This window comes from Apus apus, chromosome 5 (assembly GCF_020740795.1).
Source record: "Apus apus isolate bApuApu2 chromosome 5, bApuApu2.pri.cur, whole genome shotgun sequence".
NCBI lineage: Eukaryota > Metazoa > Chordata > Aves > Apodiformes > Apodidae > Apus > Apus apus.
Window position 1 is genome coordinate 3,375,929 of NC_067286.1, and position 72,089 is coordinate 3,448,017.

Below are 72,089 nucleotides of genomic sequence, written 5' to 3' on the forward strand. Positions count from 1 at the left end.
ATTTGCTTTGCTCAATATTCATTCATAAATCTGGATGATAAGATATCACCAAGTATCTCGAGTCCTCCCTGCAAACGGAGATTACTTAGGAAAAACTGGTAGGTGTTGCTTTTTCACTGACATACAGAAACTGATTTAAAAAAAAATAATAATAATATGAAAAGTATGTTATCAAACTACATGAACTTCCCTCTCAAGTCCTCACACATGCACAAAAAAAAAGAGAAAAGCACAATAGGGTAATTTCTAAACAAAGGCTTGTGCGTTTTCCCATTTTAAACTGTTTATAAAAACTAAAACCCAGTCAAACCATACTGAGAGTGAGAAACAAGGGCTTTCAATTCATCTGTGCTTCTTCCTTCAAACGGGCCTTTCACCATCTAAGAAAATCCCAAACAATAACAAGAAACTAAAAAGCTTAAACTTTTGGTTAAGTTTCCAGCTGCTAATTTTGTCTGTCATGAGCTGCTATTGTCAGTCTGAGGGAGGGATTGTTCCCAACTTCAAAAAAAAAGAAAGAAAGAAAGAAAAAAGTAGAAGATGCAAAATATACTTAAAGTAACATCTGTGTTTTCTGATTTTATTAAAGCATTTTGTCTTTGTTATACAGAAATAACAAAACACAGAGCCCTTCCCATCAGTATTCATGACGTCTGCCTTTTTCATACAAAACCCTCTGAAAGAAAATTCCCCCTGGAAAAAAAAAAAATACTTTCCTTATAAAAAAACAGATTGTGAGACAGATGATTGCATTGTTTCATCAAATTTCCATCTGAAAACTCTTTTCCTAGTTTTAGATTTAGCTCACCCAGTAAGGCACTGGCACTAGGAAGCACGTGGAAGTATAAAGTAGCAGCTCCTCCATTTTATTATCTCCCTTGAGCTTTGCAATTGGCAAATGAAAAAGAAAGTGGGGAACAAAAGTAGTGGACATAAATTAAGCTCTGCTTTTTAAAGTTCAAACTGAATTTTCTTTATTTTTCTACAGCTGTCAGATAAGCAGGGGAAAACCACTAATGCATGTTTAATATATAAAAACTCATAATGTTCAGTAGTACGACCTCCATTGGAGACATTAGTTCAGGCCAATGAACTTGGAGCAAGCCAAGTGTGGAAATGTGGAACTGGGCCAGTGACCCCCACCAGTGCCTGTCATATCTGCTGAAAGCAAACTTGTCAAATATAGAAGGGGCAGAAGGAGGACAAGAGTATCCTTAAACCAGGGAGCAGCAACAAAGCAAAGATGCCCATCATCTATTCACAGTTGTCTGTTGTTCAGTAATGGTTCTGGCTGTCTCAGGAACAAAAAGTCTGGTTAGAGCCTCAACCTTTCAACCTTGGCCAGTCTGGGGGCCTTTCATTTACAGGCTCCCCAAAGCTGATGACTGACCATAAAGCTATGATATGCTCCTTGCTGTTATCATCCCCTCAAATGTGCTCAATGCCAAGCAGAAGAGGAACAGAGTATTCCCAGGACTGCTAGCCTGACCTCATAAAAGAGCCACTGTTCTTCCCCTTCAGCTACAAAAGCAATCTTTAAAAATAGTTATTGGTTGTATGAATAGTATTTCCTTAGCAGTTATATATATATATATATATAACTATTTTAAATATCTGCCTTACACCCCAACACTGGTTTTATTTACTCAGTATACTTCTCCTTCAGCTTTGGCTCTGGCCTGCTTTCTTTCTGTTCTCCCAGTTTCATTTACTCACTTTTATTCCTCACCCAAGCAAGATGCAACTGCAGGGGAAAATCCCCCTTGAGCATGTGATTTCACAGACAGGGAACCAGTTAAACCTCCATCACGGCCAACAGAAGACGGAGAACCTACACTGACATTGTAAAAAGACCAAGGAATTTGTAGGACACATCGAGCTCTCGAACCAGCAAGTCTTGATGACATCATTAACGATTTACGTTGCTGTTATGGAGAAGAAAAAGTGACACTCCACAGTGCCTGAAGGTGTTTGGTGTGTAGTGGTGAGGCTACATTTTAATGCCACAGAGGTGACACCATCCTCTGGGTGCTCGAAGTTCCCATGGCAAATCCTGAACCACCAAGCCTTGGACTCCACTGGATGGATGCCCTGCATCTCCCAGAGATTCCTACCCCTGCAGACAGCAGCAGCTTCTGCCTGCTTGTCACTACCCAGCTGCTAGGTATAAAGAACTCCAGCTTGCAAAGCCCAAAGCTCCTGCACTTTTTCCTGGGATCAGGTGCTGCTATCCTTAAAGGACACCACACTGTAGCTCATCTCTTCATTAAAAAAGCCTTGGAAAGCACAATAAATATGACTCTAGCTCATCCACATCCACATCTTCAAGGATATTAAAACATATCTACAGTATTTGCAAACAAACTTGAATGAAATACACACTAGCATGTGTATGACTTCTGGCTTCAGTTCCAGAGGGGTATGTGAGGCAAAAAATTTCAGGCTAATATACCTAAGAATAGATGATCAATGCAGGCTTTTAAGTGAACTATTTGCATGTGATTTCCTTCTCTGGAGTTACTTTTGCAGACCTGAGAGCAGCCACAGCTCTGTATCCATGCTGAGCTCTCCTGATGGGGCACCTGAGGGCAGGGGCTCAGTTCTGCAGTGAGCTGAGCTACTCGACACACGGACATTGGGAGGAAGTGTTTGGTTCTTGCAAACACCTACGAGCAACTCCAGAAAGATACTAAAGAATAAAGAATGAACACTATTTATATGACAACCAGAATGTGAAGGTAGTACTTACTGTTAACTCTTACTGAGATGTGTTAACTGTAGCTTTGCTGTGTCAGACACAACAGTTAAAATCTCTCATCACACCAGAGTATCCCACCAAGCAGGTGTCATTCAAATGGTGTTACCTTTTCAATAAATTCTACAGCCAAACAAAAACCAAACCAAAACAAACCTATGACTACGAACCAATCATTACCACAGCAAGATTATATACTTCAAAAATGGAAAGAAGAAATTTCATGGTGCAAAAGGGGTATATTCCTTATATACTATGTTATTTCCCCACAGTAAGCAAGTCTACTGAAGAACAAAGAGGAAATCACAGGTGAGTTTATCTACTGAATAGGATCTGTATTTTAAAGGAAAGATCTGGGAATGCAATTAAGAAAAAAAAAATATAAAATTAATCTTTTAAGAAGAATTTCTTAAAGTAAAACTATGGACATGTTCAACTTTCTGCCTCGTTATTGCTTCCTGCTTTAAAATAAGAAGGGGTAATTACTGAGTACTGTTAAAATACTCACAGCTTCACAAGCCCTTGATTTCAGTGCCTTCAGACTGATAAGGACCTTCATCTGCCAGCATTCTCTCTCAGATTCATGACCCTGTTGCAGACTCTGAAAAAAAACCCCACCAGACAACTAGCTTTCAGACATGGGATTTCAGGCAGGTCTGGTAACATCATTATGAAGCTTAGTTTCTCATTTCCCGTTGTTATTATTATGTATATTATTTATTATGCTTATTCGGAAGCTCACAGGTAGTACTGAGAACACTTAGAGAATCCTGAGACAAAAGACAGCTGGTTGGAGAAGGGAACTATGGCAGCTGGAGCTGGAGAACAGGCTCAGCCAGATTTGGCCCTCAGGTCAAACAACTTACTGTGCACATGGATTTTTGGGTGCCAACATGCCAGACGTACCAACCGAGGGTACAAGCAGACATGCTGAGACTGAGCTATCATATGGGCACAGGACTCAGGCTAAGGAGACTCTACCAAAACATATATATAGGGTGATGAGCAGGAGCTGAGAACGGACAGAACTGGAATGGTTTAGAGAAAATGGCCCAAAAGAAGAGTTGCAAGATGGACAACTGAAAAATTGGCCCACAATGACTGTAACACAGCTCCCACCAGAGCCAAACTTGGATGTTCCCTGCAGCTGCTAAATGCTTGCATCCTGTTCTGTGTGTGTCTATGTGTGCACACACATGAGCTACAAGAATCTCTGCAGCTGGACTAATCTATGCATTGCATTCAAACCTTCAAGCCATGCTGATGAACCTGTCGTTCCTTCAGAGTACACTAGGTGGGAGTTCTAATTACATACATAGTTTGTTTGTTAGATGTAGGAAGCTGCAAACTAACTTATGGAAAGCTCTAAATACAGAGGCATTTGAAGGATGGCTAGACCAAGCTCTCAGAATTCAGAAAGCCTGAAATATCAGAACTAAGTTTGGCCACACAACCTTAATTGAACTCTATCCCATTGGCATGCCTTCAGCACTCTCATTTACTGTTAACCTCCTGGCGGATCAGGCTGCAATCCCAAGTCTTCAGTGCTCAGTTCAAGCTCATTCCTGAGCAGGTCTGTCTTGTCAATGCATGAAAGCAGAGGTCCTGAAGAAAAACAGTGCATGATGATGCCACTGAAGACTGCATCCTGTTACAGCTACACGAGAGGAGCCAATTCATGGTCAACAGACAAGCAAGCTCAAGCCTGGCATTTCTTACAGCCTGAGAGCTCAGGTTTGGCATCTTGTTTTGTGTGTGTAGTTGCATAAATGCAAGTTCCACGGCTCTGTCAAGCTGCAAGAGGCATCCCTTTGGAGGGAGAGGATCCTTTGACCACACAAGCTCCTGTCACACAGCCAGGGCAGTGTGGAGTACTTGGCTCCATTTCACAAACCGTATGTGCGTGTGCCCTCGTTTTGCTTTGTGATTTTGGCTCTGCCATCCCAAGGGTCAGAGTGCAGCACTGAACCTAATGAAAACCTCCCCACATCTGGGTAGTAATCTCTTCCCTTTTACTGCTTGTAATACAGATAAGAACATAGGAGTTTACTCCATTTAAAGGTCAAAATGTGAGTCCCCAGAGATGGGACTCCTTTTTCCTGGGAGAGTCACAGAAAGTGTCATTTTGGAAGGTTTTGTGATATTCTTTCAGCAAACCACATTCCCCCACACTATTCTTTACTCCTCCTTAGATTTGTTTTCAGTTTTCTTTTCTGCTAGTTATTTCTGGGGAACAAGGTGGGAAGCACTTGTTTGTTTGTGGAGTGTTTGTCTAGGTTGGCTGCATACTTGGGTCGTTTCCCATTACACTGACATTAAACCTTCCTATGAACCCTGATGCCTTTTCCTATTACATTCCTACAGCTCCTTGACTGCAAATTTTAATCTAGAAACTACTTCCCTCCTGTGCTGTTTATCCTAACCGAAGACCTCACCAGCTTTCAAGAAGGCCCAGTAGACAAGCATTTAAAATAAAGGACAAAATGTGGTCAATTTTCAGGGTTTCAACAAAACAGATTAAACTTGATTCTCACAGTGGGGTTTTATGAGGGTCCATGTCTCACAAAGGCTGAAATCCTTGTTTAACTTGGTCTCTACTAAGAATTCCATCATTCTTGTTTCCCTGCAAGATTATCTTTCTTGATTATTTTAAAAGTTTCATTCTGTATCCAAGGCAATGTATTTTTTTAATAAGACTTATTTATAGATCTGTTTCAGTGTCAAGTTTTCATGGCTTGTAAACTGGTTTGTCTTTAATTTTATGTTATATATCGGCAATCAAAAGGTAGCCAGACTTGTCTAATAAGAACAATAATACTTTTACCTGCAGTGCAAATGGATTTATATGGTCAGAGTTCCTTCACATATTACGACCAAGTCTGTGTCCTTTCTCAACATATCAGCACCACTCTGTGCTGTCTGGAAAGAAAAAAACATACCCCTTACATGGAATTTTCTGAATTGTCTGCCAGTTTTGGGTATACAACACCCACTCCCTTCTGGATGAAACCTGCCTACCCCACGCCTGTTAAGTGGCTCTGAAAACACTTCAGATCTCTTGTCTGTCAGCAATTCAAATCCTAAAGCTGCAATTTTTCTTTCTGAGCACCATTTCCTCATTTTGCATCTCTGCTTCTCCCCTGTACCACAAACATGTATCTCATTAGACTACATAACATCCACATTTAATTATCCTTAGCAGACTAAAATTTGCCAGTTTCCATATGGCTGATCTGTTCAATCTGCCAGGTTTTTCATTATTTATTCAGAAAAAAAAATGGCAATTTACAAAAACAAATTCTTTGTTTCCCCACAGAAAGACCAGTTTCTATTCTCTGAGCCAAAAAATCTCGAACTAAACAATATGTACAACAGAAGCAGATGTAGCTATTATAGTGTGGCCTGGTGCTTTGAGAAAAGGGACAGCGTGAGTAAAATTAATGCATTAATACATTCCCTTCAATGGTTTTAACCTTTTCTACTTAACATCATTCATGTGATTCTTCTGAGTGCAAAAAAATTTAAACTTCTTCACCCTGGTTTACGGGTCTGTGATCCCACCACCAGAACCTGCATGTTAGGAGTATGAGAATGAAAACACTGAGGGCACATTTCTAAAGATAGTCAGTGGGAACTTTCAGCTTGCAAGCACCAACCTCTGTTGTTGTCAAATTCAGCATTAAACCAATGGATCTATTTTGTATCAATACACTTTAATTGGTTTTCTGGATGACATCTCCACAGAATAATGCCAGGATCAGTAGTGGGTACAGGGCTGTATTAGCAGAGTAAACATTAAGTTATTATGTCCCTTTCAGAGAGCACAAAAGTTACTCTAGCTCGAAGCCATATGGCCTAGAAGCATGTTGACATATCTCGGCAATAGAGGGTTATGTTACAGAAGGGACCAGGTCGAGGAGATCAGAAAAGCTGGATCAGCTACTTGACCAGTGTCACATCACTGAACCCGACGTAAAGAGCTGGAACAAAGTGACATGAACTCATCTGTGACCACTGTCTAGGAGCAGGGACCTTTAACAATGGCAGCACCTGCCAGATCGCCGCTCTCCTCCCCAATAAAGTCACCAACAGCCCCCTCACTGTTCTGTCATGTGCCTGGCACAAGGCCCCTATTGTTACCAGCCACTCTCACTCCAATAATTTCTCCTCTAAATGACACTGCACCACCACAGGTCATTTCAAGGGGACTGAAAAGAAAGATTTTGCATCTGTTTTGAGTTGTAGGCACCGAGGGGGAGGGGGCTCGAAACCCCTTGATAGCTGGCAAATGGTAATAGCAAAATGTCTCTATTGTTTGTGTCTGAACAAACAACCATACTACATGAGAGTTTTTATTGTCCTCAAGGCAATCTGCCACGAATGCTCCCCTTTGCCCATACTCTACAAAGAGGGGAGGGGGGGGGAGGAAAGAAATCACCACAATAGTCACAGTTAGGAAACCTTAGTGAGAGTTTAATGACCAGCTACCAACTAATGGATGGTAAGTAACATATGGCAGAGCTTGGCCTCTTCACATATTGATTAAAAATAATTTAAAATTTAAAGCCAAGTTTATTTGACAAGGTTCCAGCTTCTCAGCAGCCACTTAACAATCTGAATAAATCTGAAGGGGAAAAGCTTAAATTCTAGCCCCAGGCAAGGCAGAACAAATTCATTGTCACATTACATAATTGAATCGATTACATTCACCCAAGATTAACAGCCAACACTTAACGATCTTCTCCCTCTACCTAAAATATTTGCTGATGTAAACAGCAAAGCAACTCTTTGTAATACTTGGTAGCTTTTTAAGAGTGCCTTTATTACCCCCTCTGTATTAAACACAAACACTAACGGCTGTGATCTAGACCTGTTAGTCACGTTTTAACCACCTAATATTATTTAAAGCAACAGAATGACTCTGTTCTTATGTCCTTGAAGCACCACTCGAGGTAAATGGTCATATTTTTATACACATCTTTGTGTCCTTTTCCAGAGTGATGAATATCAGAAGCTGGAGCACTTGAGATAATTGCTCCTACTGAATGGATTTAAATACAGTCTAACTGGATTACTTTTTATTTGCTTTCTAAAGCAGCTACACACACTATAACAGATCAGATAACAGCGTAGAAATTACAGTATCTGTCTCCAACAAGAATCAGATATGCAGCCAAGAAGATTCCAAGCAAATGAAAGCAACAAAAGAAACAGTGGCACTGATCTTTAGATGATGGTTATTTGGAAAAGGAAAAGGGAAATGTCCCATAGAGCCCAGCTATACACACAGTAAGGATCTGGAGAAGGATTTTGGATGTTTGGCAACTGACATAATTGGGTGGCTAAAGCACTAAGTTGGCATCAGGAGATCTGTAACCTGCTCCTGATTCAGGTGCTGAACTGCTCAGTAACTTCAGCCTTGTCACTTCACCCTTGCCTTCTCTCTTACTCTTTTTCCTGCTGCAAATGGTTGTTATCTCTGTCAAGGCTCTGCCTGTTAATTCAACACAAAAAACTGCCAGAAAGAGGGTTGAGAGCTGAGAGTTTCCCTGGTCTTCAGCCCTGCTCTGAACATGTCCCTTCCATGGCAAAGGCACGTGGCAAGTTTTTAAAAGTTAAAAAAGTCACCATTTGAAGAATCTTACACCTCCAGGGCTCCAGGGAATCCCACGGCCAACCTAAAGCAGAGGTGAGCCAAAGTTTCTGCAGGATTTCCACAGGTGACCAGCTGAAGTGGCATAAACAGTAGTATGTAGGGAGCCCAAATACTGACAGCAGCACAGATCACCTGGCTCTGCGGAGCCATGGTCAGAAGAAAGCAACACCCAGCAGCCCTGAGGCTGTATTTTGGGTGCAAAGAAATGGTAGCTGATGGAGGGGAGGTGCTGGAAAGCACAGCACTGAGGAAAGGGTGGCATCTATAAAAGGATAAAGGCAGAAATTAAGGAGAAATAACCCAATTGTCCTTTTCTGAGTAGCAAGAGTAGTAGGAGCAGTGTGGAAGAAGGCAGTACAAGGCTGGAGGTGCAGTCTGGCTCTTAACCAAGTGGTCAGTTGATTACACATTTTAGAAAAGTCACTTTAAAGCATCTTAACATGTTTCATTTTATTACGTCTGCCTATTTCTCTTAATAGGATGTCTAAAATACTCATTAAGAACTTCATTTCTAGAGCTTCTCTATTATGCCAGCACATTAGGACATGATGGAGCTTTTACAGGGATTAAGGTACCTAGTGATGGAGGCAGAACTAGAGCTCCTAAACTGCCACAGGTGTTAAGATATAACATGTTTAAACACTTTTGAAAGAACAACATAAAAGCACTGGACACCAAAACACCATCTTCAAGCACCTAAGCACGTGTCAAAATCTGTCTAGCACCCATGCATTATTAACTGGAGAGTGCTCCCTGGAGATAACAAAGAGTGATTGTTGCATTTTACTGCTTGGAAACTGGAATGCAGCAAGAGATTTTTTTCTGAGGTCACACAGGAAAATCTATGTCAACACCAGGATTAGAAGTGAGATCATCTGGCTTCCAGCTCCATAAAATCATCCCTCCTCTCCAAAAAAATCTCCAAAACTTTTCTTTTCTAATAATAAAAGCCACTACAGGAAGGGGTGCTCTTCTCTTTTTTGTCTTTTAACTTCAGAAATATAAGGAACGATCAGCCCTGGTCCTCACTGCATTTGGACTTCCTAGACACTTCCTGAACTCAGGAAAGAAGTGAACAGCTTCACTCTCATCTCATTCCTTCCCCTTCATGCTCACAAACAGCAAGCAACATAATTTAGGATTTGAATCAAACTCATCCTTGGCCCACCTGGGTCTCTGTTAGGTACCTCTGTGGAATCTGAGCACATCCCAGTCTTCAGTGTATTTTTCAAATCTACAAGGCAGGAAGTACTGCTCTCCATCAAGAAATGGGGAACAAAGGTGTAGACCAGTAACTTGCTAAAAATCAGACACAAAGGTAGGTTTTTGAAAGCAGTTTCCTAATTCCAAGCTATGTTTGCCTTTTGGGCCCACCATCATCCCAAAAGGCTGAAGGAGGTAGCTGAGACTCAATGTGGACACCAGGATCAACTTGTGTTACCTCATATCAGCCAAGCAAAATACGTTGAACATACACAAATTTGGATCATTATCAATAATGTTGGCATTTATTGTATATTAAATATAGGGTATGCTGTATTTGCTTGGCTGATTTTCATTCTTCTGACAGCCTGAGTGTGCCAGACTGGCATGAACACTCTAACACCTTCTCTAGGACTGCAGCTGCTGGGTGAGCTTTCAAGCAGACTGTGGGTGTTGTCTAAATGTCTGCTGAAATTCTTCTTCGACACGGTCACAGAAAACATTTTATAAATCAGAATAAAACTGAAGAGCTCGTGGAATGTACAAAAATGCCTTCCACAGAAATATGCTCAGAACATCAAGTGCACCATCATGTCTTCCCACGGAACTGTAAAGCATAAACATCACTGGAGTTCACGTGCACGCAACTGATCTCGGAACTATTTGTCATTAAAGTTAATTAAAATCTCCTGTCTGAAGAGAAAAATAATACAACTTGGGAGTGCATTTGGAAGCCATTACGGATGGTTCTTGTGCTCTGTGGTGGGGCACGTTGCAGCTGAACTAGCCACGTGTTAGTGCAAATGAGGAGGAGCCGAGAAACACGGGACCCTGAAGGAGAGCAAGGGAAGGCAGAGGAGAAGGGCTGCAGCCCCCAAACTTCTCAAGGACCTTGGGTCTTCCTGCCCAGCATCAGGATGCTAGAATGGCAGATACACCTCAAGAGGACCAAAAGATGGATTAAGAAATCCTGAGACACCCCATCCAGTCCTGCAGCCTGCTGAGCACTGTGAAGACCTTCTCCCCAGAAAGGCAAGGAGAGCGTTCAACACTTCCCAGGGAAAGTCAGGGAAGCACAGGAATTTGCATAACATTTGTAAACAAAACAGATCTGCTGCAGATATTTGAGGGCCACGAGGCCTTCCTCCTCCCTTTCTTGCCCCCCTTCTCCCAGCAGGTCAAGCAAAAGTCTGCCCTGAGCCATCTTTCTTAGCAATCTGATTAACATATGGACACACTCTGGCTTACTAAAAACAGGAAATCAATTTGAAAGGCAAGACAAATATTATTTGCTTTCTCCCCATCTGCTGTGATATGTGAACACGCCTGCTTTCAGCAGTGATACAGGATTATTGATTTAGGGTATTCATCACATATATATGCTGTTATCAGAGCAGCTATCAAAAGGCTGTAGGAAAGGCTGTGTGACCCTACAGGCTATTTAAATATGCAGTCACTTTTAAAAAGTCAGGCTTTCTTATTCAAGTTGACAGCAACACTATTTCATGTCATGCCTAACGATACCATTTCCTGCTTTGCCATCTACTTCTGTTTGATTGCAAGTCAAATTAAATGTAATTGTTCAAGGTCTCTCCTGTCTGCACGGTGACCTCGGTGCATTTCCAGGCTACTGCTTTGACCCTCTGGGTCTGCAAAAGCTGCTTTTCACGTTGCCTTTTTATCCATAATCAGGCTGAGTCACTTTGCTAGAGGGAGCACAGAAAGCCAGAGGACCCTTTCCCATAAGCACAGGCTGTCTTTTAAACAGACGAGTTTTAAGAAGTCTATATATCAATAATCAAACCCAATAATTCTGAAATGGCCACAGATAACTATCTAAAGAGAGAGAGCATGGTGGGCTCCCAGAGGCAGCCTGGGCTGAAATGTGAAATACTGGTTTGGATCACTGCTGTGTATAGAAACAGTATCTTTCATACAAGGGCTTTTATATCTTTTTTTACAAGAGCTTGTAGCGAGAGGACAAGAGGTAATGGATCAAAACTGGAAGAGGGGACATTTAGGTCAGACAATAGAAGGAAATTCTTCACCATGAGGGTGGTGAGACCCTGGCACAGGTTGCCCAGAGCAGCTGTGGCTGCCCCATCCCTGGAAGTGTTGAAGGGCAGGTTGGATGGGGCTTGGAGCAGCCTGGGCTGGTGGAAGGTGTCCCTGCCCATGCAGGAGGGTTGGAACTAGATGATTTTTAAGGTCTAGACTCGTGCTCTGCAAAATGAGAGAGTGTGAAGCAAACAAAAAAGGAACAAAGTTAGAGAAACTACCCTGTGAAAACTAGGCTAGCAGCTCTCCCCAAAGGTGAAAAAGGCTGTGGGACAAATACACAAACCTCTAGCTGATCTGCAAGAAGACACTGTATTTGTCCACTGATGGTTGAAATACAGGCAACTTTTAGGTCTTAGACCTGGAGGTGCTTGCTGTGTGCTGTCATTGGGTCCCAGGTAACAGGGCTAGCACTGGAACAATGATTGAACTCAGCCTGATGGAAGCCTGCATCCTTCAAAGGATCCAGGAAGGTCAAAGTAAGACAAAGGCCCTCTAGGAAATCTCCAAATATGGAACAGGGCCTGTCAGACTTTCCCTGCCATGAAGGATTTGTGGACCTGAGGCCTTCACATGAGAAAAAGAGAAGGATGCCTCCAGGGATTCAGAAGGGACCCAGGTCAAGGAGAAAGGGGCAAGGCTGAGCAATGGTAACTATTAGCAGCAGTGCAGAGAAGCACTGATTTTCAAACCTACATGGCTTGAAGTAACTTCAACAGAAACCAAAGGTGATGACAAAGACTTGGTTCAGTTTCAGCTGATGTGTGACACCATTGAGCTCCCTGCTGCAGCAAGTGGTGCCTGGCAAGCTGCAGTTGCTTGGGCTGCAGCTTTAGGGAAGTCCAGGAAGAAGGAATGGAACTAGCAGCAGGGTATGGAACCAGCTGGGGTGGTACCATGTTATAAGGTTCCTTAAATGCAACAGGGACTGTTGCAAGTTACTGACTGGGCAGCACCATGGCAGGACAGTTACAGCTGCCTGCACAGTGTGTCTCTAAACATCCAAGGGCTGGGCTGGGAGTTTACCATGCACAGACACTGCATTTCCCTTTCATTCCCTACCAGGAAATGGTTCTGACTTCTTCCAGTTTCCACTGTCAGTTTCTTCCATTTAACACCTATCAAGACATCTCATGACCCCCTCACACACAAGAGAGGAGGAAGGACTGCTAGTCTGTTTTAATGGTAGGCAAAATTTGCAACAAATGTCACAGAATTAATTTTCAGGACCAGGTAACCCTCATGTCTCCGAGGGTCTTTCACATCATCACAGGAACAGCTTCACCTGAGTGGAATAAGCAAATAATAGGAAATCCTGACATCTGGAAGAGCACATCTGGCAACCATAATGTTTCCAAACTTGCTAAGGGTCCTTGTCAGCCTTTTACACCAAATTATTACCAACTTCCTTGTGTCATGTTCTTTCTTTACAAGGTGTGCTCGTATCCCTTACATTTCTCCTGTTGAGCAGCATCAATTCCACAGTGATCACCTGCTTATCTGTGGCACAGTGAGACTTCTGACTTGTTCCTGGTGCTGATGAAAAGTCAAGAAGTTTACAGTGAGCTGCTTCTCAGTCGTTCAGAAGTATATGGCTGTTGAAAATATCCAGTCCAAGCTAATAAAAAGAGCATGGGAAAGAATATGAAGTCTTCTGATTCAGGCCTTAAGCAAATCAGAACTACTTGACATGAGGTTTCTCACATGTTTCTCTGGAGCATTCTGGGGTTGCTGCTGTCAAGCATAACACAGCATGCCCATAAAGGAATCCCTATGATACTTTTAAGCACAACAAGACCTTGTCTTTCACACATGGTAGAATAAATCCACAGGAAAAAAGGATGTCTCTAACCAGTTACGGAGTCTATCAAAACAATGTGGCATTCAAAAACAAAGCTTCTTGCAGCCCTTTTAGCAAGGTAAATTGCTTTGGTCTTCAAAGGCACCTCATTTGCTAAGTTGATGTGACTTTTTCTCTGTTTAAGTCTTTTCTTGTGACCTTTTCCACACTTATCAAACCAAGCTTCTCCCCTCCTGGCCCCCAACATAACTCAGAGAGTACCATCACATCAGGGCTTGGATCCCTCACTCAGCCTGCTCTTCTCTGCCTTCCAAGCCTGTCTTTTCATCCATTACTGCTCTGTCTTGCCAGCACTTTGCAACTGGAACTGTATCCCTGGACTTGCTGATAGAAACTTAGTACCCTATTTGTTGGCAAATAGCTGATACATAGAATAGAAATTAGGTCCCCAATGTCTTGGCCACAGCAACAAAACCAATGCTTTTTGCCAGATTTTTTTTTTTTTTTTTTTTTTACTCCTATTTAATCAAGCTTCTTGTCAAGCCAGGAACAAAGTACAACCTGAGATGGGATGCCCCCATGCCTGGTCCAACAGAAATCATTTTTTCTAGGAGGACTTAGTTGAGAGGAAAGGAGTCATATTTACAATATTCTGTGCATCTGTGGAAAGCTCAACAAAAATTACAATAACTGTGTGGTGCTGACTGTTGATTCACAGGGCCCTGAACTGACTAAACTTTTGGTGTTCACTCTGCAACTCCAGGTCATTCTCCTCACACGTTACTTTCAAGTATCCATGCCCCGACATTTGAAGTAATACCAAGGATACTTTCCCCACCTCAATGTGTGTTCCCTGAACAGACAGAGGGCATTTCACAGGAGTCAGTGGAACAGAAACATAAACAAACCCCTGTGCCCTGGTTAGGCCTCTGGACAGGAATGCCAAACACCTCCCCCTGCTCTCTGTCACTGATACCTCCATCCCCATGGGTCACTGCTGGTGGCCACAGCTTTTAATCACATGCTGGGCCTCCAATGATTTATCACCCCTTCATAGTTTTTGTGCTGAGGATTCCCAGTTGGCAGCTCAGCTCCCCTTCCCCCCACCATGTAGCATTACCCAAGAGCATCAAAACCAAGCAGGAAAACATATTGTCCCTGTGGAAGCAGATTCATGTTGTTCAAGAAAGCTATCTGTTACTGACAGCAGTTTTTAGCAAATAATTAGTGACACCATAAAAGAGTTTAGGAATTATGCAAAGGTTATAAAGTTAAAGACTTGCAATCTAGTGTAGAGTTTCCAACAGAGTGGATGGCTATCTGGTGTTCTCTGCAGAGTGCATTTCAAAACACACTCAGCCCTGATTTTGATAAATTCTTGCTATGAGATCCAGCTTCATTTTCAGTCCCAAGCTGTTTCAGTGGAACTTCCTCCCAATTTATAGTGAACAGGAACACTGTCCTCGGGAAAACCTCCAGCACTTACAGTGTGCCAGCATATGATGTGACACTTCTGACCTTAGGACATAACAGAGGTTTGTCTCACTGGGAAACACTGATGCAGCATTTTTCATTCAGAGGTCTCACAACTTCCCTGCACTCACCTCCATTTCAAAGCTGAGCTGGGTTTCCAGTTCAGAGTGGGGTGCTGCCCAAACTGGGGCTAAAGGCAAACTTCCTGAGTCCCCAGGAAAAAGGCTCTGTGACAGACTCTGGTATCTCTCAGGAACAGAAACTTCTTCCACTTGATCAGGCTCATTAAGAAGCAATGGTTATGATTCCACTTTGAACAAAGAATAAGCTACTTCGGTCCATACCAGTTCCTTGTATCTATGTCTCAGATCCCAGCAGGAAGGGATTCTTCCCACTCAGGTGTCAATAATCTCCACAGGAGGTGGTACTGCCAGTGATGAGGATGATGTTGGTCCATCTCCTTCTCTGTTGGAGCTTGTCTGATGGATCCAAACAATCCATCTAGCTAATTTTTCTCTGAAACAAAGTAGACACACTTAAGTTGTGGGTTCTGAACACAGTTAACCTGCACATTGTGCACAGGAGCAGCCAGTGAACAGAGGAGTTTGAGCATTTCTTAGGATTTGTTTCAGTGAAAAAAAGATAGGTCTTATATAAAATGAGTCATATTCCCCTCCTGACTTCTCTCTCACACATCTTTAATGCCATAAAGTGGTCTAATCAAAGATACATAATGCTAGCAACAGAAGAATCAGATTGAAAAAAATAAAGTAATAAATTTCAATGATAAGCTTACACTCAGAAAACCCACAAATAAAGTCCAAAAGGCAAAGAAATGCAACCCATCCAGTTGGATTGTCAAGTATTTTGGGGGATGATAACGACCTGGCATGCACAGGAGGTCTCCTGTTGCCTAGCTTGGGGCTGCAGCTTCAGCTGCACTCCTGCCTTCCCAACCAGCTCTGCCATCGTGGAATGCAGGGTGATGGCAGGGAAAACAGGGATAGAAATGTGACCAGGTCTCATCCTGGCATGGAGCTGTGATGCAGCCAGGGAGCACACACTGGCATAAGAGCTGAGATATACGTGCAGATGCCAGATGTAACTTATAGCTTTAGCAGCTGCCAACATCTTGGAGGTTCTTTACTTGTACAACATGCAAGCAGCAATTGTTATGCAGATAAGGTGTATTCTTGACACATTTGAACATAATCTCCATGGGCTTAATTTCAAGGATCCTGAGCACTCATAGTCATAACCCAAACCATGCCATTCTTTGTGATTATCTGCTCTAAACATAAAACTCTTTATGTTATATGTGAAGCTACTGCCTGTGAAACAACAACTCAGCCTGCATCTGAAGCCATCTACATACAAACGTGATTGAATCCATAAATCACAACTTGCAACACCACCTCTCCAAGTAGGATGCCCCCACACAAGATATAACTTACCCAGGAGAAAAGGATGACAGTGCAGGCTGCCTTCTCACACCCAGGAGTGCAGAGCACAGCACTTCTCATCTCTGGTGGATCAATTCACGAAGGCAGAGAAGGATAACAACCAAATATGATTGTTCAACTTAATTGCTAGCACACAGTGTATAAATAGCATTTTTGCATTATGTCATACAAGTCCCACTGCCCTACATGGTGACAGGCCCTTAACAAATAGGTGTAGGAAAGAATGAGGGCAGGCCAGAACCCTTATAAAGCAAACTGCTGCTTTCTTGTATATTTTACCCCTTGCCATAGGCTAAAATCTAGTGCTAAAGTGCTCAAATCTAAAGCTAACACCCAGGAGCTTTGTTTATGGCATTGTATGGACCAAGGCAGAATTTCCTGCACGTGACACTGAAGGCAAAGTGCACAAAACTTCCTCTGGAATCTGCAGAGGGTGGACCAGACCCTCCCCTCTATTCGCCTTTTTCTTGCGTTTCTGTGTTTCGAATTGTAACACAGCTGGGAAAGAAGGGGGAAAAAAATAAAAATGCAAGAGCAATAACCTTGCCAATTGGGCATTCAAATGTCAGCGACAAAGGAAAGTTTGGTAAGGAGATGAGTTTGCAATGACTGTGTCAGACAGCCAATGACATCACTCCCTGTGCTGTCTCCATCACGATTTTCCAGACCAGGATTAGAGCGATGACAGATTCCATTCCAAAACTCCCAGGCAGCTCTTTACATAGATGTTAGCAGAACAAAAGCATTACATGAGATTTCCTCTCTCCATCAAGCGGCATTTGATGTTCTCTAATCCTCACCTTGGGAAAAGCATTCAAAAACCATATGGACTTGCTGGAATCACACAGGATGTCCTGTCTTGTAGCTAAAACTCACCAGTTAAGGAACTTCTGTGTCTTTTATTCCCAAGAAGAGGGCAGGGAAAGGCCCCAGAGCTATGTACAGCACTGTCAGGTGCAACTGCTACATCTTCCTTAGAAGACTATTCTGGTGACTTCATGGGGCAAAATGAGGGTAGAAAAACAGAAAAAGCATCAACACCATCTACTGTGTTAGAGAATTCTTCAGTAGCCTGAAATAAGTGACTAAAATTTAAAAAAAAAAATATTTAAAAATCTATTCTTTCATCTTTAAAAATTCAGTCCTTCACTTGTACAGAATTTTGACCTTAGCTGGTGGACTTCAGAAGTGTAGGAAGTCACAGCACTGGACATTTGGATGGAAGCTTTCACTTACAATTAATAACCAGCATTTCAATGCATTTTAACCAAAACTGATCCAGTAGTTAAGAATTAGTGTGTTCAATTAAACCAGTTCCCTTCTCTAATTCAAAGTATCTATTGACTTTTAGCATTGGCAGGAAGCTATTCAATTAATATTTGGTTTTGGAAACAATATTTTTTGTATCTACTGCCAATTGTATCATCTTAAATAATTTCATCAGCATCAATTGTCTGCAGTCTGCTGTGTAACCCTGGGCCCAAGTAGAATCTTTTTCTCCTCCTTCTCAAAATGACACTCAATGAGATGAGGAGCAGTTTCAGTCACATTTTCAAATTTTGATGCATGTACATTTTTCACATACCATTTATCCCATTGTCATGCTCTTTTAGAGAAATGATCAAAAGCAAAAAAGCAAATAAAAATAACAGCACACTTTCTTTTAGAGTTACCATTTTTTAAACTGCCCTTAAAATGTTACAGCTCTATCTTTTTCTCAGCCTTCCATACTCACCCACCTCTCCACTGGTCTTTAGTTAATGGAAAAATCAAAGGAAGTTTAACAGGTGCTACTGTAAAGAACCTTTCACACTTGAGACAACTGCTTCACCCTCATTATCTAAGTATGTCTTGTGGTTTGGAGCCACACTTGAAAGCTTTGATTTCTTACATTACCCAGAGCTCCATTCCCTGCCCCAGCCTCTGGTGTTTTAACACCAGTGAGGACAAGGTGTAGGTTCAGACATGAGCTCCCATGAAAGCTCCTCCTAATTCAGGGCTGACGACTGATTCAGGCCCATCTCTGCTTGATGTAGAATTCTTTTGTCTCCTCTTGTATTCTGGGTGTATTCTGGTGTTTTCTGCAGGGTGATGAAATGGATTTAGAGTGACAGCACAGCTACTGGCATGCTGGCCACCCCAAGTGACTGGGGCACCTTCTGCTTTGTTACACAGACCTCCCAAATCCCCCAGACTTATCTGTGCAGACAACACGACCATCATCCATCAGCAAGGAATGAGGGGTGCATCAGGGAAGTTTTTCACTTTTAACTGCAAGCAAAGGGTTGTAATGAGAAAGTATTACATTGCCTGGTATTAACAGGCATGTCACTGCCAGCAAAAACAGTTTCACATCTTGGGTAGTTTGAGAAGCAGATAAATACCATGACTATCTTTTTCTTCTTGATGTCCCTGTATAATTGATCTTGAGCTAGGAACTTTGCATTCCTGCAGAAGCCTGGATTAAAAACCTAGACCAACAACAGTCAGCCATCAATCTTGAGGCCATCTATCCTATCTGCAACCATTTGTATCAGCCATTAGCTATTTAGTAACTCTAAATCTCAGGGAGAGAGATCATCTTTCAAAGAGAGTAAATGCCCAGTGTATATCCCCATTCATTCCTCCTATTTTTCTGCTAATTCCCATCTATTACTCCCTCAGCACTTGCCTTGAAATCTCATGCTTATTGCTTCAGTCATATTTATCCCCCACATTATCATGCATCAGAAGAAGAGAACTAATTGCTTTCTTTTTCCAGCTACACTTTCCTTCAAAAATTTAACACCTTCAGCATACATCCATAACCAGTTTCTTCTCAGTTATACTGATTTCTCCATGCACCATTCCTGAAGTGCAAGGTGGCACCAGGGGCAGCAGCATTAAATATACCCTCACTAGAAGGGCTCTTTCTCTCTGCCAAAGCAGTGTAAAATGAGAGGTTCTTTAATATAAAGGAGACAAAGGCCTTGTATTCAAAAACGTGCCCCTGCATGAGATCCTCTTTGTATTTGCAGACATAGAAAAAACAATCTTTTCCAATACGTAGGTTTTACTAAGAAAACATTTCAAATTGCCTTCGAAATCCTCTTGCTGCAATGCTCTAGTTCTCTAAATATTCCACCCTGTGACCCCTTTAGCATCACTGACTCCCTTGCCCAACAGGACACTGTGTCTCCACACACACAACCCAGGAAATACAAAATGGCAAAGTGCTCTTGGCTGTGATTGAGGTAAGAATGCAAAACTCAGCCTGGATTCCTGTTCCTCTGTTTCCTCTGATAAAACACAGATATTATTTATACTTCCCTGTCATGGGACAGGCTCCTTCAAGGCAACTGGTCATGAGCCCAGCATCCAATGCATATATTTAGAACGGCGATGTACAGCGTACATGGCCTGCTGAACCTCCTAAATAATTATATTAATCAAGCTAACCTTCTTAATTGTTTAGGTAAAATTTTCCAATTGTTATTACTCCTCTGGGGATTTCCCAGCAGAATTCTTGTTCCTAAAGAGCAACAATAGACAAAAGGAACTTTTATTACTTTGGGACTGGTCACCAACATAGTCAGATTCCTTTTTCCTTCTTTCCAGATAACAAGTCCAAGCTCTAAAATGTCATTTATTTTTTCAAATATATTAAACTGGAGATTCTTCATGACCGCAATTTCCAGGGAATATGCAACATTTATTTTAATTAGCTTGTGCTAATTAGCTTAGTGCCCCTTGTTGAACAACTCCTCTAAATGCACCACCGAAGGCAGCAGCAGTACAGGGACCAGCACCCAGCTCTTCTACACCCTCCCCACTCCTTCTGAATGCATCTTCTCAGCTCACAAGAGCAGAGATACCCAGGTGCACACACCTCCTGGCAGGCACAGCACCCCGAGCTTCATCCTGCAATGCAGTGACCTGAGGCATGGAGCAATAACAAACCAAAACATCTGAAGTTACTCACATCCCATTCAGACCTCTGACTACATTTCTAAGGCACCAGGTTCACAACACATTCTCTTAAAGCTGACAAATTCAAGAGATGCTTTTTAACCTGTTATCAATTGAAATCAGTCAGATCAAGCCCTGATAGATCCAGTTGTCAAAGTCAAGGTAGATAAGCTGGTGTCTAATCCTGTCAAAGGAGTGAAACCTCACAGACCCCTCTTTAAATTCCTGGTTTACACAGTCATATTCTTAGCCAGAAACATCAGAAGTGGAGTAAAAAGGTACATATTCTTTCAAGTTTTTTTTCTAATATAGTAAAGTGAATTATTTTGTTTCATTTGGGAGGCACAGATTTTCTGGCTAGCTTTAATATAAAAGCATTTCATATGCACAAGTAAGATATTAAGCCTGGGCTCAACTATCTTGCTAGGCATTAAGTGTGCCAGTGCTGCCAAATCATTGGTGCTCAACAGTTCTGCCTTTAAAATCTTCATAATTTGACTTCAGAGCACTAAGAAAAGCTAAAAAGGGTTTTTCAAGAGCTGGAAAATTACTTCTCTTTCCAGATTGCTTAAAATACTGTACAGTCATTGTACTTTTGAAAGTACAATGTGACTTGTGAAACTGGCAACTTTCCCATCCATAGTGTCCTGGAGATGTTTATAGCACATGATATTTTAATTGTCTGATGACAAACTTATTTGGAAATGTATCAGTTTCAAAATGCATTTGCTTCATATTTTGAGCAGAAAGTATGAGGTTTGAAGAACATTAAGGTCTGTATATAAGCCTAATGTAACAACACAAACATTAGGGAAAGGTGTCTATTATCCATTACCTTTCATGTGTCCATGAACCTATATGGATAAAGTCGGGTGTTGCTTGGGATTCCAAGTGGCCCATAACTAACCAGGTGCTGTAGAAAGGCACCATGGGTGAGATCCATGGTCCATCACGAGGGCCTGAAGTTTATTCTAGGCCATGTCCTCTTAGAGGAGCAGTGGCTGCCAGGGGCCAGCATTTGAACAAAACCCCAGTAACTTTGGAACAGCCACTGTTTAAATTATGAAGGTACTGAACCAAGAAGAGAGAGTTACTCAAGAAATGCATTGAGTCATTTCACAGTCAAATTACAATAATATGGTCTGATTTGCATAAACCAGGCCACAGAATTTCATCCAACAAGCTGATTTTTTTACACATAGACAGAGAAAAGCTTATGAAGCAGAGTCTCTCCCCCTAAACCCACAGGCCATTTATTGTATCTGAATGGGGTGTCTACTGCCCTCTGAGCAAAGCTGCCAGCTTTGCTTTGATGGATAAAATCCCAAAATGTGGGATTTGGATGTGCCTAATTGTAGGACTGACTTTGTTGCATTGATAAATCTGGAGTCTTCTGCCTCATAGAAACAACATTGGATATGACCATGTGGCCAAATTTCTGGAGTTTGGAATTTATACCCCACTTTTTATAAGCACATACAGATAATCCCATCTGTTAACCCTCCATCAAAAGATTTGCTGCTAATATCCCACTTTTTAACAGGTGGTCAGGAAAGGTGACTGGCTTGGTGAGGGGAAAAAGAGGAAACCATTTCAATGATTACATTTTGGGGCAGCTTTGTAGTGGGGAAGCTCCTTCCATTTCCTAAGTTTTGGTTTGCTTTGTGTTTTCATTACCTTAAAGGGCACATAGGGAACCTTACAAGACAAAATAAAGTGAAAAATAAAGGAAAAAGGTCCCTTCAATAGAGTCCACAGCTTTAGACTCTTGAAACTCTTTATACAGTATCTCATATGAACAAGGGCTAATTTCATGAGTTACTGGATTTTCTTGTTTACAAAGCACACAGACACTGTAGTTAACAGATGCACAACTCAAGACATCTGATCGAAGTCCTATTAACTGCACTTGGCAAATTTAGGTCCTGCTGAAATATCTGAAAGTGAATTCCCTCACAAATATTAACTTGATTGAGAGCACCTGAAGATCTAAACTGTAGGTGAGTCTTTCGTCAGTATTTGTACGTAGGAACGTGTGTCCCACTCCTAAACTAGGGCTTTACTGGAGTGCTGTTGAGGAAGAGGAGCAGCACCAGTGCTCCTCACCACATCAGAGATCATGTTTTGTAAATGGTGATTGACCCCTAACTGTAACAACACTGGGAGGTGTCACGATAATTTATCCCCTAATGGGATTTCCTCTCCCTGTGACTTCCCTGCCCTGTGGCCTTGTTTATCAGTTCAGCAGTGTTTGCAACAAAACATGCAGGTATGTTCCACATCCCTACAAGGAGCAAGGGCAGCCAGACACCCTGAAATATGGAATGTGCATTAGCAAGCGTGGTCCATAAAAATTTCAAAGCCTGAGATCTTTTCACAGCCTGACAGATTTTCCTATATAGCTTTCCACATTCCTAGTGTAACCCAATACAGGCACTGCAGGCTGAATGATAAACAGAGACTCCTTCAGGAAGGCTTGGGAAAGTGGAGCCTCAGAATATTACACTTTGCTCTAACTGTTCCACCCGTGATTGTTGAGGCTGGATAGCCCACTTCTTGAATTCAGAAAAAGACAGGCAGAAAAAGTGAGAATGGGACAACACAAGTAACTAAAAATGTCTATTAATGAACTACCATTAACCTTGAACACTGCCTTTTATGGAAAATAAAAATATTTCAGTATTTTCCAATCCTGGAAAAAAACAGAAGCAGAGTTTAAGCAGGTACACAAATCGATACTGGTTTTGCATTAGGTGCACTGGAAAATTTTATTGTAAAATGGGGTTAGCAATACCTGCACGCCATGAAAGCACATTTCTACTACTTGACTCACTTCTGTTTCTCCTACTTAGCAGCTGTGTGCTGGCCAGCTATAGCTTGTGCATAAATTCATTGCAGCCCCAGCCACAAGCAGTGTGTGTGCAACACACACAAGCACTGGGAAGAGAGAGTTTCCCCGTAGCCAGCACACACTCACTGTGCCAGGCTCTCAGCAGCATTCAAACTGCACAGAAAGAGCCCAGAACAGAGCCAAGACAGGTACAGGCTCCCAGGGCTCCCCAGCCCCTGAGACTGGCTACCCTCCAGGTCAGACCCTAGTGTAAAGAGCAGCATCTTTGGAGCTGCTCTGCTTTACATCAGCTGTCAGTGACTTGGAGCCAGTGCAGTTTTCAGGCATTGTTGGGATGTTTTGACCATACTCCCTTGCTTATAGCTTTGCACTGTATGTAGCATATAAACTGCTGCAGCAACAGAGGGACAGCAAAGGATTAGCCTTGCTCATGGGCTGTCTTTCATGGTATAGATCCAGTAGGCCAGGGCAAACTGACGAGTGCAGAGCCAAGAACCAGGGCCAGGATGACTAATAATGACCTTCTGAGCAGCCACAGCACGTAGTAAGAGCACAAAGTACAAAGGATTTTCAAACAAAATAATGCATAATATACCACAGGCACTATATTGTGCCCATATTAGAGCTGGAAAAGCAAGCTCCAGCTGGTCATGTTTTCAATAGCTGCTGTGATCAAAAGAGGGAGCACAGGGCTCCCCATCTTACAAAAACTGTCGTGCCTGTCATTCAAAATTATCTGTTAAAAAAAATAAATATGTGCAACCATATTTCTGACCATGGATTTGGGCAAAGCACTGAACTGGATCATACTTTTATCAGCTGTTATTCCTGTCTATGACTGGACAGCAGAATCAGATAGTATGGCCTTTGTTCCCTCATCACACGACTACGTGACACAAACAGGAAGGATTTTAAGATGGCTGAACAGCATTTACAGGCTGGATCTGCAGATTATTTTTAAAGTCTCTGCTACTTTTGGTGATACAAAAAATGTTTGCAGGAAATAGACTGAAATGCTGTGAGTGCCATTTAAAAAAAAATCGTTGTGCTTTCTATAGCATTGATTTAATTTTAACTTGCATGCAAATGGAGAAAACAATTAACTATTAGGTACCAAGCACAGCTCCAAATTTGTCATGTAACCATTGAGATCGAGGTGCTAAATGGCTGACCCAAAATCCCAGTACTTAGTACAAACCATAGATATTTCAACATTTTCTTTAAGCTGGGAAATTATGTCCCCTGTACTGGAAAACAAAAAAGCAAACACAAAATTGCATACAATGAAGAAGCATCTCGTCCCTCCTAAGTATGTTTCTGGTACAGGATCAGAAATAATTCCACTACCACCAGTAACAAACCCGTTGTGAGAAGTTCACCTCTGGTACCTGTAACTGCCTAAAATACAGCCTGTGGTGTATTCATGATTCCCAGTAAATATTGGAAAGTAACTGACAATTCAGATTATTTTTTTCAGTGATTTTGTTCACATAAAGAATGCAAGGAGGCATTATTTGCACAAGAACTGACAGGATTTCCAGCTCTCCTCTAAATGACATCAGTGTAATCTGAAGACAAGGGATAAAAATATCCAAGGGAGGTTCCTCCCTTTCCACACACAACAAGAACTGGTGGTGTTAATCCCAGCTTGTCAGGTATCTCCTGGAGATATGCTTCCCGGGCAGTGGGCTGAGGGAGAACTTGGCAGGAGCCAGCACACCAGTCCTGCTGAAGAAAGGTTAATATTTAAAAGAACAAAAAAATTAGACATCCTTTTACTCCATCTAAAAACATCTTCTCAGTTTTATCTAGAGACAGTGACACAGTTTAGCACAGCTATCAATTCACAAGACTCACACGGGGTAGGATCAGTCTCGCATGTGAACAAGATGGAGTAGAGATCTGGACTTGGTGTTCCACAGATCTGGACTTGGTCTTCCACACTCCAGGTGGCTGCATGAAGGAGGGCACTGGCCACTTCACACCCCTGAGCCACAGTAGACCCTCTTGCTTTGAGCTTCAATTTCAGTTTGGGATCAAAGAACTCTTCCCAAACAACACTTTTTTATCAAAACTTTTTCACTTTTGTTTTAATTTGACAAGTTACTATCTTCCTTTTTGAAAGCCTCTGGCATCCTGAGACACAACAAGCCTCACGTTTTCATGCATCCTTCCAAAATGCAACCCAGCTCTCGCAGTCACGTCCCTCCAGGTTGGATTTGCAGACAAAACTTATTCCCTGCTGGTCCTGATCCTGTGCTGACACAGGATGCCCAAGCTCAGAGGAAAGGAAAGCAGGACTTTTTACTCTCTCCCTTTCCTCTCTTAGTGACTAGTCAGCTGAATTGTTACAGGCCTCTGGACAAGATAGTGCAAAATTCATACAATTCATTAGCAAAGAGAAGATAATCACTGGGTCCATTGTAGCACCTTCGTGGGGCTGTAAACTTCAGTGCCACAGCAGCTCGTACAGCAGCATCTAATGTGTTCAGAGTGTCAGGTACTACAACTGAAACTGCATTAAATGCATATTTTTTTTCCTTTTACACATACCTACAGACATGACCCAACACACAGGAGCACCAGTCTAAGTCACACAGGTATTAGTGGCACATAAATCATCATTGTTGTATTTAGGAGAGATCTCACTTGCTCTCAACACTGGTCTTAGAAGTTTTTTTCTATTACTTTTAGAAAGAAATATCCAGGCTGTCCAACCCAAGCCACAGCCTGTAAATGGCAAATATCTATTGGTACAGTTATATCAAAAAGTTATACATTTCAGAGTCATGATGTACTGCTGAACTTATCTGCTTGTTGATAATATTACAGTGACACTTACATGACAGAAACTGCATTAATCTCTGATATTCATGCACTATTTTGCACCAAAAATAAATGTAGCTGTTTTTCTAGTGGAGGACCACTCTTTGAATAATTCCATGTTTTTGGAATCCAGCCTGAAACCTCAAAACTTCCCAAATGAAACCGTCTTAATAAAAATCTCAAACCCATCAGCACAGAAGTTACATGTACTCTCATAGCTAGAGAAAAACATAATGAGTAGAAATTGGGGAGATTTAACTCCTCCAAACACACCAGAAACATGGTAAATATCTTTATCTTCATGTTCAGTAAATCTTTTCCTGTCTTACTGAAGAATGATGTTCATTCTTACGTGATTGAAAGAAATCTGAAATAGCCTTTTTTTTTTTTTTTAAGTAATCCACTACTTGAGGTTTCCAATTAATTCATGAAAGCCATGAAAATGCCTCACATAACATTATAACTTTAAAAACATCTGTGGTCACAGAAGCCAACCTAACTAACATGTGCACACACAGTCTCCACCAGCAGTTGAAGATGAAGCTGGAGAACAGGTGATGTCACCATGTGGACCCTTGACTGCCCAAATGAGGTCAACTGACAGGGATTATTCTGAATTAAGAGAACAAAATGGAAAGAAGAGCCAAGGTTGGAGAGGAAGCTTTAGGGGGCTGAACAGCAGCATCATGGGCAAGCTCCTTTTGTGCTAGAAAATATAAAGAATTTGACATCTGACCTCTCCCAGGAGAAACCCAAGCAACATCTCCAAAGTAGGCAGTGAAGCATGGAAGTGCACTGTGCACACAACAAAGAGCAGATAAACTAATACACTTTGGAAACACAGATAAACAAGTGCTTCCTGGACAACTTTGAGAGACCCCAAAAGATTCGTGCCACCAGAAACTTTATTTATATATCCCATGAAAAGTCCTGAAATACCATGGAGACTGCTCCTAAAGCCCCAAATATCACAGCTGTGTCTTGCATCTCTTTATAGTTTCTCAACCAGCTTCTCCTTAAGACTTAGCAACGAGCCTGATCCTTTTCTCAAGCAACATCAGCATTCCCCTCCTGATTATCCTGGTGGTCAGCAGGTTCTACAGCGTTCACCTGTGGCCAGACAGGCCATTTATATTTTAAAAGAGCAGCTAAAGAACAATCTTCCCCATTTTTATAGCTGTTAAAGGCTGAATCTCGGGAGCAAAGATGGAAGCAGTCATTCCAGGCATACCCACTGCAAGGAATGGATCTCAGTGACATCAAGGTTAACCCAGAATGGCTGTTTACTTCAGCTAAGTCCAGTGAACAGGCAGGTTTGTTTACAAACAGACAACTCCCCAAGTCCCTACTTTTCATTCTGTAGATGTGTGGAGTAGGGAGTGTTTTGCTTGTGCTGAAATTGTTACAACCATGTTGCTACAGGTGTCCTTCAGAGCTAGTTATGTCCCATTTTAACCTTTATCCGCTGATATCCAAGGTGAGCATCTTGAGCTCCTCTGAAGACCAGCTCGTGCTCCTGAATTCTGAAACGAACAGCATTTGAACATCTGGATGCCTGCTAAAGTGAACGTATTAAGTCAATGAAATAATCTGAGCAGAACTGCAAGTTGCATCTAAAGCCTTTGCTTCCCTTTGGACCAGGAGCCCAGCAAAGAGCAAACAGTCCCACCCCATTATCTCGGGCTCTGACAAAGCAGACCTCACAACACCAGGGTTTTGCAAGTGACTGGATTTCCTGCACCAATATTTTTGGTACTTTCTTCTTCTGTCAATCATACAATACTGAGGGGATGGCAGAGGGAGAAGACCTGACTGACCTGAGCCTACTAACAATGAACCCTGTCACAAAGAGCTTTTTTTTGGTTTAATTTTCTCTTTGCTGCACTGTGAATGCTCACATGCAGACCAAGGAGAGGTAAGAGGGTTTTTTTCCTTGTTTCAAGCACAGCTGGCAGCAGATCCTACTCATGGTCAGTTGCCTGGCAACAAAACAAGTTTCTCTGGCTACAAAATAAATATTCCACATCTGAAATATTTGAGAAAACACTGTTTTTCCTAACTACATTCCATAGTACTTGGGCCATGGGGTTTCCCAGAATAGTCTAAACTGTTAACAGGGTTACACAAAGGACGACCTCCAATTGGATTATTGCTCTGAGACAGATACAGATATGTCCCCCTATGAAACACTGTTCACATATTCCTAAAATAGTATGTTAAATCTACTCCATGGTCTGGACCATGTGTAAAGTAGTTTAACTGCCTAGGAACAAATTAGCTAACTGGATCCTGCACCCTTTTAAACGTAGGCGTGGTGGGAGACATTTTGCAGGGACTAAAAATCTGGAAGTGGCTATATTTGGTCTGAGATGCCTGCCAAGGAAAGCATGTCTAAAGAAAGAGCCAGGGAGTGCAGACATAAAATCAGATGCCTCATCAACTACCAGAGCCATGGAGGTATGCTACTGGAAGCACCTGCTCTGGGATCCATATAGAAAGTGTTCACTTAGTCACATCATGTCTTCAGGTAGCTCATCATTCTCATTGCCAGCGCTCTCTTCATCCCTTCAGCATGACACTGCTTTGTTGAGGACACAGGTAGCAGAAGTGTTTTCCCACCCCTCTGAAAGCATCTGTCCCGTTCACCAACTCTAAATAATGTAGTGGAGAGACTCCTAATTTTCAGATACAAAGAAAACGCGTCCTGGACAAGTAGAGAAGAATCCTGCAGAATCAGCTGACTCTGCTCCGTGTTTCATCATGATTGACAGTGGATGTCTAGTGAATGTCTAAGAAGACACTCTGAATAGCACAAGTATATAGTGATGATTCTTTAAAATAATCTTCATCTTTCAACACTCCATACCACACGGATTTCCTGCATTTCATAGCTCTTGATGAATCCTTCTTCCATTAACTTGAATTTCTTCTATGAATTTGTCTTCATACAAAGACAAAATTTGTCTTCATACAAATCCATTTCTAGATTTTATTCTTTGTTAACAACTCCCAGAATGCAGCAGTAATGATTTGTTTGGGGGTTTTTTATAACTAAAAAAAAAAAAATAAATCTTGAAAGAACAAAAGAGAAACTATCCACCTCATGAGTACCAATTAGAAACTCTGCCAGTTTTAAGGCTGCCAGTTCTCAAAGCAGAGACAGTGAAGCCATCTTGACCAGTCCTAGTTTCAAGCTCCACATCTATCACACAGTCAAGTGTGAACAGGATTCAGAAACTAAGTAGAACTAGACATTTCTTGCCAATCATCTCATGTGAGTAACCTCATCCAGTAGACACGTTAAGAGCCCACAAGCAGCTTAGAGAAGCAAATATTGATTTAATCTATGACACATGGAGAGGAAAAAAATTATTCTCTCTCCACTTTATTGTACTGACTTGCTTCATAGCTTTGTTTCCCCAAGGTATTTTTGACATATTCAGATGACAGGATGAAGAGTGCTTGCTTGAGAAGTTCTCATGTTTTCTTCACTATCAGTGCTTGGCGCCCTGTGAAGGATAATTAATTTCCTTCTGAATTTCCTTTAATGTTTATGTGTTTTGCAGAAGTTAACATTTTTGTTATGTTACCATTATCTCATTTTGTAATAAAAAAAAAAAAAACCACAACAAAAACAAGTACAGAGGAATCCCCCTTTTTGCATCTACATATTTTAGATGTCTCATTTCAGATTCTCAGAATCTGAATTCTTGGTGTACCAGCTTATTTGTTAAACTAGTATTAGTTTATTTGTTAGACTGCAGCTGCCAGTGTTTGGCACATAAGCAAATTAGACCCAGCATCTCAAGGTGAGCAGCCAACAAGCAAAGAAACCATATCTCTAAGTATTTTCACTTAGAACTCAAAGACAGAATTAATGTTCTCATCACTGCACTCAAAATTTTAGTCTTCCTAAAGCTCTGCCTTTCATACTCCATCTTTCCATTTCTGGAACATTCAAAGCATTGCTCCTGAAAGCTACAATCTCAGTGTATTTCATCCTCTGCAACAAATGAGCAAAAAGAACCTGTGAAAAATGCAGTTTAAGACATTATCATACTATTCAGGCAACAGAACAAAAATTGCACCTGAAGTCTTAACGTTCAACTTTGCTGGATCCTGTTATTATGGCCCTGCAGATGCTCAGCACACAATGCTACTCTGACACTTCTGTTCCACCAACAAAACTGGAGCATACAGATCCAGAGCACTTTATGCTGGAGGAGGAGTGGTAGGTGGCACAGAGGAATTTGACAGTTAAGTTCTACAGAAAGTTGCTGATAGCCAATAAAAAATGAAGCTTAAGCCCCAGGATTTATGTCAACATTTTAAAAGGAGAGAGGTCTACAGATACTTTATCCAGCTCTCATTCCTTTAACAGTTCCCTGGAATTGTTCCAGGTCAAATCACTTTGCTCAGTAAGTCTTAGTCTCCCAATTTCAGCCTTATCAAATATTTCAGACTCTATTTTTGTCCTGTATGCTAGCCCCAACGATCCTAATTTCATCCAGTCTGTCTCCTACCTCAGTTTAGTGCTCAACCACTCACCCACTTCTCTGTAGGTTTTGCTTTCAGCCTCCCTATCTCACCAGTGTCCACATCCTCATTTCAACATCATTCCAGCTCTCCCTTCACACCATGGCTCCTTAGCAGATCTGTACACACAGCCTCCCTCAATTCCTTCCTAGTACCCCATTATTTCTCTGACCCATTCCCTTTGCCTGAACAGCCCTTGATTCCCACCACCAACCCAGCAGCTCTTGTTCACCCTCCTTATCTACATCCCTCACAGTGCCAGTCTTCCTACATGGTGCAGTCCAGCTCACCTTTCATCAACAATGCATGACCCACTTTTCCTCTCTACCTAAAACCTCATTAATGTTCATTTTTTTTCCTGCCAATTTCCTTATCCTCAGTTCTCCACATCAGGTCTGGTCTTGTTCCCCTTGGACACGAAGCAGGTAGTTCAGTAACTTCCTTCGTGTGACCAAGAGTTACACATCCCTCAAGGGAGGGGTGGGGGTGCAGAAATCACCTCCCAGAACAGGACAACTACATCCTGTCAGGGGGAAAACACTGTCAATATTTTTTTAGCGTGGGTAAAACAATGTCTTTTTCTCTAGTCTTGTTCTTGGAAGACATTAAACTCCTCTGGCTGAAGCTTTCTGAAGAGAATTCAGCCTGAGGCAGACACCCAACGCAACATGGAAAAATGTAGCTTGAAAAGCTACTTTGACAAAGTTGTGAACAGCTGAAAATATGCCTTAAGGACTGGAAGTGCCTGGCAGCCTTAGTAATAGATGGTGTTACTAGCCCTGCTTGTCATGAGAGTCAAAGGGCCACCCTATAAGAATCACCCACTTCAGTGATGATCGACCAGAAACCAACTGCATTTTATGGAGTAGCTCTGTGTTCCTGCTAACATAACCAAGACAAGACTCCTGCCATTTAATTGTGCCACAATTTGATGTCTACACGGATCCTGACAGAAAGATCCTAACAACACTTTCCCATTCCCTAGGGCTGTGCCATTGCACACCAACATGGGCAGCAGCACTGGTTACAAGATTTCCCCCCAGCCTCGGTTTATGATGTGGCAGTTCAGGGTAAACAGTTGGCAGACAAGCCACTAGGCCTCCAGCTGCTCAGTTTCCTTCTGTGAGAGTCAACGTAATTGCAGCCCTCCTTGTGGCTTCAGCTTCTCCTCTCTGAAGTTTGCTGTAAGGGACCTACCTAAAGTAATTAGACCACCTGTCACATCGCCAGATCCTTCTGCAGTTTGGTTTACATGGTTTGACAGTAATTGTTTCAGTGGATGCCATTGTAATGGCACTGCAAAATATATTGTAGAATTATTTTAATCAATAAATAGAATTACACACTCATCAGAGCATGAGCTTCTCTGTGACTAGCCCTCCATATCATGATGCAGTCCATAATGCCAGCTTTTTGCATGTTACAGGATGTCGGGCAGAAATGCCATTTGCAGATGAAAGGATATTTTAGATTATACATCAATTAAACTTTTACAGCTCAGAAAGATTTCTGAGCTCTGGAAAAAACAAAAGCATCAGTTGTGGAACCTGTAAATGGCTATTTGGTTTGGGAGCAGTTTGGGTTATGCTGGTACCATTGCTGCCAGGACAAGAGTCACCATAAATTCACAGTCTTAACATACACCCAAGCAAATGGCATTTTGGAACTTCAGCCACTGAAGCAGCTACATCTGTAATTTTTCCTTCAGGACTACATAAGATGGAGTAGTTTTGAGGTGGGAAGGGCTGTTACAAGTTATCAAATATTAGCATTCCTATATGAAGGTGTACATGCACACACGTGCCTGTACACACACCTGCACACACTGCCAAGTGTGTGCAGCCAAAAAATCATAAATTCTCTACATGATAAACTGACCCTAATATCACCTGTAAGGTGCCCTTCACTGTAACACTGATCTTACGGAGGTGGAAATCCAGACATGGAAGCTATAAGAACCTTCCCAAGGTGCTCACAGAACGAGTCACAGCACTTCCCTAATGACTCCTACGTTTTTGTTCAAACCACTGGCTAAAACCAAAGCAAAGCACAGCCCTACAAATGTAAGAAGCATGCATTTACAGCATCACAGTAACAGTTCTGCATCCATACAACATACAGCTTTGGTTTTGGTTTATATGCATAAATATAACCTTATTTTCTATATATACAGACTACTAGATAACTTAAAAATATATCAAGAAATCATTTCACACAAAGGAATTTTTTTTGTCAGCAGCTGAAATACTCAAGAGGTTGTCTGTTTTTATAACTGCATCACAAGTAGCTTATAAGCTTCTGAAATTACCCCTGCTTTTAGTAGTGCCTCAACAGGTCAATGCCAGTTGTTGGTTACAATAGTACTGCAGCATGAAACACAGTGCAAGACAAAAGCTGTAATTCAGTCTGCTGGCAGAGACATAAAAATGTGATTTTTCCCAAAATAAATCAGAATAGAATCTAACCCTGTCTTAGAGGTTCTTTAGCATAGTATCTTAAAGTAAAAAGTGGGTTTTCTTCTCAATAGGTTACATGGGAATTTCACTGTTTAGCATATTGATGGTACACATCAATAAATACATACAGAATATCTTCATACCTAGTGGATTTTAATTTATATATATATAATATAAATAGTTTTACATTAGAAAGGATTTTAATATCACCACAGTATTTAGTTTATAGTTTACTGTTTCTTTACATATACCTTCATCTCATGTCTTGTAAGGGTGCCCCACACTGCAACCTGCATTCCCACCATCCACATCTCCAAGCTGCCATTAAACACATGCTTATTTTCAAACACATTCTCAAATGCAAACAAAACCAGTGGGGCATAAATATCTTCTTAAATAGCTAAATGAAATTGAATTAATTTGAAAAGACTCCAAAGTGATCTCTAGTCAAGCCCATTCAAATCCCATTGAAACATGGGCTCCAAGGTGGATGTCAAATAACTTACAACTCCTTGACAAGAAGCTGTTATGCTCCACAATTTTTATTTTGCTGCAAGCCACCCAGTAAACAGAAAGCAACTTGTTTTCATAGGCATGATCTAAAATTTACTCTTGAGAAAAAATATTAATTGCAATTTAAAACATGATCTTTATATTCTGTTTTCCTGAAGGAAAAAATACGGTTAAATCAGATTATAACAGGATAAAACCAATCCCTCTGATGCAAGATTTCTAAGCATAAGGGTGCCATGGGCTTTCAGATGCCACAAAAGACCTTTGAGGATACTTCAGCAAACACAAACAAAGCCAAACACACCATTTGCAGTGAAAAATAACTCAGACCTTCCTTTTGGCTGCTTCAGGTGGAAGGTAGGTCAGAAGCTGGCTCCAGGTGCTCTCCCTCCAAATCAAGCCAACAATTCCAGTTTGGATTCAGACTCCACACACCAGCACTTGGGAATAACAGCATGATCTCCATCCACACCATAGGTTCCCCATCCTTCAGATGAGTTGGCCTTACTTTTTTTGGGGGGGTGGAGGGGAAGAGGAGCCCTCTCCAGTTGTTGCAGAGACTCAAGAAACACTCCCCAAACCATCTCTGTGCTTTGCTATGTGAGAGCAGCTCCCAGACATACCCCAGGGATGTGGTTTATTTCATGCAGTGGCTCCCATGAGCAACCTGTCATGACTAGAGGGCAACGCCAACCAAATCATGGTCAGCCCAGCTCGTTATTCACCACAGCACAGCCCAGCACAGACAGCTTTGGGACCAAGATTAGTCAAGACACATTAACACAGACTAGAGTGATTTGGGCCATATTTTTTTCAGCTCTACAGCTAGCATTCCCCCTCATAATTCAGGATCATCTCAGCACAGTGCTCCACTGGATCACATCAGGAATTACGAGCAGACACTTTCACATCATAGCAGACCAACACTTAAAGGGCCTAGATTTTTATTGTCTCCATGAAAAGAGAAAGGGCAAATGCCTATGGGAATAAAGAGGGAGATCCTCCTTTCCTTTATACTTTGCACCCTTGAAAGTGGGATAACCCTAATTTTGTAATGACAGCACAAACAGCACAGCCTCCCATGTTGAAAAGGTCCTGCAGCACTGGATTAAAATGACATGAATCCACAGAAATTAACCAGGATGCTACTAAAATGACTTTGTATGCATAAGGAGTTTAGTAGGTAAGGAGATCCCAATGAATTATTTAGTCAAAATACACATTTTTAGTAAATAAATTAAATTGGCCTCAAATCTTTGCTGTTCTAATAAAATACTTATAGTTCCAGCCCAATTTACCTGTATAGAATGCAGAGCAATATTATGCCAAACACTGGCCAGACCTTTCTTATTATCAGAGTGAAATTCACATAACATAACCCATCTAAAGGCCTAATAAACTTACTTAAATAGAGAAAGAACAACAGAAGCAGCTCACCAACAGACTGAACCACAGCATGTCAGGGGCTGGAAGATACCTCAGAAGATCATCTAGTCCAACTCCCCTGCCAGAGCAGGACCCCTTAGAGTAGGTCACACAGGAAAACATCCAGGAGGCTTTTGCATGTCTCCAGAGAAGGAGACTCCACAACCTCTCTGGGCAGCCTCCTCCAGTGCTCTGTCACCCTCACAGTGAAAAAGTGTTTCTTTATTTGATGCGTAACCCTCACTTGCACCCATTGCCCTTTGTCCTATCATTAGACATCACTGAGAAGAGCCTGACTTTGTCCTCCTGACACTTGACTAGCACTGGTCCCAGTACCAACTCCTGAGGGACTCCACTAGATACAGGCCTCCCACTAGACCGTGTCCCTGTGACTTCTTTCCCTCAACCAGTTCACAATCCACCTCACTAGCCAATCATCCAGACCACACTTCCTCAGTTCAGCTGCGAGGATGCGGCGGGAGATGTTGTCAAATGCTTCACTGAAATCCAGATAAACTACATGCACTGCACCACCATCATCTGTCGACCTGATTATGTCCCCATATCTGCTCAGTGATGATTTTTGGGACAGAGGTTGTCTACAGGACAGATACCTACTCTTCACCAAGTCAACCAATCAGTAACTTCCCCCAGTACTGACCCTCTCTTTTCCCCACAGTCAGGAAGGGGAACAGTTACAACACCTTGGACATGACAATGTTCTCCTGATTCCCTACCAACTGTGCCACAGAGGTCAATGAAAATTTGGCCTGTGTAAGAGAATGGTCCACAACAAGCCCAGCCCCTTTGATTTACAGGGAGGATCCAGTGCTGTCCTGCAGGGCCAGAGGAATCAAAGCTGTCAATGTTGTACCAGTGTCGGTTCTGTACATCACCAAACGTTAAAGGCATCAACACACAACTTCACCTGTACCACTTCTCATTACATCCACATTTTAAAACACTTACAATGAATGTGACAGTCAAATACCATTTCAATATAATTGAAACAAATTATTAGAAGACTTGTTTCTTAAAGGCACTTATCAATTTATGTGCAAGCATTGTTTTGCACGCAAGAGCTAAGAATAGCAATGATTAACTGAAAGAAGAAAAATGGAGCACTGTGCCTATTTTTCCAGTTACTTATTATCAAAGGTATGTCTGCACACCAAGTACTCAACATTTCACTTTGCCTTTGTGGACTGTTGCTATTGGGAAACAAAAATATTTAAAAAAAATAATTATAGAATCATCATTAAAATTAAGAACCACAGAAATGGACAAGAGGGTTAGTCACATCTCCATTTAATTCGTTGTCATCTGGTAGACTTCAGGCCAATGATGTGCATCTTCAGGCATTTCAGGCCATTTTGGAGATTGGTCATCCACCATGAATCAAATCTGAGGCTGAAATCTATTGACCTGACTTTTACCCTGCTCCACAGCATAAACACCTACCAGCAATCATCTCTGAATTTTAGTAGAGCTGCAAAAGACAAAGTGATAAGGGCTGATTAACAGTTACTAATGAGACAAGCCTGCAGCAGTGTGCGAGCCACGAATGGGCCAAAAACTCTTTGTGGGACTGTTGCAGGTTTTTACCTAGGCTGAACTCTGATGTGATCAGGAGAGTTACCAAAGATTTAAAAGCCAGTTTATGAAGTGGCAACTTTCACTTTTATATGATATAGAAAATTATCAGCCCACAAAGGACTATTTTGTTTTTTAAGTGACCAGGCCAAGGACACCACATTTCTCAGGCAAGACAATACAATTTTCCTACTGTTACTGTAAAAAAATTAAATTCTTAAATGCAGATATCAAATTGAGTTGTATACACAGTAACATGCCTTGACTCACTACAGCACCCATTTGAAAGCAGGTGGTTCACTCAAAATAACTTATTTCATTTTGCAAGCGGAGTTAACCAAGTCCCATCACTATGGCCCTGGGCAACTAGTCAAATCCTTTGGTATCTTAGTAAGCTCCTTCTTAAAGGCTAGAAATGAAGGTACTTTTCAGAACTTTGGAGGCAAACTCACTGCACTCCATGCTGTCATGAGCCCTCCACTCCTGGTTGCTGCTGAAGCACAGCTAGGGTGAATCAGAGCAGCTCGGTGACACAGATCTGTTCTTCACTGCACAGACTATTCCAGTGGTTTCCAGCTCATTCTGGTACTCAGGTACACTGCTTTGCTAAGAAATGTGAAAATTCAGCAGATTACACAGTTAAAAACGTTCAGTCAGTTTCTGATCCAAACGACTGGGAAGAACCACGAGGAACCTGGTAACACATCAGCCAGCCAGGTAAAAATCCACCCCTAGGATTCCCAGTTTGGCACGTGGACACCGAGCTGGGCCAGCAACCTTCAGCTCCATCCAGGGGCAGTCAGTTGTTGCAGGCAGGCAGGCTGTGCAGCTGGCAGGGTCAGGCAGAGCTGAGCTGCTAGCCCAGCAGGCATCAGGCCATCACAGCTCACGTGTCCAGGCCAGGCCACTGGCAGGCTTGGACTGCCCAGCAATAGGCTGCCTTCCAGCTTGTTCAGATCATTTAGTTGGCAAAAGTCCACGAGTCTGTTCCCAAAAACAAATTCATGCCCCAGTTTGTCGGAAGTCATTTGACTCAATCAGTTGTCAGGATTTTCCCCTTCTGTCAGTGTGAGGATTTCTGAAGAATCTTCACTCAGGAGCAGCCTCCGCAGGTCATTTCTCTCTCATCAGATCCCAAGGTAACATTTGCTCTAGTTGCATTTACCTTATCCACTTCTCCCCATTGTCAATTCAAACCTGAACAAGCCTTTTGAAGTCTTAGTCCTACTTTCTTGTGTCAGGAAACCTTCGGGACAGTTTATAATCTATATATGCACTGAGACAGGACCACAAAATGAATCGTATCAATATAATCACGACCAGTAAAATCATCAAAAGGACTGATTCCATATTTAAGCTAGAATAATGAGGTAATGCAAAAAAAATAAAAAAAAAATGCTCTGGGAGATCTAATTATATAATTCAGTATTCAGTTCTGCACAGCCAGCCCAGCAATTCCTGTAACATTCCAATCAAAGTGATCTCACTAGCATGTGAGAGAAGAGTCCAGCTGACAGATTTGGGACGTGTAACGTACTATTTAGTCAAGAGGCCCCATGTGCTATTCATAAAGAATTAACAACTCTCATATTGACAATGACAGTATTGTCAGAGGACCTTTGGAAGGAGGAAAAAAACTCCATAAACTCTGTCTCTGTGAAGTTGGACTTTCTTTTTTTTTTTTTTTTTGCCCCTTTTTTCCAATGCTGATGTAATCTCCAAACATCTCCAGCAGCAGCTGCTCAGCGAAACCAGGCACCTTCTCCCTAGTCCCTTTCAGCAGCACACGCAGCACTTTCCAGCTCCCTCAAGACAATCAGGGCCTTTCTTTCACCAATTAGCTATCACTTCAAGAGCCCTGCGCTGTCCAACGAGCTCTTAAGAATGGTCTTTGCAGGAAACAACACTGGAGGAGCTTGCTGCTTTTTTTTTTTTTCTCCTAGACAAATTAAAAGGGGAAGAAGGGAGGGAGGGGGAGAGAAATTTTCTTTAAAAAAAAATAATTTAAAAGCACAACAAAACAAATCAGAACACAGAAGCTGTCCAAAACGCATCACTCATTTAGTACATTGACAAATGCAGAAATGTCCTCAAGAGCCAGTGCTAGAACAAGGCACACACAAAAAAATGCTCCTGCTTTCTTTTGGAGATAGTTTGTTTAGTCTAATATGTTAAACAGGTTTCACAGAAAGAAGGGCTCTTGTTACAGTAAGTCTCTGAGCTATAGGAACTAAAAGGGAAAGAAACTCCTGGAAGATTATTTTGTATTTCCTTCTTTGGCTCTCCAAATGTAAAGCAGCATTATTTGAAGTAGACATTATAGGAAAGAACTCAATTTCACTCACTTTAAATATAGATGGATTGATGAAATGAGTAATTACTGGAACAGCTAAGATCTTTTTTAACTTACTCAACCAGCAAGCTTCTTTCCCCAGAAACTGCACTTTCCATCTAAAAAGAAATAAAGCCTGATTCAGAGATGTAAAGCTCTGAACTTTACATTCTTTTTCCTTTAATATCAGGAAATAGGCAAAGTAGCATCTTGAGGTGCTTGTTGATGCCAAGTCCCCACTGGAACAAGTATAAACTCTAGAATCCTGTTCAAGAACACAAGGAACTTCTATAGATGTTCAAGTAATACCTTGCCTGACTTCAGCAACTGGACCTGTGCAAGTGGAGCTGTGAAGACATAAGCATGAAGGATGATGAGCAGTAGGTGAAGTGTCTTGGACATGGTTCAAGCAGTAGCACAGTGTCAGGATTGCTTCCCTGATTTTCAGAACTCTGGATTAAACCAAATGGCATACTAAAGTATGGAGTGTCAGTATTCTCCTACAGTATCATTTTCTGGTCAGATTTGTGCTGATTGGGGTAACCTCACAAGGACAACACAAATACCTTTACATTACAATTAAAAAATAAAATAAAAAGTCTGTTCCCTTTTCTTGAGTGTGTACCAGGAGCAAAGCTCCAGGCTTTGTAAACAGTTAAATGGCACAGCAAAGCAGATACTTTCAGGGGCTTCAGAAGTTTGTGCACACTAATGGGTTTTCTTAACTACTACAAGGATTTTTTAATGGAGTTGGGAAGTGTCAGAACTGATCATATTGCTTAAAAAGAAAGAATCAACTCAAATTCCTCCACACAGGAAGGCTCAACCGAGGGTGAGTACACACAATCAGGATTAAGAAGGAATCTCTGTGGAGGTGCACTGAACAATGAGTGTCTTTTTATACCTACAGACTTCAAAAGATCCTGAGTTTAAAGAGACTACTCCTTTCAACTAGCAAATATTTTGTTGGAAAAATGCAGTAAGCTGGAGAGAACAAATACATACATGTATATATGTTAGCAGGGTTACCTCCAGCTACAGGGAAAAAGGATGAAAGGAACCCAAAAGGTCTATCAGCTTGCCCTAAAGCAAGATCAGCCATGCCATTCCAGACAGCTGTTCTTCTAACCTGTTTTTTCAAGAGACCTACATCCACACAGATGACAAGAAAGGAAATCTTCATCTCATCTGAAAGGGATTTAAGCACCAAAATCAGTTTGACAAATTGTTCAGTGGCTCTATCTGCTACAATACAACCACTGCAGGCCCACAGCCAGGAGCTCTGCATTAGGCTCTCACTTGGACAACTGGCTCATTTTGTAGCTGTGATTTCTTGGCCAAGGCAACGATATCTGCCTTTTTTCATGAAATGCATGTATCTCTGTATCTGTCCTCTCTAGATGGATAAATTGCTATACCTCAAAGCCCATCTTCTGTGACAACCATCTTCTATTACCCTGGAGCAATCCTGCTGCCCGTACTCCAGCAGGGTGGCCGAAAATCCCCAGCAGGATCTTACCAAGTTCAATATTAGTCAACGGGACTGTCTTGAAGCACAGCACCTTCTACACCTTGGCCACCAGCTCCAGTTGGATCTGCTCGTGGTGAGAAGCCCAGTGGTTATTTAAGGGCACACGAGGAAGTGAACTGGTGGTTCGCCCCAGTGCCAAGTGAACAGGTGCCTCCTCTCCCCGGGCTCACAAGTGGTTGTCAGCTATGCTGTCTCCAGCATTCCCCCAAGAGGTGTCAAAGCTGGAACAGAAACCACACAACCCTGGTGCCTGGCTGGACACAAAGCTGGGAAAGCTTCCACAGTGCTGCCTGGTGAATAGCAGTTCTATGGCCCCACATGCCACGGCTGTCCACCTGGCACTCTCCAGCAACAGGGATTCACACAAAGGAATCCTGCCTTTCCGCTGCTGAAGATGGAAGGGGAGAGCTTCCCTGCTTAAGTTTCACTTCTTAGGACAGATTTCCTCCCACAGAAAATTAATGGCACAGCATAAGGAAGGGGGATCTACGTGCCAGATGCAAACGCTGCGTGGCTGGAGTTTAGAAATGGCAGTTCCACACAGAAAGCTGTTCCCCCTTCCTTTGTAGAGTATTTGGGACTGAGTGAGGAAAAGCACTAGGTAAAGCCTATATACTGATAATTACTATCATTTGGGTTTTCTCCAAGATACTTTTCCACACAACAGATGTGCCCAATGCCTGGCACAATTTTTAATTACTTCCCTTTTTGAGGAATGTATGATGTATCACACATAAAAGCAGCCTCTCTGTCAAATTATTTTCCAACTAATCATCTCTCTAGAGAACAATTGCATGATAAAAAAGTATTCCTGATGGGTGATATTTTATTACTAGCATATGTTTTCACCACATAACCAGCATTACCACCCCTCTTCTGCTAAATATTTATTAAAATCCTCTAATTTGAAACTATTTCCAAGACAAATTCCATACTTTGCTCTTAAAGTATCACATAATTAATTGTCCTGGTAATCAGTGCCCATTGAAGGGTAATTTAACAAAAATGAAAATAAGTATTATGCCTTCTTTTTGACTTTTAAAATGTAAGGCAACAGATTTCACATCTAATTTTCCAGTTCCAACTATAAGGCTGTATATCTCCTGAGATATTACTATGTTCCCAAAATTTTTAAAATCACTAGTGAATTTACAAGCAAAGCAGACAATACAACAATAACCCTAAAGCAACCACGGTTATCATCAGCTTGAAAGATATCCCAAAACATAAATAAATTGGAATTGAAAAACAGAATATTTGACTTACTGTATTTACCCCATACTGAAAAGCCAGGATACCTACAAAAGAAAAGAGCAAAGAGTTGCAGGTGTCAGCCTGGCTAACCAGAAGTTTCCAGTTCATTGCTAAGAAAAAAAGAAAAATTCAAGACCAGCTCTTATCTCTCAGAATCACGTGCCTTCTACAGTTATCAGAGTCAAAAAGGCACCTTGCTTCTGTTTACACACATGAAATCTCCTGAACAAGCATTCTACATGGCACTGAAAACAAAATGCCACTTAAGAGCAGGCTGATCAAGGTATTCATGGCTTTAGAGGACAAAATCTGACAGTCAAAGTCAACTCCTGCTTCAAATAATAGGCACATATCAAGATCATTCCATGTTGCATTGAGTCAAAGGAAAGCAAAGACCTACCCCACTGATTTTCTACTGGAAAATCCCCAGCAAACATACTCCTCCCACTCCAGGCAGTTCAATATGCCCCTTTCCATGGTCAAGAGAAAGAAGTCAGAAACATGACACTCCATTTATTATATATTTCTTCTCTTAAGAATGACTTCCGTTTCCATAATACCAAAAGTGTTTGGAAAACTCTAACTCATACTCAAAGGCATCACAGTCAAAAAGGGAGATTTAGAAGCAAAAATAACACAGAGCACAGGGAAAACAACAACAAACATCAGGGAGAAGCACTAGGAGGAAATGCAACAGAAACTTATTTATAAGTCTAAAAACTGATTACCTGAAGAGATCTGCATTTTGAAAAAAGACTTGATGAGACCTTTGCAGTTAGGAAGCTGTCCCTCCATTATCACCTCCACATGCTGCAATGCTCAGACACATCTTGCTTCCCTGTCATTTATAAGAATTTCTTACTAGGAGTGTGACCAGAGCATGATCTAGGAACAGGAGAACAGACCACTTATAAGTCACGACATTTAATCACATCCATTAATTAAAGATTAGTAACATCCAAAATACCTACCTAATGGTGAACAAACATTAAAAAAACCAAAAAATATTTAGCCACTCAAAGGACAAAAGCCAAGCATAAATATTTAGAATTTGTCTTACTTAGATGCATACTTTTTTTTGTGGGAAAGAACCTCTGGATTTTTGCTGGGGAAATTCATGAATTATCACAGAATTCAAGCAGATATAAATGATCTATCCCTAAGCCATCCCTTCTCAGTGCTCTCCCTTCATCCATTGATTTATTTTTTTTTCACTGAATTAATAGAATTCCCATCAATCTACTAGAGAACTGTATTATGAACATTTGTGACAAAACAGTGTTTCAACTGAAATGCCAGTTTTCCAAAACCAGAAATCTGGCATAAAACTATTTGTCAGGAGTTGCTTTTCAGATCCACAAAATTCAAATTCAGGAGAAAACAGTAACACAGATCAAGCTCCTCAAATCATTATAGAGTCCAGGCACTCATGCATAAAGCCCCAGTTTGAGCCTTTTGACAAATACTTGGCCACTGATCTTTGGGCTATTCCCCAGTCTCCTGTGACTTCAAAACCTGTTTCTTTCTCACTGTTTACAAAACCAGCCCAGGACCTTCAGAAATGCCACAGGGTGGAAACCTCAGTTCCCTCTAGCCTGTAACTATGTGTCTTCAGCACCGATGGAAGGGGACTGCAACATGTATGTTGCTTCTAATTTCACACAGAGGATGCTCCTCCTGTGTTCTGTCCAAAAGAGCTCAGATCAAAAAGAGATCAGATCAAAACCTGCCTCTGGTTTACAATTGAATTTGAGTTTCACAGTCATCATTTGGTTTGATAGCATAAGCCACTATTGAGAAAAGTGAACAGTGATGCAATTGCAGTTTTCATACAAGGTCCAGCATGTGACAAACTTAACTACTAAATAAAAGTTAAAGCAAAGAGTAAAGTCTCTAAAACCATAGGCACAGTGTGCCTTGGCAAGCTACAGATTAACTTGAAGATTATGTCACACCACCTAGAAAACACAATTATTGGGGGAAAAAAAAAATGTCCATTATAAGTCATGGAAGGCAAATATTACACATGCTGAGCTGATACTGCTCCAAACTTTCTTTTTCTTTTTAAAAATGGAATTCCACTATCTCAAAAGTATATAAGTAGTGTTTCAAACAAAGGTTTGCTTGGAAATTGAGAGGGTTTGGAAACTTTGCATACAGATGATAAAAAAATCTGATTGCATTCAACAAGATCCTTCTTAAATACAGGGGTAACTAGAAAAAATTTCTTCAGTTTATTTAAAACTACAGATGCAATAATGAATTCTCAGACCTGCTATTATCAAAGTAAAAAAATAATAACGTGGGATTTCATGGCTTCGCTTTTATGCTTTGGCTTTGTCTCCTTGTTTGCTTTCTTAAGTCTCAACAGCCACAAAACAGTAGATTTACAATAAACAGAGAATGATCTGACTATCTATGATTTTGGAAGTTTCCATATTCTAAGGCTGAACTTTGCATCAGAGGCTTTGTGGTCAGAGCTGAATCAGGCATTCAGCAAACTATATTGTTTTGAACACGTTTTCCATTCTCTTAACAGGTTATCCTGCTCATTTTTAAAGTCTCTTTACTCACAAAAAGAAGGGGAGCTGGGGCAGAGAAGGAAAGAAAAGAGTCCATTTTAAAAAATTACACTGCTAGATTACAAGAGTTGAAAGCTGGTATGTAACTTTGCTCCGGGTGATCAAACTGCTAATCAGGAATGCTGTCGGGAACAGAATGGAATTCCAAATAAATTAGCCATGTCCAAGAAGCCAATACAACACAGGATTAAGGCTCACAAAGAAAACAAATTTATTCAGCCTACTTTATCAGAATTCTTAATAACGTGCACTAGTTTTTCTCATCGCAGTCTGAGCTCTTCCACTGGAACAGTGTGGAGAAGGAAAAATGAGTCACACTTCATAAATCTCCTGCTTGCACAGACACCTAAAACTGTTACATTGAACAAGACACACAAAACCATTATATTTACATATGCACATCACATGTGCAGCAGAAGTATACAGATCTATTTCTCCAAATTTATCTCCGAGGCACCTGACCGCAGAGGAGACACTAACACACTCCTGTGAGCACGCGCAAAGCTAAAGGAAAAGCTTAGAATTGCATTCATCTCCACACCAAAATGAGTTTTAATACTGTCATAGGCAAACCACTGAATTAAATAACCAACTATGCAAATAAACCTGTCTCCTGTATGACCACACCACGCGGAACACTTTTAATCAAGTATAAAAAGAAAAATTCACATGTCCGCACACTGGGGCAAGAAATCCTGGGGCTGAGGTACTGTCTGCAACTCCAATGTATATTCTATTTTTGTTCCTGACAGCATCCCAGAGAAACTTTTCACAACAGCTTATGCCAAAATCTCAGGAACATTAAAATACATGCTGCAGTTTTTGCATTTCCTCCAATTGGGATTTCAGACCGTTTCTCCCCATCTCTGAAACACAGATGATAATGAGCTCTTATCTGTGCAGCCAGCTGAAGACAGAACTACATTTATAGAAGCATTTTTTGTACAAATAAATTGAAAAAAACTTTAAATGGAGACAAAGTACTCACAGAAAGTACTTCAAACTGAATCTAGGCACATGTAGCCAAATTGTCCAGTGAGGACAGTATCATCTTGGCTTCTGAAAAAAAATAGATCAATCACAAACATATTCTGACTACAAGCCATTGTCTAGTCCAGTTGTTCAGTGGAAAATAAGAGACTTAATACTCTTGTATTAGTACTGCTTGCCTTTACATGACTCTGTCACACTACCTTGAGAACCTGTGCATGTGCTTGCATGGATTTCTTGTAATAAATTTTAACAAGTAAACCACAAGTTGAGTATGAGTGTTAGGGATTCATTTGTCTGTTGGTTCCTAGACATGGCACTGCTCAGGTGACCAAACTGCACCAGCAATTTGATATACTTGGTTAGCACTACATATTTTCTAAGGACTTTTTGTCCTAGATATAGGGGACTTCCCGTGAGACGCTAATTGTGTCGTCCCCCCGCCCTTTTATCATGATGAAAAAAATTAAATGCTACTTACTCTTATCAAGGTATCTTAGCATCATATTCAAGCATAAACACACGTTTCTACCAGCTGTGACTTAGTGTAAGGTTTTTGTCACCTTTTTTTCCTCCCTGTAAGAAAATATTTGCACAAATATGGAAAGAAAAGCATAGATACTCAAAACATCATCTCTGGAAATGCATTTCCAGAGGGTGAGGGTCAAATGGTTGTGCAGCCATTGCTGTACAACCCAGACACCTGACTGGAAGGATTCTCTCTACACCTCAATGCCTCCATGAGAGGCACGTAAATAACCACATGATTCAAGCAAAACGTTTCAGGGGAACTATAAACTACATTGTTTTCTCAGGAAAATAAACCAAGAAAGCAACAAACAGAAAGCTTTTCATGAAGCCCAAGGAAAAGTGTTGAATTTAATTTTCAAAAGGCTCTCTTTAAACAAGGAAACAGGTTTGTATTATTAACCACTGAAAGAAATGTTTTGATTCAGAGGACAGCAGAAAAGACATTTTTCCAGCTAAAACCATTTGCCAGGGCTCTGATACACATTCATAGAGAGCTTCAAATCACTCGAGACAAAAATCGTGGCTTAAAAAAAAAAAATGTGACCCTGTTCTACCTTGATCTGCCAAACAGTGCTGCATCTACACTCTCTTAATGGACGATTCATGTGCTAAGCTAAGCACACGTGCAAGTGCTTGCAGAACTGGGGGGGACTGCTACATTTCCAGAATACAGACACGGGATTTCTGGGGGAAGAAAGGAGGGTGATGGCTGTCGACCAGCGGCGCCGCTCCGCTCGCTCCGGGCTGACCGGAGGCCGATCCGACTTACCCTACATTAGCACGTTCAATATGTGGTTTTACAAAAATCATGTCAGAAATTCCGGTTGGATCAGCAAGTGGGCTCCCCTTGTACCCTAAAAAAACCAGTGTGCTTGGATCACGTTTTAGATTTTTTTAATTTTTTTCCCCTCCTTTTAAAAACAGAGAAGAAAGCAAGTAGGTGAAAGGTAACTGTATCACTTTACAGACACAAGCTCCCCTCTGATTACAACTAATTAAGATATTCAGCAGCCTTAAAACAATACCTTTTTTTAATCAATGAACCCAGACAGCATTCACAGCTTTTTGAGATGACAAATGCCCTTTGAAAGAGTTAATAGGCAAAGGTTTGTACTGGCAATGAATAGGGCTACCTTTAATTGATCCAAGAGCCTTAGAGAGCACTCTTATAGCTTGATGATGTATTTGGGTTGCAAATAGGCCAAAATAAGCATAAAGAAAATCTGTAAGACCATGAGACCTTTCATTTTTTCGTTGCAGGAAGAAGAGGGGGGGGGAACTGCTGGGGAAAATGAGAGAACTATGATGGGCTTATCTTTGTGCTCCAGCACTTAAAATAGATAAAACGACTGAAATTTTGAGGAAAAGAGAGGAAGTGATCAGGCCATAATTCTGAGAATAAACGTCAGGGTGCATGAAAATGCACAAAACAAGGCTTCTTCAGAAAAAACAAAAATAAGAAAAAAAAGAGGACATGACTCAATAGTATAAAGAAACATTGATTAAAAAAATACCCTGAGGGAGGAAGATATTCCATCAGCTTTAGTAAGCTGCATTCCCTCTAAACTTCTTAAGTAAGAAATAAAATTAAATGTCTGGAGGCAGTCACATGGACCCATTTATAATTTTTCCTCTCATTCTTTGTCCATCTTTTACATGGTTTTCTTCAAGATGTACAGGAAATTTGCACACCAGAAGTGGCTCCTGAAATTAAAAATGATGGGTTAGGAGTAAGCACTCCTGCCTGAGTAGCCCAAGAAGACACAAAAATTCATTTTTTATAAACAATATAATATCTATTTAATAATATTCTTTTCTTTACAAGACTGATTATACTCTAATATTACCCAATAATTATGAAGAGGCTATTATATCCATACTTAAACTAGCTTTTCATCATCAACTCAATTTTGGCAAAATCCCTTCCCCATTTAGCAAAAGCTAAACTGATTTCCCTGAACTTTCACAGGTGCAAATTTTGTGCCAAGGTAGAATTTTTCTGGAAAGCCTGAGGCAAATCAGACAAGGAAATTCCTAGACTAAAAGACTATTTTAAAATGGAATTACAGTGTAAGGATATTATCACTAACTCAGGAAAAAAAAAAAATCCAATAGAAAGATGCTGGGGTCTGAGATTTTCTTATAGGAGTTATGGGAGGAGCTAGGAAAAAAGTTGACATTGCTCCTTAAACATAAAAAAATAGAGCAATAACATAGATATGCATCCAGATGTGTTATGAAAAGTAAGTCGAGTCCACTTTCAATTTGGAACAGGGAACACAGAAGCTGTTCTCTAATTCTGCTCATCCTGTTCATCCTACAATCTTGAACAAATCCTCTCCTAGTAGTAACCAAGCAGAACAATACAGTCTTCATTGCAGGTCTGGGTAAAATGAAGAGAATTTTGAACTTACCTCTCTAAGAAAAGAGAGCTGAAATAGGATGCTCTGAACAACACATTCCCATTAGGAATATTTGCCTCATGTGAGTTGTTTTCCCCTGTGGTATAAAGTCCTGGGGAAAAGAACAAATACAAATTTCCCTGTTGTAAATTCAAGATATTTTTTAATTGATTATTCTAAGTCCACCCCGCCAAGCACCACAGATTTGCAACCATACCAAGGTAAAGCAGCAGCTGCATCCTCCAAAAAGCCTCCATTCAAGACCCAAATACCAGTAGACAAACAGGAGTACCAGGACATGTGGACAGTGGCAACAGACTGAGGAAAGTAGATGCTGGGCTGTTCACAGCCTTGCTCAATTTTGTGTAGAGAAAGTCAAAATATTGTTTTGTGTTTTGAGTTGCTTTCATTTTTATTTTTTTTATTAATATTATTTATGAGAAAGTCTTCTCCTTGTTCTGTTCTCTCAATTTGGACTGTTAGAATCATCCTTTGTAACTCAAAGCCAAAATATTTCCTTCCATGATATCAGGTTACATGTTACCACAAGTTTTCTAAAAAAAATAATATGATAAAAATAATATAAATTAGGATGTACAAGGCTGTCTTTAAAGGACATCAGGTTCTTGAGGGACACTCCAAACTTCAAACTCAACTGCTTTTTGTGGAGAAGGCACAGAAAGATTACCCATCCCACTCCTCCCTAGCATGGTGAAGCACCATTGTTTTATAAAATAGGAGGCAACCAGATCACAAAATAACCGTGTCCAGCAGCTTACTTTTTGACAGAAAAAAATATGGTCAGATTCTGCTATTACACTTCTAGCTGGCAGGGGCCTGGGAACACAACCAGGATTTCCTCCAAAGTATACAGCCATGAAAGCTGCAGGCAAAGTGATCCCATCGAGGTTCACATGATGGATCAGACTTGCAAGTCCAGAGGAAGCACAGGTAGCTGACTGCCCAGGAGGTCTCCTTTCATCCCTTGTATCAAGACCACCAAACTAGGAAACTCAGCAGTCCCACACTACCCACTGAGGCCTTGGAGGCAGCTAGGGGAAAAAAAGTAAAAAAAGAATGACAGATAAAAACTTGGAACCTGAAGGAAGCAAGAACAGTAACACAAGAGAAAGTAAATCAGAGAACAAGAAAGGCTCATCTCTAAAATGCTTGCTTAAGGACTCTCAAGATGATGTATCCTCTTCATCTTCTGTTTCACCAAACTGGCTCTGATCATAACAGCACCTTCAACAGCAAAGCTTCCACCAACAAATGGTACAATCAATCTATGGGACACTCCACACTACTCAGGATCATATTTCCACTGCTGTCCACGTCCACAGAAAAAGGGCCAAAACTCAAATCTTGTTCCTGCACGTTTAATTTCACTGAAGAACACACTGAGACAGCAGGGCCCCTCAGCAAACACCAGCAAAATCTGAGCTCTTTTCCTAAACCAAGCTTAAAATGTGTCACAGGTCTGTTTACATCCCACCTGGAAGCTTGTGTGGGAGCTGTTCACAGAGGGCACATCAACAGAGCACCACCAGGATGGTCAGAAAGCAAATGTGGCTGCAGACTGCTGCAAACACGTGGGACATGGGTATATTCCCCAGTCTGCCAGCCTCAAAGCCAGCTCAGTGAACAAGTAGTGCCCCACGTTAGCTACAGATTACTGGACAGAGGTGCATAAAACATCGTCTCATGACAAAGCTCCTCTGCACATCTAATTGATTGCCAGTCATTAGGGTCATTAGGTTCACTTTGTGCATCTCTATAGGCTCAAACTGGTCACTGATGCCAATACTGTAAGAATTCTATCCACATGAGCAGATCTTTGACCGAACACTACATTGATGAGGAGCTGAGGCACAGACAATCTGAATTGAAATGAAGCCAGGTTTTCCAAGCAGCACCTCTTTTACAGCTGTCTCATGAAATTAATAGCAACAATTTTAAAACCAGTTCATGGGTTGTTCTTAAAGGAATATTCCTACATTTGGTGAATCTTCACCCCTGCATGCATGAGCACACACACATACACACACACCTGCAACAGGTGAAAAATAGGGACTTGAGGGTGGGGGAAGCTGATGCAGAAAGAGAAACGGGTTTTCCAGTGCCAGAGATGGACTCAGCTTCAAGGACATGATCAAACAACCATTACTTTGTGGTCCTCAGATTAATGTTCAGACAAAAGCTTCCCAGGTTCCTCACAAACATAAATGACACTCACTACCCCAAATAATTTATTTTTTTAAAGTCATCTCCAGCAAGCTTTGCCTAAAAATTAGTTAAGTCTCTTTGCAAAACATGCTGTTTGACTGAGCTTTAGTTACCCTCTCTGTCAGCTACAGTCCGAAGCCCAAACACAGCACACAGGGAAATAACACACAATGTTTTTCCAAAGGAGGCAGGAGGAGTTTTGATGCTGTAGAAGAAGCAGCAACAGGCACAGATGAAATTGTGCTTTCAGTTCTGCAAGTGAAAATCCTCAGCAGCTCCACATTGATGGAAACCTCACCCTAAAAGCTCCGTGGACTCTCCTCAACTCAGCTGGGATACCAAGAAAGCAAACTATGATCCCCCTTTTCTAAAAATCTGGTTGACAATCCGACACCTTTGATGCAAATCTTTTAAAAGGCAGAGATGGCATCAAGTCAGGGACAGGATGGAGGGAAATGTGTTTCCTTCCGTGGGGGGACCATTAGTGGGAAGGTTAATAGCCCTGGGCATGCGATCAACTTAAGGTTTGTGCCAGTTTCTCCAGGGTTTCCCTGGCCATCACCAGCTTCCCTGGGCTGGGCAGCTCTCCCTCATCTTCCTACCCCAGACAGCTCTTAAACAGAAGGACAACAGCCTGCTGGGGGAGAAACAGACAGACAATCACATCATTCACTTCCACGGACAAAGTATGAAATAGGCACAGGGAGGGAGCCCTTGGAGTGTCTTCCCCTTTGCAGAGATACGAACGCGATGGATGTTCAGCCCAAAAAGACAGGGGTGGGAGGGGGGGGAAGCAGGAATCCAGCCCTTCCCAACACGCGGATTGCAGCAGCGAGGCAGCAGAGAGTCTAAAGAAGGCCTGGAGTTAGCATTCCGAGCACACGGCCCGGCAGAGTATGGGAAAGGGATAGAGCAGCCCAAAGAGCTGGCGCCACTGGCTGACGAGCAGAGCGCAAGTGATCAAGATTTACGGCGAGAGAGGAGGAAACAGTCCGCTGGCCCGATTAGAGCTGTGAATACCGAGTTGTTCAGGGAGGATTTTGCAGCTGACTGATCACAGGCTGTCGGAGCAGGCCTCGGACAACAGCTGCAAGGCTTGCTGGGCTGCAGAAACAAAGGGCGCCTAGCACGGTGCAAAGAAAGAGCTGACAGGTTGTTGTTAGCAGTGGCAAATGTGTGAGGTATGTCACTGTGTGCGAGACGGGGTGGGTTGGGTCGGTGGGGAAAGAAGGAGGGCAAGAAGCACAGGCAGCACTCAGAAAGGGGCAGGGAGGCGGGGGGAGAGGGAGCAGAGACACAGGCTTGGTCAAAGCACTTTCCTAAAATCAGGCCGGTGTTTGTGAGGAGGACAATCACAAGGTCTGTTTACTGCTGCCAAGATGAATTAGCCCATCGTCTCATTTAGAGGACGAATCCGGTGGCACAGACTATAAGGTGCATGGCATTAAAGGGACTAATTAGACGATTCCGGCAAATCTGAATCAAGACCCTTTCTTTCTTTGAAAAGCTGGAAAGCATTTCTCAGGACTCTAGTCAGATGGCTGAGGTTTTGTTGGGCTTTTTCTTTCTGTTCTGAGAAGGGATATCTTGTGCAATTCCCTAACTCACGAGGGTCTGCTCTGAATTCTGCTCTGAGCTTCAAGAACAGTTGTTAGGAAGCTGCTGGCATTTACATCATATCTGAGAAGGTCCAAACCAAAATCCTGGATTCTGCAGGAATTCAGCTCCCAGGCCAGGGACAAATTTTGCAGCTGGTCCCTCCTGTTGGAGCGGGGCTAAACCAGAAGCCCACGTGTGAACATACCTGAGCTAAGATCCTACAGCTGAATTCTCACTCAAACACACAAAACAATCCAGGTTTTCCCAAAGCTGGCTTCTAATCTGACACCTACCCCCCCCCCCCTCCCCCTCCAAATATAGCATCTGGAGCCAAATGCTTTTCCCAAGCAGCCCTGTGCTTTCTGGAGCCATGGTTCACTAAGCTTGTGAGTGCTGGGTAGGAATGTATCAATGAAACTCCACAGATGATCAAAGTCAGAAGCTGGAGAACAGGAGAACTTACTTTCAGCTCCCTCTTTGGCAAGTTCAGGATTCAGTTCTTGAAATCGGGCAACATTTTACTCCGACTGTGACAAAAACAAAGTGTTAGAAACAGCTCTGAAGCACTGGTGCATGCACATGTTTGCACACAACCACTATATTGCAGTGGTCACTATTAAAATGTTTTACAAGTGGTGAAGGTTACCATGGTATTCACAGTATACTAAGGGAAGGGGATACCATGAAAATCACAAACATTCAACACTGCAAATAGCAAATATCAGATGTTTCATAGTTATTAGTAACACTTTGTCAAGTATAAGCTTCTTGCTCATTTACATATATATCTATTACTAACCAACAAAGAGGAGATTCTAAGAAATTGCAACGGCCTTTGTGGCATCCAGTCAATTATACCAACAAACCCTATTTTGATTTTTCTCTTCTAAAGGGTCTCTGGGACCCAGCTAGTCTAGTCCCAGTGGGCAGCACTTGATACACTGTAAAGGGAATTCAGAACAAGAGGCATTTCAAGGCTTCTAACACAGCTCCATTCTCCCAAAATATATTTTAAAAAAATAAAATAAAATACCAGCATGCAGAATACTCCATCTAGGGGCAGAAATGTAACCCAAAATTTCCTTAGCCTCTGCTTTGACATGTGTTAACCTCATTCCACCACGACGGAGCACATGAGAAATAATCAGACATTTCACAGAGGTTCTAAATAGTCTTTCCTCAGTATGAGTCCGTAGATTTTCACTTTTTCTTATTTTAAATACAGAGCTTCCAGCTTGAGTTTCTGCTTAACAGTGATGAAGAACACCAGCACTACTTTAATGTGTCTGCCAGCAGCTGGGTTATACTTGAAACTAGAAATATTACCTTAGGAACAACCTATAATCCACCGTATCCATATGCTTAAAGTTTTCAGCTCAATAAGGATGGCCAGTGACCTCAACTGCAAAGAATAATGAAATGCCTGAAGGGTTAATTTAGGTAACTATATTTTTGGGGATATAATTAGGCTTCTACTGAAGTCAAAGCAGGGTCTGAATTTCATTTCAGGAGGAGCAGAAATGGCTTGTGGCAGAGGCATACTGCTGAATAAGAAAATCTCTCTGTAGCTGGATAATTCAATATCATATATGCTTAAAATTAGAACACTGGGTTTGTTCACCAAATGTATCTGAGAACAATGTGCACAGCAGATAGGAGCAACAAATTTGTAGGCTCAGAAAAACAAACAAACTGAAAAGATATAATAATGCCAATTATCATTTTTTTTCTTTTTAGGAAAATAAAATATATATAGCAAGTGTATCAAGCCTTTCCCTCTAATTATATGTTTTCTTTCCACAAAACACTTTCAGCTCACAAGTCCACCCTAATTTTCCTTATTAAGCAATGGGTTACAGCTTGTCCATGTTACAGCTTCCCCCTGCACTGTGTCTTGCTCTTTGTCTCTCTGGTAGAGAGTGGCTGCTTCTGAGGCCGGTGCAACCCTTTTGAAAGTAATCAAATTGCTTCCTACATTTGCTTTCCTAAACACCTCCATTTGATCACCTCCATTCTTCCTGCCCAGCCTCTCAGCTGCAAACTTCGTCCTTCATAAATGCAAAGGCTAGAATTTTCTAGACACCACTTTAATTTTTCAAATAGCAATCCAATTACTGAGCAAATTGGCACATGTGCCTAGTTACATAGTGACTTGGCACTGCCTCCCCTCACGGCTGGCAGTGATGAATGTGTTCCCCCTCAGCCCTCCTCATCTATCTGCTCCAGCCTCCGAGCCAACACCAGTGACCACATAAGGAGAGTGCCTGGCAGCTGCAAGCCCGAGGTGCCAAGAGGCAGATTGTATTCTGTAGCAGCAGGATCTGGGGCTGTGACTGGCTTCCTGGCTAGGCTTTTGTAAGACCTTTTCCATGGCCTCTAGGTTGGCTCTAATGAAGCCTGTAGAAATGCCTGCAGGGAGCTGGTATAGAAGTGAGTTAAGTCAAAGGTTTAATTTAGTTTCTAAAGTGAAGTGAATGTATATTGGCCTTCTTTTTCCACCCTGCAATTATACCCCTGCCACATTTATGAGAAAATACAGTATTCAGTCAACAATAGGAGTGCATTCCTGGGTATGTCTGCACTGCACATTGGGGCAAAGATCCCCAAGCCAGCCTCAATTAACTTAGCTGCAGAACCAGAAGCAATATAGCTGTGTTTGCTTGGTGTGACACCCGAGCTAATTAACTATGTATGGCAGTAACAGAGCTTTACTGTTTCTGGCACTGAAGCTAGTATCCCTGTGTGGTGATCTACGACAGACATGCCAGCTCTCTTGGAGGTAACCTGAGGGCTCCCTAAGCTGATGTTGCCTTGCACTGCAGGGATACATTTAGGAATACTCCAGGAGCTGGCAGGAATTTGTTGATCCCTTTACATCATGTGAGAGTGGTGTGGCTACAGATGTGGTCGCAGCAAATCTGGACTGTTCCTCTCCCATCCTATTAAAAATTCTTTTATTACTCACAACGTGATGGTTACAGAGCATCTTTAAGTAATGTGTTAAGCATCTTGAGCAGCATCTGTCACATGTGCTGCTTTCTAAATTTCTCACTTCCTCCTCCGGGGGCAAAAAGCTGGACAAAGATATTTTAAAATATTTCTCAAACTTGCATTTTCTGTCTTAAGTGAACTTCTTTGGACTATTTAGAAAGCCATTTTCAACTATTTCAAAGCAGCAGATAAGAACTTTCTCACAACAGGATTTTTTTTTTTTTCTCCATCTGAATTTGTTATGATTGCCAAGAAATTAACTCTCTCGGAATAAATGAGTTCAGGTACCACAGACCAGAGATGCTGCAAACAGGCTTTGGTGAAGGTAAAAACCAAACACAACAACCTGCCAGCTATTCCTCTTTAGGAACCCCACCTCAGGCATACCAAGAAGCTACTGGAGAGAATCAGAGTTATTTATCCAGGAACTTTCAGATGCAGATGGTATTCAGAAAAATATCCAAGTGGACTCTGAACTGCACACACCAGAATATTTTTCTGAGTTGCTTGCTTGGACTTTACTTATGAGTACAGTTGTTTGTTACTGATAGAATTTTTCCTTTCCTCCTTTTTTTTTTTTTTTTTTTAAAACCAGATATGTTGACACAGGTACTTAATGAAATCTCTGAGCTGTGACTGTTACATTATATTTAATTATTTTTTCCTTATTTATCATTTGAGAGTTTTAGCAGCTGAGCTGCCTTTAGTGATGTTTGGTACCTGTAGGTAGTTAGGAAGCCTAAGATCTTCTGTTGACTGAGATATCAAAACTGAGTTGTAGTTCCAAGAACCACCAAAAGGACCTGAGGACTTTCTCTTCAAATCTAATCACCCCAACTCTCAGGATTGACTTTTCACAAGGCAGCAAACACCATGACAGTTTTTAACACACGTCACTCATACTATCCACCAGCACAAACACAACTGCAACACAGCAATGTGGATTTTAAGTGCAATATCTGAGCGAGCCATTTTCCCACCACACTCTCCATCTCTGCCACAATTCTGTGAGGGTCATTTTTAACTAACAGCACTAAATTCTACACAGACTGTAACAGTATCATATCTAAAATAAATGATATTTAAAACAATGTGGGCCTGTATGAACAATCTCATCGTAGCTAGTAAACCTTGCCTGTGAGCCTAATGAACTGCTCTGGTGACTGCAGTGTGTTACAGACAGACACCTTCAGAAAATAAAACAACACATTTTGATTAACAGATTTTAGACTATGTTCAAGAGCTCGCCGGGAATCCTCGGACAGATTCTAAGGCACCAGGGAAGGTAAAGTACAGGCAGTGTTGGCAGGCTTCATAACATCATTCAGGGGTTTGTACCTGTTTTTCAGTGATGTTCAAATGAAGGGTTCAACCTGAGTTGCAGATGATGCGAGGCCCTACTCTCATCTTCAATACCTCCTACAGCAGCAGGACACTGAGGTGGAAGCTGGACTCATACTCCTGGCTACAGGCCTGTAGGACACAAGAAGGAGTTAGTTATTCAGGACACATAAGCATGTGCTTAACACTAGGCATGTGAGTGCCCCAAATGCACAAAAGCCCCCATGCCAAAGTTAGCAACATTGCTGTAGCCAAGATGTGCTGAGAAGTTAAGCATGCACTTGAGAGCTTTACTGGATGACAGCCATTTACAGATGGACAATCAGCACAGAGACATGTAGGCAGAGACTTCCTTTAATGGGTTCACTGAGTTATCTTCTTGAAGATACATACTGGATTATTTCAATTAATATCTTTATAAACACAAATGCTCCTTTCTTGCTTACCTCTCAGGCACCAGCACACCTATCATTTTGCCTGGAGTCCTTTGTTTACCACACTTCTCAAAAATTCAGGGCCAGACAAAGAATTCAAAATCAAATGCAAAAAGCAGCTAGAATCTGATAATACAGGACTCTGCAGTTTCTCTTCTGTTCTTGGTTCATCCTTGATTTTTTTGCTTGGAAGATGCTGATAGATGCTTGCCTGCATGTAATGATAACTACTAACAGCAGCTTGATGAATGAGAGAAAGTGGAAGGATAACAATAGGACAGGCATTAAGGGCACTAATTCATTCTTTATGGGATGGGCATCAGACATATGCTTGCTACTCCAGTCACAGTGCAGTCAAAATTGTCCTGTGCCACTGCCAAAAACTGCAACAGGTGCCAAAAGATTACAGCATTGGTTACATCCACTCCTGAGGCACCAGCTCAGGGACCGACCCAAAACCCAGGAGCCAAAGAACATCCTTCCCGAGACATGAACTGTTTTCCAATAGTTCCCTCTTATTCCTAGTATGATGCTGGGTGGGGGGCAGGGTGGGTGGGTCAGGGCACAAATAAATTCAGCTGCCAGGAGGCAATCCTCTGATTTTGCCACTGCAAGTCTGGACAGATGCCAAAGCCATGCGCAGCCTCCCAGACACGCTGGTAAGGTAATTAATATTTTGTACTCACAACAATAAGAGATCCTCATTCACAGGGAACTATTAAGACAGTTTCTGGTTCCATTCTCCCCAGTACGTTACAATGACAGCTCCGTGCCAGCAGCAGCCACATGGCCTAAAGGTGCCAAGCTGGCAAGGATACTCTCTCTCAGCATTTGGCATCTCAGCCCTTGGCAAAGCCCTCAGCAGTTGTGCTTGGCTGCTCTCGGGTCCGTCATGTGGTGAGGCTGCTGAGAGCAGAGCAGGGTGCTGCGTCCTCTGGGCACCGTTTCACTTTAACACCTGTCTGGTTCAGAGGAATGCGTGCACATGGAGAGCAAGATCCTGCACAAATCCTCCCAGAGACCCAGAGCACATGCTCCATTTGTTACTGAAAGGGGTCGTTTCCTCACACCCACAAGTGGGGTTTTTTTCCCTCCCCCTCCTCCTCTTCCTCTTCATGTATCTGTATACAACCCTTAGAGGGTCCTACATCCTGCCAGGCATTCCACATGTGTTGGAGGTTTGCTCTGTGAACCAGGAATACAAAACACAGCCTTTTTGTATATAATGAAATCTCATATTTTACTGTGCTCATATAAAGCCATTTCTTTGTGAATAAGACTCTTTTTATTAGTGACATTTTAATGACCTACAAATGTTCGGTATAGATGAAAGGAAATTATTATTTCCAGGTCACCTTGCAGTAATACTTTTTGATAGGCACCATAATTCCAATTAAATTGAGTAATAAGGGAGAGGGGAAACCCTTCAAACATTTAAAGTGCCACTGAAGCAAAAATATTTTAACAGGAAAACATAAAAACAAGTATATATCACTTTTTAAAAGCCACACAATATTAGAGAGGAGCGTAGATAAGAAAATTCAAAGTCCTTTTTCCACTGGGGACTACTAAAAGAAAGTGTGGCTGCTACAACATGCAGACTGTAAGAATATCACTCTGTGCCCCACAAACACCACACATCCTCCTAGTGAAGGCAGCAAGTCTTCATGTCACAGAATGCCACAGAAGCATAGAATGGTTTGGGTTAGAAAGGACCTTGAAGATTCTCAGGTTCCAAGCCCTCCTGCCATGGCAGGGACATCTCCTACTAGACCAGGTTGCTCCAAGCCCCATCCAACCTGCCCTTGAACACTTCCAGGGAGGGGGCAGGCACAGCTTCACTTGGCAACCTGGGCCAGCGTCTCACCACCCTCACACTAAAGAATTTCTTTCTAACCTCTGAACTAAACCTTCCCTCTTTCAGTTTAAAACCATTACCCCTCATCCTGTCACTACACACCCTGGTGAGAAGTCCCTCCCCAGCAGGATTGGGTCTGACTCAGGCCACCAACTTAGGAAAAAAACGTCAGCTGTGGTGCCTGGGAGGTCAAAATCACAAGTATCATCCCCAAGGTGGCAGTGGGGCCCAGGGGAGCCCTGGCAGAGGTGCAGCAGGTGTGCAGAGAGGCGTGTGGAGGCTTTGCAGAGCACCCCTCAAATCTGTGCCTGCCCAGAAGCACCACAACCAACCCCAGGTCTGCAGGCACCACGGCCTGCACTGCTTCACCCAGTACATTCTGACACTGTCAAGCCCGTTTATCTTTGGATCAGACACCCTCTGAAGCCTGGGGAATAAATGCAAGTCTTTGGTTGCTAAGCTCAGGGTCACAAAACCACTGCTGTGGCTGGCTCAGGCGGGAAGGCTCAGTGTTCCCACATCACCCCAACTGGGACATGCAAAGCAAAGCCAGGCCTCCTGTGTCTTACTCCAAGCCATTCCCTTTGCCTTTCACGTTGCTACTGCAATTTTTGTTTTGCATCAAGCTTATGGCCCACAGACACCAGCCAAGGCCTCCCCGTGCCAGGCAGAGCTCGAGCACAGCACACAAACCCTGCTGGCTGCACGTAGTTTCGCGTCTATCAGCGTTCCTATGTTTAGCCATCCCAGTTACTTTTTATACATACCACTTTAAAAAAGCAAACAGAAACCAAACAAATGACTACTGAGTATTTGAAGTCCTCGTAACTAAAAGCAGGGCAAGCTTAAACATGACATCACAGTCAGAAGGTCACTGGGGCTGCCCACACATCAAATACTTTTAGTTACTTGAACAGAAAACAGGAGAAAGCATTTACAACATTACTCTTCTCTTACCCTACTCTAGCATCAGTTAAGCAACTTATTTTGAGTTTTGCAGTTTTTTCTTCTTGAACGGTTCTTCTTTATTAGGGGAAAAAAATGTCCTTTCCTCCCCCTACTCTGAAACTCATGCTTTCTGAAGAACACTAGGGTGACATACAGGATGGACACCAGGACCATGACAAATTTAAGATCCAGCAGCTTGGAAGCTTTCCTGGCCACAAGCCAAACCTTTCTGGAATGGAAAAGACTTTTCAATAAGGCATTTTCAGTAATGAATTCAGTATTTAACCCTTGGGAGGTAAGGAAATATCCCAACTTAACATTATTCTGTTACTTATAAAAACGTTATTTTAGATAATTTTAGGAGCTTCTGTAATTACAGTATTTCCCATTTCTTTTTCTCAGTGACCTGGGCAGTTAAAAAATAAGTACCAAATAAACATATAAAACTCTCCAGCAACATTCCTGGAATAGTTTTTCTGTAAAGTGCATGGCATGTTCAGAACACATGATTTTTGTAGCACAAAGATTTGATTGGCTTCGCTGCCCAGTGTGGTCATCTCAGATTCATGCCAACTAAACCTACCCCACCGTATCGTCATTTCTTTCCCATCTCTGTGTGCACAAATACTCCTTCTAAAAAGCCAGTTCCCAAATCCTGCACAAATTCACAAGCTGAATCCCTGCTACGTTATCTTCCCTTGGAAATGATAACCAAATAACAAGGCACTGTATGTTACTCTTGGCAAATGAAGTGGGAACAAGTAAGTACAGGACTTCAGAAGAGCCAGCGAAAGAGCAAGAGCTGGGCAGGAGGATCTGGTACCAAGGGCAGACTTCTTCTTAGGTGAGTCTCAGTTGGACTGAGCCCTGGGATGAATGCACCATGCAGCATGGCTTACAAGTGACATGAAAGACCAAAGAAAGAAATCAAACTTCCTGTCTAAGTCAGCAAAGCCTTCAGTTTCAATTACATATGTGTAAACTTTCTAACTGACTAGACCTTGCCAGGTGTTTCCTTATAATACCCTTTCCCTTATTAACATGACGAAATAAATACAACTTACCCAAATCAAATCCTGACTATTTCCCCATTTTAAACTTAATTAATTTTCTCAGGTTTATGCACTTTTCCAGCTTGCAACCAAAATTCAAGAGTTTCTTCAGGAGAATGTGCCTGATTGGGACTTTGATTTATTTTTTTAAAAAAACCAGTTACTGTGCCATGACACAAGGGTAGAACACTGTTTGAAAGGGCTGCTGATTCTGGACAATTTCTATGCTAATTTCAGAAATGATTCCTCTGACATTAAATAAGGAGCTGAGGAATGTTCCAAAGGTCTAGACAGACCAGACCATTAACAGATTGGGTAAATCAACGCTAATACTGCCCACAGCATGTTACACCGTGTGAACTTTCTTCACTGCACACACTTTACTAATTTTAGTTCCACGTGGTTCCCCAGCTGACTGGCCAAAATATAAACTACACCAGCTCCCTAAAGCCTCCCAGTGCCCATCTTGACCTTGGACTCGCCTTTAATATTAAACTTGAGGAAAAAAAAAAACCCAACTGAATGGTCACACTTTTTTATTCAGGGGACATTTATAAATGGTTTATAAAGGGTTAACAAATGATTAATGGATTATGAAAATGCTGAAAAAGTATGGAGAGCTATGAAAACTAAGGAGAGCTTTTACTCATCTCATGCTAAATGATCAGCTATTTAGGAAAATACAGTGTAGACCCATATATTCCAGCTTGAACTTCATCAGTGAGGTAAAAGCTAAAGCCTGGCAAACAATTTAAATATCTTCAAACTTACTTGACCACTGACAAATCCTCCAGCATTTATTAGCAATGTTCTACAGCAATTATCATTTTAAAGGACAAGTAAAATCTGGCTCCAAATTTAGACTCTGTATGAACAAGCTGTCATATAGCCTTAAAATAACAAAGATTCCCAGTTTTTCTTTTACTTCCAATAAAAATCTTTAAAAAATTCTTATATGTAATCCTGACAGTGCAGAACTGAAAAACAACATGAAAAAAGCATCACTAAATCAAAATAGAAAGGCCACAGAACATTAAGATCAATTGAATTTTTAAAATTCCTTCTGGTTTTCTATCTTAGCTTACCAGCTCACTGCTGAAACAAGGCACTGGTGCAAGGTGTGATGCTGAGTTTGAGACCTTTGTTGTCACAGGACAAAAAAAAAAAATCTCACAAATGATGAAATGCTGCTTTTTAGAAATTAACTCAAATCAGCATCCAGAGCATTTGCAGCATCTTGTGCATTATCATGACGTGACAAGTACATGCAAATGCACTTACTGGTGAACTCTAAGGTACTAAACCATAAGAGGTGTCTTCACGTGACAAATATCTGATTTCTTTTCAACTGAAATAAGAGCTTCTGATAGACTTTCTTTTTTTTTTTTTCTTTCTACTTAACTGGCTGAGCATTATACCAAATGCAAGTAACTCACAATCTCATAATACCTTTCTGAGCAGATAGTATAACATTTTGGGGACGCAGAGTTGAATGTTAAGCCAAAAGAGCAGTGGGCATGCACCTCCTCTCACTGAACTCAACAGCTGAACTTCCACTGAGTGCCAAGGGATAGGATTAGGTGTTTCTGTTGATAGCGTGGGTGCCAGCAAACACTTCCTCCCTCCCATCACCCACACACACACACCTCAACTAATCAGAGCACTACTTAATTGTATCATAGGAGCTCTCCCTCAGCAAACTACGATCTTTTATTTAATGCAGCCTTCCATAAATCAGTACAAGCAGGACCACAAGACCTGAAACAGCTCATGTATCACACACAACCATGAACATGCTTTGCTACCCATCGGACACCTCAGTCTATTGACTCCTGATAATGATCAATGATGGTTAAATTGGCAACTGGGCTACTGGAAAAATTCCAAACTTCACCTATAGGAATGAGGAGGATATATGTGAATGTGATTTTGGCAGGAAAAGGTACATTGTTCTACAGCTATGGGAAAAACGCTTAACGTTCTAACATTTCCTTAACATATGATTACAATGAAACATTAGAGGTAGCATTATTAACAATAATCAACTTCCCTGGGTAAATGAAAAAAAATAACTCCAAATCCATCTCAAATCTGCAGAAAAAATTCTAGTGTTTCATGCCTTCTTGTCTTTCTGAGCACTTCAGAGATGCTTACTGCAAAGAGAATAGGCTCTTGTGGGCTTTGGGTTTTGAAACTCAAGAAAGTTCTCAACTTGTTCATTTTCCCCATCAATGAATGTGGGGGTTAATCAAAGTGTTGAGGTTAGACTATAACACTTCTGAGATACTGAAAACATGAACCCTTACATCCCAAGTTTGTTTCTGAATGGTGTGTGTATACAACTTAAAAAAGGATTTGGAGATCTCAGAAACCAAAGTTGTTGCTAAACTCCATGACATACAGAAAAACCAAGGTGGCTTTATAATCTTTATGTTGAAACTATTGCTATAAAAATATTCCATTGCTTTAGACCAAGTCAGGATTTCCCTTCAGACCAGGAGATATTCTACCACTGACCATGCTGGGGTTTTGCCATTGCTACCATTGGGGCAGTATCTCACCTTCCTCCCACAACACAGAAGGCCCTAAGGAGGCACTACATCCTGTGAGAAGCCAGGATCAAAAAAAGTGTGTTTCTTGGATATTCTGTCTCTCCTGCTTTTCCCCAGACAAGAAACTAGTACAATGATAAGAATGTTGCTAAATATTCTTACAGGTATGTTGCCTTGGGAAACCCCTAGTAGAGCACATGCAGGCAGGTGTCTGTTAGCAGGCACATGCTTGCATAAATGCACATAAATATATCAAAACACCCAACACTTCTCCACAGAAAGAACAGTCATCCCCAGTTAGAGATCAGTGGGAGGCTCTGACTCAGCTTTGTTCAGTGCAGAGCTGCCTTCCTCCCTCCCTTTCTCAGTTTCTTCACCTCAGCCTCATTCCATCATCCTTTACCTCCAGTGGAGGTTCAGCCAGCTCCTTCCCCTCACCAATACATTTGGTTTCTCCCAGAAGATGCCTCAACTCAAAAAAACCCCACTGAAATTAATAATATTTTATTATATTATTACTTCTCTATGTGTCCCTTTCCAGATCACAGATTCTTTAAGACAGGGATTATTGACTGTTCTGTGTATTAATACAACCCAGCCCTGATCTCATCCAGCCTCTGGTCACTACCATAAGAAGCTGAGAATAAAAGGGAACTGTCTTTGCCCTAGATAAATGCTCTCCAGAGTGGATTCACTCATGTTTATCCATCCTTGAAAAAAGAACTCCAGAAAGCACATACAAACACGCCAAACATCACAGAACTGGAATCACTAATTATTTTGAAAAGCATTTATTTCAAATTAATTTCATACCATTAAATGTTACCACACTTGTATTCTAGGCATCTCTGACTATTCAACCATAGTGACACATTTGTTGTTTATTGGGGGTTTTTTTCCAAGTCTTGCTCATCTTTTCAGGGTACTGCAGAGTACCTGTTCATAATAATTCCTTTCTCTTCATTCAACTGCCTGGATACAATTAGGAAAACATTAAATTTGTAAGAACTGTCCTATGAGCAACCATATTTGGATAGACAAGAATTTCAAAAGGCTCAGGAAGACACCCTGGAAACCATTTAAAAAATCATTTCTGAACACAGCATCTCTACTGATAACTTCACAGCAATCATTTCCTTGGTTGGCAAAGCACTTGGAAAATATGAAAAGCTATAGGTATGTTGCCAATCTGCCTTTAGGGTCAAAAAAAATCCCACAGTGACATTCTCTGCTATTTTCATAATATATCACATGTCTGACCAAAGGCCACCAAAACCAGTGGAAACCTTTTAGACTTAAAATCATTCTCTCTTCTGCAGAACAGCTCCAAAGTGACTTAACCACAAATTCTGCAGAGTAGCAAATGAGTTCCTACAACTCTTATGAAAGCAGGAACTCAGAATCCCAACCTTCTAGTTAGGAAAAATGTATTGTGTTATTGCAAGGACTATCCCACTCTGAGATGCCAAAAGGATCTGTTCTCTTTCCCATGAAACTCAAATTTCCACCCTGGGCTACGTTCTCAGAATAAAAAAGTTCTGGGTTTAAACCACCTCAGCAGGGCACACAACAAGGAGAGTAGAAGATCTTCCCTAAGCATGCACTGAGCAGTCAGCCAAGGCTGCTGTGGAAAGAGACATTTCAGATCAAGATGGACCATTGCAGTCACCTTATCTAAACATCTCCCTTGCACAGACCAGAAACCATCAGGCAGATCTAAGAAGCTTTAAACCACACATTGCAGAAAGGCAACCACTTGGCAGCTCGGAAGTAAACCAATAACATTTTAAAATGCCATACTGCTTGAAAAGGGACACCTGAAGTTCCTGCTGTGAACATTGCTCAGATACAGAGAGGATGCACCTCCTAGCTGAGTGTGGAACGCAGCACACACCAGGCAGTCAGAAAGCACCGAGTGTTTTAGATCTATGGTCAAAACCTGGCAGGAAGAGCTCTTTAAAGAGGGGAGCTTGAGAAGTTTATCCATTAATTTAAGCTAAATTAAGCAGGTAAGAAATCCTTCAGCTCTGTGCTGGTGCATTGAGAGGAAACAGACAAAATTATAGAAACATTATTGTATTCATAATACACAATCATTCATTTCCTTTTATAGAAGATCACATGAAATTCTGTAAGTCTGTGGTACGCTGGAAAAGAGGCACAAAACCCTCATTTGCCATCAGGCCACCAGTTTACCATTGAACAAGGGTAGGGAGTCAGGACTTCAACAACAGCATTCAAAATGGTGAAGAAAAATAAGCCCAGATGCTTCTTTGGGCAGCTATGACAAGAACTTTTGAAATGCCCTAGGCTGTTTTACAGCAGAATTGTATTGTGCAGCCACGTGGATCATCAGCAGTTATTGACTGCATGCAGAGCTAATTGTACCATTACCTGTCAACATCACAGCTCCTGCTCAGTGTAGATTCAATCTCATTACTCTGCAATTTTTGCATTTCAATTTTCCTGGGAAATCACTTCCTCCGTGAGGACAGTACAAAAACCAAAGCACCTCAAACTGCCAGATGCCACTAGTGCTCCCATGGTCACACGTGCTTTGCTTTCCTGTCTACACAGAAATGTCACTTCAGAGAAACTGCATTTCATCCCAAAGTGCCTCAAAAACACATGAATGCTTTGATGACTTCAGCTGCCCTTCTTCAAAACGTTTGCTCAAGAATTTGTGCAGAGTCCTTCCTAATCATAGAATCTGAAGCCTTCTAGCTAAAAAGAGCTTTCATGACAACAGGCAAGTCAATGAGCCTAAAAACCTCCCTTTTAAATAAGGTTCAGATGCACTTTTGTTGAATCCAAGGCAGATCCGAGGGAATCTTCAGGAATTCCTGTGGTTACAGTCACTGAGGATGTAGGGACTTGACTCACCAGGCAGTGCTTATCTTCCAGATCTTCATGCTATTTTGTTAACACGATGGTTTTATGTCTCATAGAGATTTTGCTCCAAGATAGCACCCACCACAACAGCCTGCAGAGCTACACATGCAGTTATCAGCCTGCAAACTGCCCTTTCCCACCCACTGGAAATGATGTCTTTGACATGGGGAAGCTTAACGGAGAGGAAATGGTGGTTATCCTCTTGAGGTAACCCCTAGAGAAGATGAGAATGTCATTGCAAACTTGTGGGAAAAAAAAGGTTTGCCATTGTCAGGATGTAAAATAGGCACAGGACAATAGGCACTGGTTTTCTGCAATCAGGTTGACAAATCCCTGAATGGGAAGAAAATGAAAGTCAGAGGCAATTTGTTCCAAAAAACTATTAATTAACTAAGGGTTACAGAGTTGAGATTTAGAGAGCTGACTCCTCCAAGAGACAGAAGCAGCACACATAGTGTGAAAAGGACATGAAACATCAGTAATAGAACAGTTATAAGGAATTACAAAATGCAACTTTAGAAGTTTTTCCAGTATGAACCTCTTTCCTCAATCAGTGTCTTTCTCCAAAAGAAAACAAGAACATTCTGCTATGTGTACTACAAACAAAAAATGCAAAGCACTCCCATTAGTCATCACCATTTTGTACCACCAACTCTCTTCATCACCACAGGCTGACCTAATCCCAAAGTGGCTTCAAATAAATTCTCTGTAGGTGAAAAGCTCAGTGATGTTTCTACCATCATGTTTTCACTGATGGCTGCATCCCTAGCATGCATGTTAGTGCCAAAGAGAAGTATCCTAAGAGTTTGTACACTTGACCTTCAGTAGTATAATTCTGTCATTTCCAGCCTACACTTTAGCATCCTGCAAAAGTTAACACAAAGCATGGAAGCAAATAATGACACACTGCATGAGGGCATGTTTTCCCCCCTCTATAGGCAAATACAAATAAGCACAGAGCTGTGTGGATACAACAATTAACAGGGGCTAGGAAGAGAAAATGTTACGGATGAACGGAATTCACCATAGTTAAATCAGTGCAGATACAATAAACAAGATCATCTAACACAAGAACTTCATGACATCTGGTCCAAATACAGGAAACAAAGTCTCCCTGCCATCATGCCATCATTGCCATCTTTCCCCATTCAGTTTTGTGCCTTCCACCAGGGCAGCTCCCTTGGCTGTAGCATCTACCTCCAAATTGCTTCCTAAGTGATGTGGTACTGGGTTTCCCAGAGTTCACCTCTATGCCTTGTCTTCTTGCTTCCCAGACCTTCCCATAGCTGAACAGACTTCATTTCACACATTGCTTCTAGCCTCATTTTGCAAGGTTTTCAGGGCAGAGAACACCTGATGTCTTTGTCAATTGATGTGTTAACAACTATCTCCAGAAGTAATATATACAATCAAAACAATAATGTAGTTTTAGAGAAGTCTTTCTTCAGAGAGCTCCCAACAGGACTCAAAACAGGGTGTAAAAATGCACTTCATTAAGCTCTGCAGGAGCCAAAAGCCCTTACCCCTTGCAGAGGCCATGTGCCATTAGTGAACAAGGCTCCTAGGGAGTTGATATCCAGGAAATGCAGGAAATAACTTCTGGAAATGCAGGAGCAAGGACTGAATCCTGAGCTCAGCAAGAGCTTGGAAACCGGGTAACTGTCCTTCTGTGGCAATACTTTCTTACTACAGGCTGTGGGCCTTGGCTTCAGCAGGGATTCCCAAATCCAGCTGAGCTTGGACCAAACAGAAATCAGTGTCATTCAGAAAGGCTCAGCCCTGCCAAGGCAAGATCTTGTGCCCGGAGTGTAAGGATTTGGTAGCTCACATTCAGCTCAGCTCTTGCAGGGGCATGCAATTCTCAGGCCAGCCTGTCCCTGGTGCCTGTAGGAAGTCCATGGGGAAGTCTCTTACACTTCCTTCAAGATCTCCAAGTGTGGGCATTTGCCCCCAAAATTCTTATATGCTTACCTTCAAATCAAAATATGGCTCCTCAGCACAGCATTGCATGCATTGTAGTTCAGCCTATGCTTCTTGGAGGAGTGCATCCAGCATGAGCTGTGAGTGGGACCTTCTAAACACAACAGAAATTAAAACCTGATGGTGGAATACTTCTCTAGAGTTGCCCATTTTAAAACTCATTCCCAGGCAAAGGAGAAAAAAAAAAAAAAAGTTAAATTCCTTTCAAAGATTCCACATTTGCACCAATACTGCCCATAAAGTATTGGATTGACAGCATTTCCATGGTGGTGTTAGCAGGATGGGCACCTATAAGGCAAGATATTTACTTAAAATAGCAGCAGTGCACAAAGATCTTAGCAAAAGCTAGCAAACTGAGCTGTAACTTCATAATGCATATGATGAGAAAGAAATATGCATGTTTGTATGCAAGTCTGTGTCCTCCTAGAGGGATAACACATTCCTTTGAAAGGGCTACATCATGAGGTGTACAGCATCAGGCTCTCTTTCAGGGCTAATGTTCAAAGAAAACACAAAACAAATAAAAATAAATTCTCTATCTCTTCCCTGAAACGACAGACAAAATACACTTAGCTTCTAGTTCCAAAAAAAGGACAATATTTTTAAAGTCCTTCAAGCACCATTCACATTATTGAAAAAAGGCTCAATATTTACATTGCAGAACAAATATGGAGGGGTCAGCTCCTTCCTAAAAGGATGATAAATACTCCTACTTCACATACTTCTGTTACAAAGAGCCAGACACGACTAATAAAAATTATCAGTTTTGGGGAAAGTTGATAGTGCCAGCCACATTCACTGAGCTACTGGGTTCCTTCCCACAGAAAAGCAATTTAGAACTATTACATGGGCTTTATTCACACCAACACCAAGCTGTTTATCTTAAGAACAAGCTTGTATTGTCAGGGGTATGGGATCTAATTTGGGAGCTGGTTATTGTAGTAATCACATTAAAACTCCTTGCTACTCTATCATGGAGCTAAAACTTGCAGATGCCACACACAGGAATAGCTTTCACATGAACATTCACATATATATTTATACACAAATCTATTTTTATATATGTATAGAATCAGAGAATGTCTTGGGTTGGAAGGGACCTCTAAAGGTCATCTAGTCCAGCGCCCCTACAATAAGCAGGGACATCTCCAACTAGATCAGGTTGCTCAGAACCCCATCAAGCCTGACCTTTGATGTCTCCAGAGATGGGGGCTCTACCACCTCTCTAGACAACCTGTTCCAGTGATCAACCACCCTCATATTAAAGAATTTTTTCCTAATGTCCAACCTAAATCTACCCTTTTCTAACTTCTACCTATCCATACCTAGCTTCTATCCATATATATATATATATATATATATATATATATATATGGATACATACACACATGCAAATACACTTTCAGAGAGAAGTCTCCCATCTCAACACAGAACTCTCTCTCATTCTGAGATCTCATGTTTAGTTTCCTCTATGAAAATTATGCAGAACTACAGTCCTTCCTGGCTTTATTTTGTTGGGATGCCATGGGAAGTGCTAAGTGCTCTGCTGCCACCCAATGACTTTTCCTGGTACTGCCAGATTTCCTAAGTTCGTTTCCTGTCACTCAGTCACTGACCAGGTGAAGAAAAAGGAAAAAAAAAAAAGAAAAAAAAAAAAGGGAAAAAAAAGCAAACCACAAAGTTAAATTAAAGGCAGCACTTCGAGCTGAAGTACTTTGCATACCTGTGGTGCCTCGGCTGCTGCAGAACAGGGGACATGGCCACCTCTCTTCACCTGTATGCAAATGGCTCCTGTTCTTTTTATCATTCTGCCAACAGAAGCAAAACTTTATCTGAATTCCCGGTCACAAAACCATCATTGTGCTCTGGCAGTTAATTTTTACTGGTTTACAATGTACTTTCCTTTACACAAGAGATAATGCCAGCTAACCACAGCAAACCTTTCACACAGCTGTTATGCTTTATAGCTGATCAAAGCATGGATTTCGCAGTATTATGTCAATGCCAGACACGCTGATTCCCCTCACTGTTTTCACTCAGGGACTGCTCAGTTCCTTTCTTTGCTCTCTTTACAAAGCACAACTTGTTTGAGTCCTTACTACTATGTCTAAATTAAGCTTGCGGGGGTATAAAACCTCATCAGGTTTAAGCAAAAAAGGGAAATGCTGTTGGTTGAATCTTGAGATGCACCACACCTATAAGCAAGTCTTCAAACACGTCAGCTTGCCTTGCAGTAAAAATATCCATTCCTAGAATGTCTAATGAAAGAAATTCAAGAAACTAGCAAATATGGTTTTGTCAATATGTATTTGCACCCAAGAACAAGCTGCTCAGTTCTGAAGGATTTCTGCGGATAACTAGGGCAGCGACAGGTACATCTGCTCAAATTAGTATAATTTAACATTTGCAAGACTAAACTATACAATGAATTACTGTAAGATGTGATTCACGTTTCCAGATATCAGCTTGAGATGACCCTGACTGCTCAATGGATGGATGCTCAGTTGAGAGCTTATTGCCACAAGAGGAACCACAAACACAGGCTTAAAGGAAAAATTTATCATGTTAAAATGTATCAGTTATTTTCAGGATGTTTTGACCACTGCTGCTCTCTGATGTTCTCAAAGATCAGAGATTGGTTTGGGACTCATTAGCAGTTCATGGTATTTAACTATATTTCATACAGATGGGACAACAAAACTGGATTTGACAGTTTATAAGTTTCACTTTCTTATTTTTACCTTTTCATAGTCCAAGGACTATGCAGAAGTGTCCCAGATACAAACATTTTGTTGCAAACAGATGTGTATTACTGATAATTCACTCCCTCAAAACATACTGTCTTATGTTTTGCCATAAGAAAACAAAACCCGATTGTATTCCAACCCCTTGATTTAGGCCCCAGCACTTAACTCTGCTGAGAATGTTCCAGTAAGTGCATCCAGAAGTGCTGATCATACAGACCAACCTGCACGGTCAGTCTATAATGAGGTCTTGAACTCCCTCTACTGGCTAAAATCACAAGCAGAGATTTTTAAAAATCCCCAAAACAAGAAAAATTAAGTATGTACATTTTTTTTTTTTGTAAAATGAAGACAAGCTCTTTATCTGCTTTCAGAATTTTTTTAATGTCTTCTTTCTCCTAGCTTCCCCTTCTTCTATAATAGCGAGGGTTGAAATGCACACTAAGTACAAACTCACAAAGGTAAGCCTTAAGTCCTCTATATATCTGTGCTCTCCAGCTTCTGTAACTTCAGGCCCCACTGTCACACCCTCCCAAAAAGCACTTCCCCACCTCCACATTCTCCTGCTCACAGCTGGTCTCTCCACCTCGCTGGAGGTGATGGACACCTTCAGTGCTGCTGCTTCCAGGGACATGACTGACCTGGGCTGCTGCCTCTTCCCTGGGCAGGGAAAAGAGACCAAGCTGCCTCTCAGTGTGGCTGTATTTTCCCCTGGGCTTGCCACCACTTCCACACCAGTGCCCTGCTACCCCAATTCAAATGGCAACATCTGACAAGTCTTACTTGAGCCTGAAGGCCCTCACAAGCTGCAAGGTGGACAGATCAAGTTATACCGTAAGCATCAAAGCCTGGGAAGGTACAATGAAACAGTGGGGCCATCACCAAAGGCCCTGGAAAAGCAGTGTCAAGGAAGACCATGGGGAACAATAACAGCCCTTGATAGTCTCATGTAAGGCATGAGCCAGTTTAACTTTCTGGGGGAGAAAGCAACTGTAGCAGTGAAATAGCAGCACTGGAACCTCGGAAATATTCCATCAAGAGCTTGTTTTGTAAAATGATACAGTACAGTGTTCTGTAAAACATTAGCTCTGTTTTCTGGTAAGTCTCTTAGCACACTAACACACTGGTGGCCACAGAAAACAAAGCTGTAACATAACCTAGTTGGCACAAATGTTGCCAAATTCCTTCTTATACAAGGAAATTGATTTCCTCTCCATGGGATTCTTACAAGGGTCACAACCCTTTTTATCTGAACCACCATCTTATCCGTATGGGATTTAATTCAACTCTTCC

The 72,089-nt window shown here is 41.5% G+C and overlaps 1 protein-coding gene and 1 long non-coding RNA gene across 2 annotated transcripts; both read right to left on the minus strand.

Annotated features, from left to right (window-relative positions):
- Positions 1-37,453: 37,453 nt before the first annotated feature.
- Positions 37,454-38,160, minus strand: SMIM38 (small integral membrane protein 38). Its single transcript, XM_051621410.1, has one exon. The coding sequence runs from the start codon at positions 37,905-37,907 to the stop codon at positions 37,782-37,784; it is 126 nt and encodes a 41-aa protein (XP_051477370.1). The 5' UTR covers positions 37,908-38,160; the 3' UTR covers positions 37,454-37,781.
- A 3,525-nt stretch (positions 38,161-41,685) lies between these two features.
- LOC127385551 (uncharacterized) lies at positions 41,686-42,480 on the minus strand. The gene is made up of 2 exons (XR_007889699.1): positions 42,403-42,480; positions 41,686-41,718 (listed from the first exon to the last, which is right to left on the minus strand). It is a non-coding gene; the product is annotated as an uncharacterized LOC127385551 (long non-coding RNA).
- Positions 42,481-72,089: the final 29,609 nt, after the last annotated feature.

Excerpts from the sequence above, each read along its gene's own strand:
- SMIM38 (XM_051621410.1), bottom strand. The coding sequence starts at position 37,907 with ATGGAATCAGTCCTTTTGATGATTTTACTGGTCGTGATTATATTGATA.